General features: G+C 32.3%; 4 protein-coding genes across 4 annotated transcripts; 1 reads left to right on the top strand and 3 right to left on the bottom strand.

Annotated features, from left to right (window-relative positions):
* Positions 1-14,105: 14,105 nt before the first annotated feature.
* Positions 14,106-25,871, bottom strand: LOC112422744 (uncharacterized). The gene is made up of 4 exons (XM_024786374.2): positions 25,838-25,871; positions 15,062-16,523; positions 14,535-14,937; positions 14,106-14,435 (listed from the first exon to the last, which is right to left on the bottom strand). Exons 1-4 carry the CDS (start codon positions 25,869-25,871, stop codon positions 14,106-14,108), a joined length of 2,229 nt encoding a protein of 742 aa, XP_024642142.2.
* An 11,266-nt stretch (positions 25,872-37,137) lies between these two features.
* LOC11412535 (uncharacterized) lies at positions 37,138-38,494 on the bottom strand. The gene is made up of 2 exons (XM_003618918.4): positions 37,985-38,494; positions 37,138-37,491 (listed from the first exon to the last, which is right to left on the bottom strand). Exons 1-2 carry the CDS (start codon positions 38,144-38,146, stop codon positions 37,381-37,383), a joined length of 273 nt encoding a protein of 90 aa, XP_003618966.1. The 5' UTR covers positions 38,147-38,494; the 3' UTR covers positions 37,138-37,380.
* A 14,741-nt stretch (positions 38,495-53,235) lies between these two features.
* Positions 53,236-57,068, top strand: LOC11414500 (probable glutamate dehydrogenase 3). Its single transcript, XM_003618924.4, has 9 exons — positions 53,236-53,461; positions 53,813-53,926; positions 54,180-54,401; positions 54,533-54,607; positions 54,695-54,811; positions 55,228-55,478; positions 56,105-56,180; positions 56,298-56,384; positions 56,699-57,068. Exons 1-9 carry the CDS (start codon positions 53,354-53,356, stop codon positions 56,882-56,884), a joined length of 1,236 nt encoding a protein of 411 aa, XP_003618972.1. The 5' UTR covers positions 53,236-53,353; the 3' UTR covers positions 56,885-57,068.
* A 281-nt stretch (positions 57,069-57,349) lies between these two features.
* Positions 57,350-62,144, bottom strand: LOC11414501 (ADP-glucose phosphorylase). Its single transcript, XM_013596121.3, has 3 exons — positions 61,552-62,144; positions 59,467-59,757; positions 57,350-57,953 (listed from the first exon to the last, which is right to left on the bottom strand). Exons 1-3 carry the CDS (start codon positions 62,029-62,031, stop codon positions 57,699-57,701), a joined length of 1,026 nt encoding a protein of 341 aa, XP_013451575.1. The 5' UTR covers positions 62,032-62,144; the 3' UTR covers positions 57,350-57,698.
* Positions 62,145-70,469: the final 8,325 nt, after the last annotated feature.

Below are 70,469 nucleotides of genomic sequence, written 5' to 3' on the forward strand. Positions count from 1 at the left end.
GCCAAAGAGGTACAACCGTTGGATTTAATGGCTAAATCATAAAAATGGAAAAGGTGAAAAAGTAAATGTGAAAAATGAAATTGGACTACGCTGAAGATGGAAAACAACCATCGAAGAAAATATTCTTTTGCAATAAAAAATGAAAATATTCTTTTGCTGTGAAAAATGCACTTTGATCATGGAATGAATGAATCAAACTAATAGCCGCTCTAACTAGATTATGAGTAACAACCTGCGTTCATGTCTTCATGATGCATGCTCGAGTGCTATTTTTCCTAAAAGAAAACAACATTAGCTTGCCTTGTAGTAAACTTCACAATTTAGTTTGGACATAATTGTTTCTTAAAGCATAACTTAACTAACAATGTTTACATCGAATTGGATGTGTAAGTTCTAAGGTAGTGTTAGACTAACACCACCTTAAAACTCACTATCTTAGAATCTATAGTGGACTTCATTCCCAGAGATTCGTAAATGCAGATTTATTTAGATTAACTCAAATTCCTTAGATGAACTATAGTTGGAAGACTCATTGTGCCATCCTTCCTGTCCACTTTGATAGTAAGCTGCAGCGCGGGGTTTCTGGAAGTGCAATAAGGTCTTTGACACATGGCCTCAATCAAACTTAGAGGACTTTAAAATTTATAAAAAAAGACAAAAAAAAAAAGTGTATCTGTCACAAAATATAATTTTTGGAACAATATGCATTGTCCGTAAATAAATGGTTATTTGTCTTTAGGTAAAGTCATGTTTAAATCATTGCTCATATATCTAACTATACCATATCCTTAAAAAAAAAAAAAAAAAACTATAACTTAATTGAATGTCATTATAAGTAGTGATCCGTTATGAAGTTGGTCTTCGGATAATGTTTAGCATCTGGATTGATATTATGTAATTCACGTCCTTGCTTTCATAGTATTGCTAAATTGAAACCCTAAAAACTTAATATGTTATTCCTTTCTAAGAGTGAGTTTTTCGCAACTAAACCGTTAATTTTTCTATTTGTGCTTCCAAAACTTAATATGTTATTCATATCATCGACTTTGATATTTTTAATATATTTTGCTTTTTATTTATAAAGTTTTCTGGTGCTATTTGTTTTTATTGAGTATTGGTGATGATTTTGATGTTTCTTCTCAAATGAGTAAAAATTAAGTTTGATCTCTGAAGTCTACAATGCTCATGTGTATGTTATGCACCCAACCATTTGTGCTAGATTCTAATTCTACGATTTTGATCTTTTGTTAACACTAGAAAAATGGTTGGTTGAATCCAAGACTGGAAATTAGTCTAATCGAACTTGACACATCTTGATTTGATAAGGATAGGTTCAACTTGAAACTCAACTTAATTTATGTTTGCGAACTACTCGGTTCAGTTGTTATTTTAAAGTCATTTTTTTTTAGATCTTTGACCTTTTAAATTAATAATTCCATGGTACTTCTGTAGATATAATAATTATAGACATGAGAAACACCAAAATAACACTAACACTCTCAATCATCTCAATGATGGCACACAAATCTCAATACAAATTAATAACACCACCCCTATGATGGGGGCATTGCAACCAACATCCCACCATGAATAGCACCAAGGTAGGACACAAGCTGCAACACGTACACCATAGTTGCAGTGCTTTTATGGTCTGCTAAGTATTGAACCACCATACAAAGGGTCTAGAGTAAAACATTTATTTTAGTAGATCTCATGTTTATGTTGAAAATTTCATTAGAGTAAAATATCACGATTTGACAAATTTGAGGCTTTTCTCTCGCATCATATTCGATTTTATGCACAAGAAATTTCCAACCTTAAAGTGAAAATACCATAAGAACTCGAGAGAAATCAAATGATAGAGCTAAAGACAATAAAAGAGATTAACTAAATCATGGAACAACTTGAAAAGATAGATATTTTAAAGAAGGAACTCCCCCAAAACTCGTAAAGGGCTCCATTGACGTGTATTTTTCTCTACACAGGCTTTAGCTGAAGGAGATGTTAATGGGGAGTTGGTTGCTACATTCCAACGTTGTTCACATATACCTTATCAATAAAAACATTTAATTAAAAATAGTGTTAATTCAAATTTAAAACAAAATTGAAACAAGAGTATCCGAATATAACCAAGAATGGAACGAACAAAAGAGTTACATAAGTTTTTGATCCCTATTACAACAACAACAACAATCAAGTCTTATCCCACTAAGTGGGGTCGATTACATGGATCAAATGACGTTAGTGTTCTATCATACACCATATTTAAATCCAACTCATTGACCTCTAAATCTTTTTTAATGGTTTCTCTAAGGGTCTGTTTGGTGCGCAGGATAGAGAGACAGGATATGATTAGCATATCCTATCATATCTCAATCTTCTGTTTGGTGCAACAATGAGATAGGATAAATTATTCCATTTACTTATCATATCTTATCACTCCTTTGTATTTTCTATCCTAAGTTTAAACTGGATTAAAATTAACCCTATACAAAATGAATTCTTATTTTACCCTCATCCTTCTTGCACCTCTCATATAATCATTCTTCCATTCCTATCATCTTATTCTTCCTCTTTTTTTCTAAATTCTCCATTTTTATAATCGATTTTAATTTTTGTATAGATTCCGTTTTATGTTTCTTCTTCTTTTTTTTTGGATTTTTATTTTTCTTTATCAATTTCTATTTTTTTTTTCGATTTCAAAAGGTTCCAATTCATTTCAGAGAAATGTTATCGATAATAAATTATTGGATAATCATTTCGTTTATTATCATTGTTGATAATCATTCCGCTTCTATTCCTTTTTTTTTTTGTTTCTTAATCATTTGTTTCTATTCCTTCAATTTTTTGTTCATAGTTTCTATTCCTTGTACCTTTCAGAATGTTGTCAGATAATCATTGTGGAACATTTTGAAAGTTCAATTTGTTAAATTCATCTTTGTTTTAATCGATTTGTCTTCCTTTTTTTTTAGATTTCTATTCTTTAATTTTTTTTTCATCTTCCTTTTTATTTTGTTTTTTATGGTCATTCATGATTTCAGTTTTTTCTTCAATCATGTGATGTTGTTGTGATATGTATAATATGAAAATCAATTAAAAATGTTATTGATTATAAGGGTAATTTTGTAATTTAATATGATAAAATATGTTTATCACGTGCGCATCAAACACATGAACACATGATAGAATAAGTGTTATCATGTCTATATCATATCATGTCTTCCAATTTCATATCATATCATGTTTCTATTCTATCATGCGCACCAAACGGACCCTAATAGTTTTCCTAGGTCTTCCTCTACCTCTTTTAAACTGACTCTCCTTCATTTGATCTACTCTTCTTACAACGGCATCTACGAGTCTTCTCTCTACATGTCCAAACCATCTAAGCTTATTTTCTACCAACTTTTCTACTATATGTGCGACCCCCACTCTCTCTAATGGTGTCATTTCTAATCATATATTGTCTAGTCTTACCACTCATCTAACGCAACATCCTCATCTCCGCTACACTTACTTGACTCTCGTCTTGGCTCTTAACCTCCCAACACTCCGTACCATACAACATCGTCGGTCTGACTACTGTCCGATAGAACTTTCCTTTCAACTTAAGTGGTACTTTCTTATCTCACAAAACACATGAGGCTCTTCTCCATTCCAACCACCCAGCTTGAATACGATGATTTATATCAGCTTCTATTTCTCCGACATTTTGTACTATGGACCCAAGATATTTAAACCGTGTAACTTGGGGTATGATATGATCTCCAACTTTCACCTCCAAGGTAGACCTACTTCTCATTTTGCTAAAGTTACATTCCATATACTCCGTCTTGCTTCTACTCAGGCGGAAACCATATGCTTCTAAGGCTCACCTCCTGGTCTCTAGCCTCCAGTTTAATTCCTTCCTCGACTCACTAAGCAATACTACATCATCTGCAAAAAAACATACATCTCGGTGCTAACTCTTTTGATCCCTATAAATATATCAAAATTTTATTTTAATTTTTAAAAGGTTTCCTGCATGCAAGTTTGGAACCTTGCATAAAAATGCATCTAATGTAATAAGGGTTAAACACTCAGTGAAACAAAAATGAGAGAATGGAAAACAGCACTACCGGAAGAGAAAGGAGGTTATGAGAAAAATTTAAGCTTATAGCCTCAATTTAAATACTATGGTCGTTAGTGCAGTGTTAATTAATAAAAAAGTTCCCCTTCTACAATTTAAAAATTAAAACAAAGCAAGAATAAATTAAAAACACAGCACCCTATAACTTGCATCAGAAGTTGGCAACATATTATGAAACTTTTTTTTAAGGAAGAAACACTTGTTTTAGACAGTTGTTCCAAGCATGAGTTTTATGGTATGTTTGCGCGTACGTTGAAGCGTGAATTTTCGTGTTTCAATGCCATTCTACCGTGAAAATATAGAAGCCACAAATTGTGGCATCGGACTAAACGTGTGTTTAATGGGTCACGACCAACTCATAAGTTCAGTGCTTCTAAATTTAATTTTAATTTTAACTTATATCTACAAACTTTAATTTTTATTTTTAGCAACCTTATAATGAGGAAACACAAATTATTGCAGTTTTTACTTAGTTGCCACCTCTGCCACAAATTATATGACGTATTGATCATTTTACACAAATTAAGATGTATAACTAATATTGTATGAGAAAGAGAAATTATGAAACATTTTACAATATTATGTATCATTTTATATCCAAAAAACTGAAGACAGTAATTTTTAGCAAATGACAAAGGGAAAGTGCATGCATAGTATAATAACTGAAATGAAAGTGTTTTACCACATTATTATCCATGTCCATCATTCCTTTTCCATCAACTAAACAAACATGGAAGCTTATGAAATTTTAAATCAAAACCAAATATGATCACTTGTATACAAGAAAGTTCAAAAAGATTTAGATCATAAGAGGAATAATGCACAAATGTCATTGCAGTATTTACTTAAGTTAATTATATGTCTGTGGCATTAATCCTTTTCTTTGTTCATTTTATTGGAAAGAAATAGTTCTTGTCTAGTTGCAAAAGCATTTTTTGTTTGATTGGTTCATGGTTAGGTCGTTGTAATAGTTCAAATGATGTAATTCAACCAACAAGTCCCACAAAAATAGTCTACATTTAGAGATAAAAAGTTATATGAATAACATTTTCTATCTCCAAAATATAGACTTTATCCCTTCCATGGTGCTTTGTTGGATGAATTTCATTGCATTGAACTAATATAATAGAGAAGAAGAACTTGTGTCAGAATGTTTACAAGCATTTGGATGTTTTTTGAGAGTGTTTCTTATGTTATTTCATTAACATAATAGTTAGTAGTGTTTGGCAGTGAAGATGAACAACAGAGAAGAGAGGAGGGATGGATGAATGGAAAGTGAGAGCTGTGATTGACAATTTATTGACAAGAAATATCTTTTAAAGAAACTCATAAATTAATTATTAACGAAATTTTTTTTTTTTTGAAGAATTTTTTATTTATTTTATAATCTATGATATTAAGCAAAGGTAAAAAAAATTTATGCATCTTTTTTTATGCTCTCATTTGAGTTCTCAGTGTATTATCAATTTTGGCAAGTCGGAAGAACCCTTGCACATCAAATTGGATGTAATTTGAAAGCAAAGCCTTAACCTTGTTTACCAATGATTTTTTTTTTTTTATCCAAAGGCACTTCTCAGTGTAGACATGAGATTCATCAAAATAACACCGTCACTCTCAATCATCTTTGAGATGGTAAGACTTTCGATAAACCTTGAAAGGACTGTAAGTTTTGGCATACACTACGACCAACATTCCACCTTAGATAGCTTTAAGGTAGGATATTGGATGTATCCGACGTCAACCTTACCGTTCTGTCAAAGTCAATGAAAGTATGATTATTACAATAAATGGGGAGATTGATGGTGTGATTTCAGCGATTTGATGTTTACTCTGTAAACACTTTTGGAGCAAAATATCATGTCTCGAAGAATTTGAGTTTTTCCTCTCAAATCATATCCCGTTTTATGCACAATAGTTGTTTCAACTCACTTAAAACATAAAATACCGTAAGAACTCAAGAGAGAACTCAAATGAGAGAGCTGAAAGCCAAGAAAGAAGTCCTCAACAAAGATAAAAAACAACTCGCAAAAATAGATGTTTCAAAGAAGAAACTCCACCAAAATCGCAAAAGGCTATGTCCAAATGAAAGAGTTTTGACAGCATTATTGTGTCCATTTCTTTTTTAGTAACTAAACAAAAATGGAGAAGCTTCTGAAATGTTAAATCAAAACCAAATAGGATCCCTTATATAAATGAAAATTCCAAAAGATATACAACATAAAAGAGGAATAATGCAGAAATGTCATTGCAATTATATGTCTGGCAATAATCTTTTTCTTTTTTTTTTTCATTGCACAAAAGGCAGAATTATTGTAGATGACTACTTAACTCGTTTTAGTGGAAAGATTTAGATATAATATAATTCTAAAAGCTTCTTTCAACTTAACTCAACTAAAAAATCAGCTTATTTAGTGAAGGATTTCCCAAGTCATTATTGCATAGGCTATGTGTGATCTTATCCAAATGTCATGAATGGAAACAAGATATCAAAAGATGTGAACAAAACTTCCATAAACTATAGTTTAAAAAGGAAATTATAGCAAAAAGGAAATAAAAAGAAAGTTCAACAAGCTTCAGAGACACAGGATGTGAAGATAGTCTTAAACTAAGAATTAACTTAATATATGTTTATCTGATGTGTGTCAGCTTACAATATGCTAGTTTTGTCTAGTTGCGGGAGGTTTTTTGTTGGACACTCTTCCAAAGTGGCATGTAAGGATAGTTCAAATAATGTAATTTATCCGACCAATTTCACTGAAATAATCTACATTTAAAGATGAAAAAAAATGCTATGAATGCATTTTTATATCTCCAAGATGTAGACTCTATTTTCTAGTGAGAAAAGGTCTGACAAATTTCATCGCTTTGAACTAATATAATCTATACAATATTAATTCATCTCTTCCCCATAAGAGCTACGTAACTTCCAAGATCTAGCTAATGAGATATTGTCTAAGAGTGTATGAGTGTTTATGATCATCTGACTGTTTTTTTTAAGAGTGTTTCTTTGGATATTTGAGAGAAAAAATATTAGAGTTAAAATTAGAGAGAAGGGATATGAAATGAAAAGCAAAGAAGAGAGGAGGAATGAATGAATGGAAAGTGAGGGTTGTGAGTGACTCAATTTATAGACAAGCTAGAAACATGAAACATATTTCAAACAAACTTATAGTTTTTTTTTTAGATTTAAGAAACTTATAAATTAATTATTAAAGAAACTTATTTTATTTTTCTTACTTCACACGCCAAAGATGAATGTGAAAAAGTATGGTGTGTGCTTTGTTTGTTAGAGATGAAGCACAAAAAAGGAAAAGGTGAAAAAGTAAATGAGAAAGATGAAATTGAATTAAGCTGAAGATAAAAACATAGTTGAAGAAAAGATTCATTTGCATGTGTTGTTGTTGTTGATGTTTAATTGTCAGCATCTATTGAACCCCTAATTGACATGGGCGATGGAGCACGTGCATAGACACCACCCCCACTGATGGAGAAGGACTCAACGCGGTCTGTGACGGACGACGAAAGCTCAATAACAACATATTATCAATCCAACAAATCATCTTCTCACGTTTAACTGGATCAAACATGAACATAACTTGTCTTTAAGTTGAGGTTTGAGTTATTTAGTAAAAAAAGTTGGTGTGGGTCAATTTAACCATGACTTATAAGAGTTAGTCCGCATTATAAATAGAAAAAAATTAAGTTGGAATTTAAGACTCAAGCCCTTCAGTTTCGGAGGGTTTAGCAAACTAACCCATTTTAACGACTCTAGTGGAAAGATAACCTCGTGCCGTCCTCCAAAAAAAAAGTTTCGCTTTTTGAGGAATTTTAGTTTCCAAATTCAACACCAATCCTTTCTAAAAGTTGCATTGTCAATTAGTTTCTCCATTCCCAAATATATATCTTACTCTTAATTTAACTCTAAGAAGAACGAATGAATACTACGCTAAACAAAACTAGGATTATAGTCCAAACAAGCGCCTATGAAATCATTCATAAAAAAATATTTGGTTTTAAAGACAAGCGCGCGTTGATCATGCTTCCACGTCATTGATCTTGCTAAATGATTTGATCTATTTCCACCCCTTATTTCAGCCAGCCACATACAAAGTAGAAACTAAAAATAAAATTGAAAAATATTCGTAAAAAGTAAAATGTCATAAATTTAGCAATCCACTTATTAAAGACTCAAATCCAATAGAACACCTCATGTAAAAGTTAAAGATATCTTTATTTATAAATCTGAATTATCTTTCTCACATCCCCCAAGAGTGTGTTTGGATAATAATTTGAAGCATTTTTAAAATGATGGAAATGTATGAAGTATTTTATTCAAGTTAAATTTAGAGAATTTCAATGACACCTAAAAACTAGGAATTTCAAATTTCTTCATTGTAATATTTTTTCAAATTTTTCATTTTGGTCCTCAATTTTTTCAAAATTTTGAAATTGACCCCTCAAATTTTTCAAAAATTATAATTTGACCGCTCAAAATTTTTGAAATTTACAAATTGACTCCTAATTTCAATTTTCAAATTTGACCCAAAAATATAAATTTATAAAAGTTGCCAAGAAATGATGACAATGAAATTTTGTATTACTCAATCCAAACAAAAGTATTGAGAAATGAAATCATTTTAATTGAATCATTGGAATTGCCTACAAGTCTAAATTCTTTAAAATTTCTCAATTACCTCATCCAAACACACTCTTTTTAACGGATTAATATTCATATTCCACCAAATTATACACATATCATAAACTTTTATATGGATTCCAACAAACTTGTTTGTATTATTATAAAATTTTACCTTGGGATTTCCCATCCCATAATGCAAAAATTTTGAATTTTATATTCAATCTTCCCTTTCTTTGCAAAGCCTACTCGGAGTCATTCCTCCAAGGTCACAAATTTAAATGAACAGTGTTTGGTCGCACACTCATAAAAATGCTTTTTCTCAAAATACTGCTTCATCCGTCCCACAATAGATGACTCGTTTAAAAATGAGCAATTTTGACTTAACTTATTTTAACCATATTTTTCTACTAATATATAAAGATAAATAATATCATATAAGATGTCGTTAGATTCGTCTCGATGAATATTTTCAAAATATCAAATTTTCATAATTTTTTCTAGTATATTATTCAAGATATTAAATCTCAAAATTATGCATTGATATACGTAATATGGTCAACTGTGTCATGTATTATGGGACGGATGACGTAAATCATTATACTATCAATTTCATTTTTATTATTAAAAAAAACTTTGACGGATGTATCCAAATACTATTCATTTATGCTTGTGCACATGTTAGAGGTGTTTCGTCGCTTGGAATATTGTGAGGTCTGTTCTGCTGTTCGGAAGCTGTGTGGTGTTGCTGGTTTCGGCAGTTGGCAGCAGCAGAGGTATGGGACTGAATTCTGATGGTGTTAATTGGATTTCAGCATCATAGCTTGTGCTGTCTTAGGCTTGTCATTTTTATTTCAGTTGAGTTTTCTTTGGCGTTAGATGTTACGCGTATTGGCGGCATCCTTGTATCGTTTTTCTCCGCCTCTAAGCGTCTTGCTAAGAGTTCCGGTTCTAATAATATTTGCCGTTTAAAAAAAAAAACCAAAGAAAAATCACAATAATATTACATAATCCAATTAAAAACCCATATGTTAACATATAAAAGTAAAGTGAGGAATTAACGTGTTACATAAGAATATGAATCATATTCATAATTTAATACACAACAACAATATAAACCAATCCTCTAAAGAATTGTTATGATAAATAAGCATATTGTAATTTCATTGTTGATAAATTTAGAAAAGAAGTCCAAAAAGAAGAGCAACAAAGGAAGCAATTATAGTTGGAACAAAGAGAGTAGTAGCATCTGATGTAGGACTTGGAGCTGGTGCATCTGCAGCTGAAACACTTGATGCTGCCATCATCATGACCACTACCACCATAGCAAAAATTTGATTCATCTTCAATGCCTCCATTTCTATAAAAAAAAAACTTGGAAATTTTCTTTCTTTTCTTTTGAGGAAAGAAAGTGAGAGGAATGGGTAGGCAAATACAAGGATAGGTAGTGGATGAATATTAAGTGTATGTCTATGTGACTTTATATAGTTGTTGCAAGAGAAGAGGAAAATTATATAAAACCAATGTTTTGTGATTATTTAATTGTTAATGGGCAAAGTTAGGCTGCCCTAACTTTTTGTTTTCGAGGATTTCAATGATATGCCCATTAGCTTCTGTATGGGAGAGGAGACAAGTTTGGTGGTCTTTTTTTTTCATTTTAGAAATGATATATTGTAATATACTTTTAAATAAACTCTCAAATTCACTACACAAAAATTCTATTTGAGAGATTTCATTATTAAAATTAAAGCATCTCTAATGGTAAACCCTATCAATAGTTATCTTGTGAAACGTTAAGGTTGAGTTGTTTGAAGAAAATTCTTTTAATCGCACTCTTTCATCTTTACACCTTTTTAGAATTGAGAAACCCGAAGGTTAGGTTGCTTTCGAAAAACACGGTTATTGCAAGTTGTCCAACTCCAATGAAAATTTGGCAAAATACTCTCATTTTCAAACTACACACCAAAATTATGCATACTAAAGTTGATCTTAAACATTTTTCCGTGTCAAAATTTAAATTTTAGATCGTTATGTCATGAGAATCTAGCTACTTCTGCTAGATCGAACTTCATTTGTCAAACTAAAGTCTTTTTTGAATTTGATATGAGAATGATTTACACTTGTATCCTTATTTGGTTAAGATCCTTAAACTCTTTTGCAAAATTGAATTACATAAATAAATTACATAAATAGAGCGGGTATTATCTTTCAAAATTCAAAGATGAAAGTTATATTAAATACTTAAATTTAGAGATAAAAAGAATACTATATTAATTTTTTTAATTTTAATTTGGTATCGTTTGCGCACAACTACAAAGACTAATCCATGCATTTTAAAAATTGGATTCAAACTATGGATCTAGTTAAGCTGAAAACATTACTTATCATATCATTCAAATGCTTATATGATTTTTTTTTTATGAGGTAAATGTTTAATTGAAATAGGTTTTTGTTGCAAATATATTTTGAATAAGTTTATAAGTATGTTTCCGGTCAGCTACAGCTGCCCGGTTGGTTGTTGAACAGAGTGTTTCTTGGGCTTTTCGATGGTGTACAGTTGTCACAACAATTTGCAGGCCCACTACTTTTTAAAAAAAAAAAATTAAATGTACTTTCTCTTTTGCCATAATTTTTAAATATTTCTTTAGAGTAAAATGATTGAGTTAAAAATTGAAATCAATTTTATTGCATCAATAAGATTTTTTTTTTCCCTTCAAAAAAAAAGATTTTTATTTTTTTTAACATTTATGTTGGAAATTTTATCTTTATTGCGGACCGTCTCTAGTCGCTTTACTTAATTGTAATATTTGAGTTGGCTCGTATTGACTTGTCTTTGAATTGGCTTTGAAAAAGTAGATTTAGTTTTACATCATATAGAGGAGACTTTTGATAAATGTTTATAAGTGGAGTCAATTTTCACGTCATAAGTCGATTTTGCAAAAATGAATTAAACCTTAAATTTCAACAATTTACATCCAATCAAATCTCGTTAAACAAAAAGAAATTCTCGTTTTAGAAATCACTCTTATTTTGATCAAGAAAAGAAGAAATCACCCTTTTCATTCCTCAAAAGAAACGAGAGCTTTATAGGTATATATAAAGACTCGATTACCAATTCTTTTCTTTAGATGTATCACACACTAAAGATTCAAATTTGTTTAAGATTCAAATTTTGATTCATAGCATCGTAAGAGTCTTCTAGTTTGTTTTCCAAAACTCGATCCACAAATATCACCAATTCTAGAAGTATGTGTTTTATTTTTCGAAAACATATGTTTATTTGAAGAGTATTTCATATGTTCCTTTTTAATTGGAAAATTGTATCAAAAGTAACAATATTTATTAGTTGTCATGATACATGTAAAAAACTAGACTCTTAAAAAGGGACAAAGTATATTGTTGGTAAACATTGTATTGCTGTCATTACATGCATAATTTTTTTGTACAACCATTATGCATAAGATAGAATAGATATACAGATAATAATGTACTAATGACAAAAATATTTTATTTGTTATTTAAGTTTTTAGACTTTTGTTACCTGGACTCATAGATTCTTCCAATTGCATGCATCTGAATACAAGTATAATTTCGATAACTTTTATGTCACAACAAACTAATCCCATTAACTTATTCCACCTTGTTTGCCATGTGGTTCATGATGATTGATTTTGTTGTTGTAAACTTCGTGATGATTGAATAATTGCAGAATATTTTTGTTGGCAAAAGTTTAACTAAATACTACTCCCTCTCATAATACTTAACACAGTTTACCTTATTACGCATGCAAATGCATAACTTTGAGCTTAAATATCTTGAATAATATATTAGAAAAAATTATGAAAATTTGATATTTTGAAAATACTCATCGAGACGAATTTAACGACATCTTATATAATATTATTTATTTTTGTATATTAGTAGAAAAATAAAGTCAAAGTAAGTTAGGTCAAAATTGCACATTTTTAAATGGATCATCTATTGCGGACGGAGGAAGTATTAATTTATTTACATATTGATATATATATTATATCACTGTAAAAAATTTTACACATGCATCTAATAACGAATAATAATAATAACGAATAATATACGGATATTTGTGATATATTTTAATTTTTAAAAATCTTAATAAATTGATATGATGATGTAATTTGATTTTTTTTGGTCAAGATGTAATTTGATTTAATGTGTGTAAAATACAACACATCTTTTTTATTAAAAAAACAAAGAAATTTTTTGCATAAGTTGTTTGAACATTGAATATTTTTTATGTCAGCTAACTAATCATTTAACTTACTCTCTTGTGGGAGCCATGTGATTCATGATGATTGAGCACATGCAGAATATACTTTTTGTTGAGAATTATTTACATGGAAAGTTTACAAAAGAAATTAGAAAAATATTTCTTAAACTGATCCTGTACTTTATCAATATAATAATTATTTTAAAGTATTTTTAATGCTAAGAGAATGCAATAAAAAACCTATGCTGACATATTATTATTATCTTTATATCAAAATTAGTAGTATGCACTCCATATGGATAATGAGAGAAGTGAACTCAATAATGCAGAGAAATAAAAGTAGGGAATATTATGGGTAAATTAGTGATAATCAATGTGATGCGGGAAAAGGTTATTTCATTTTGAAATAGGGTTTATAGTTTTTCCTTCTAAAATATAATATTAGACAATGCAAAATATAAATTTGATAAAATTATAGACTTGAAACAAAGTTTAGGTCAAGAAAAGGTCTACTAAGGATAAGACATTATCTCCTAACAATATTGTGCAACGCCATATTCTTCAACAAACTAGACAACATGAGGTTGCACAAACTCTACACCATATCTTTTACCTAAAAAAACAAAGTTGAGGCCAAATTCAATGCTTTTACTTGAAATAGATTGTATGTTTTTGAGATTTGGTGATGATAGTGTATTTGAAGATAAAAATTGTAATTAAAGTAAGATTCTTGATAATGAAATTCCCTCAAAAGAAAAAAGGAGAGGGATGAAATGAAAGTTGAAGTGTCTACAATCTGCAAGAAAGAATTCATGTTTAAATTATAGTTCCTTTTCAAATTTTCTACTAATCCCTATCAAACTCAAAAAAGTTGAGAATCTTGTTAGGGAGAACTTCTTTAACCATGTTCTAAAAGTTGAGAATCTCCTTAGCAAGGTTTTGCAACTCGAGAGTTTACCTCAACTCGTTTTACCTAGGTAAACTCGACTCGTAAACTCGAATCGTAAACTCGCACGAGTTTACCTAAAATTAAAATTTTATACAATTTATTATATGCATGACAAACTAGATAATTTCTTCAAGAGGTCAATCTTCTAAAGTTCCATAACATCATTCTCATCTATATCTTCATCTCCATCTACATCAAATTCTTCTCCAAATAATAAAGGGTCTTCAATATTAGAACCAAACACATGGCTTGCACTCCCTTCAACATCAATAGGCAGCTGCACATTCTCACCATCATCATTATGATCAAGACCAATAGTGCTGCTAGTTAGAAACTCATCATCAGATTCAATATCAACAAATTCAAATGGTTCCCTCTTTCTTGTTTCTTTCCTTGTTAACCTCATATTGGCCATCACATAAACCAAATCATTCATTTTCTGTTGGCGCAACCGGTTCCTTTTTTTTGTATGAACCTTGAAAAACAAAACATAACCAAATTTAAAAACTATAAAGTATAAATAAATGTAAAAAGTAAAAACTATAAAGAAATTCAAGCTATTTTATTCAATTACCATTTCAAATGCACTCCAATTACGTTCACATCCAGAAGAGCTACATGTCAAGCTTAAAATTCGAATAGCAAACCTCTTTAACTCTGGTGTATAATCTCCATACATCTCCCACCATTGTCCTGGATGCATCTCTGCCCTAGCTTTCTTTGCATACTCGGAACCAAAAAGAGGCCCTCTAGAAAAATGAAAGTCTGCAAGTTGCGAATTTATCTTGGACCTCTCTGCAGCATCACTTACCAACTTTGATATTACCGAAAACAGTCCATTTTTAATGTCAATATCGTTACCTTTAAAATTAGGGCCAAAGTGAATTTGAGGATTAAGATAATATCCAGCTGCATGCAATGGCCTATGGAGCTGACCCATCCAACGTTGATCAATAATTTTACATACAGGTTCATAACTAAAATAAAAATAAATAACAATGAACTATCATACATAAAATTTATCAAATAGTGCCAACTTAAACTATGACAAATATAGTAATAAAAGTTTAAACAAGAGAAAATTATGTAAACTTAACTTACCATTTCTGAACATTGTTGAAATTGTTTTGAATCTGTTTTTTGCAAGCATCCATCGCCTCATAAATGTAACCCATGGCGGGTTTTTCATCTGAATCCACTAAATGAAGCACATCCATTAGAGGAGCTGCAGTTTTGAGGCATACACCAATATTCTTCCAAAAACGTTGATCCAAGATACCAGATGCCATTTTTTTCCCCTCTTCTGTAGTTGCAAACCTACTGGACTTCCAATCATTTGAGTCAAACATATTAATCAACGATGATTTGAGATCATTGAGACATCCAATAGTCAAATATGCAGTGGCAAATCTTGTCAAAGCAGGCCTAATCAAATCCCTCCCATTTGTGAACTTCCTCACCATGGTAATTAGCATGGTTCTATTGTAAATATAGGTAGTCAACTTTCTTGCATTCTTTATAGTGACATTGTGAATTATCATCTCTTTTTCAAAATCCTCAAGTATCAAATCGATACAATGGGCAGCACAAGGAGTCCAGAACAACTTTGTTCGCTTCAGCATCAACAATTCCCCACCAGCTTTGAAATTTGCAGCATTATCGGTAACCACTTGGATCACATTATCCTCTCCTACAGCCTCAACAACATCATCTAACATCTTAAAAACTTTATCAGCTGTTTTGGAAATATCAGAAGTGTCCAATGAATATAGAAAAACTGTCCCCTTAGGACTGTTTACCATAAAGTTGCAAATTGAACGTCTTTTCCTATCTGTCCACCCATCAGACATGATTGAACAACCAGTTGTCTTCCACTCTTCCTTAAATTTATCAACAATTTCATTAGTTCTATCCACTGCTCTTACCAATAATTTATCACTGATATCACGATAACTAGGAGGTTTGTAGTCAGGCCCATATTTTCCAATTGCCACACACATTTTTGCAAATGCTGGATTTCTTATACAGTTAAATGCAATCGCACTTGTGTAGAAAAACTCTGCAACAGCATCATCTGCCTCCACCTTTAAGGGTTTTTTAGCAATAGCATCAATTTTGGTTTGTGTCCCGGAAGCGCTAGCTTTCCCCCTTACTTTTTGCAGATGCTGAGAGACTTCAACTTCAAATGCTGGATCTTCAGTTACATTACCCTGAGCAATTTCAGCCATTTTTCGTTTCCTCTCTGCTGCCTCTTCAAGAGTTGCAACCCATTTCAACATTTCCATTTTAACTTCATCTGACACTTGTGCACAAGGTCCAGAATCATCGCTAGTCCCCGCAAGATGATGCTTGAATCTATAAACTCCACCAGAGATGACTTTAGCGCAAAAACTACATTTCACTTTCCTAGCATCACCATTAACATCTGTTCCATATTTCCACCCAATATCAGTCCTATTACCCCTAATATTTTTCCTCCCTCTTCCTCTAAACGAAGAAGATGATCCAGTTTCCCCTCCACCACCATTACCATTCTCTGAAGCCATGGTTGTGATTTGTGAACCTAGAAATAGAAACAGAAATAGAAACCTGATGATCAAGGTTAAAAACCCTAACAATAACATGTAACAGCTATTTAGAAAAGATGCCTTTTGAAGCTTTGATGATAAAAGAAACAATAAAGGAAAGGAAAAAGAGAGTATGAATCTGAACTTGTTTGAAGTACCTTTTTGAACTTTGAAGCTCTGTTTTTTATATATATGCCTTCTAATCTAACTTACAGCGGAGCTGACAACAAACACGTCCACAATACCACCGGCGGCCGCAACCCTACTCCGCTACTCGAAACGTTTCAGTTCACCGGAATCGGAATGTTTCTCCACCAGTCCACCGTTGGAATTTTCAGCTTTCTCTCACCGCTCCCCTGTTCTTGAGAAGGCAAAGAATGATACGATGAAATTGAAACGTTTCAGTTGAAACGTGTTGTAAGGCTGGAACGTTTGGGCTTCAAGAAATTGGGCCAAAAAATTGGGCCGGAAAAAAAAAAAAAAATACAGGAGTAAACTCGCAAAAACGGTAAACTCGCCCGATTTCACACGAGTTTACTGAGTCTAAACTCGGTCAAACTCGTCAAACTTTCCGATTTTACCAAAAAACGAGTTTACCTCCGAGTTAACACGTTTTTAGGACCTAAACACGTAAACTCGGTAAACTCGCCGAGTTGACACGCGATTTGTGGAACATTGCTCCTTAGAGAAAACTTCAAAACCTAAAAAAATTATTTGGCACACTCTTGAATGGTCCTGTGACCAATGATCATGATCCTTGAGCCAATCATAAACAATTGGACTTTTTCCATCACATTTTCAATGATTGCTCAATAAACCTTAAATTGCTCAAAATTTTAAGAAAATATTCATCGAAAGTTGGGATTCCATCCGATTTTATTCACAGAAAAAAATTGCATAAATTTTTTAACATTGAATATTTTTTTAATGTTAGCTAACTAATCATTAACTTAGTCTCTTGCGGTGGCCATGTGATTCATGATGATTGAGCACATGCAGAATATACTTTTTGTTGAGAATTTTTTACATGGAAAGTTTACAAAAGAAATTAGAAAACCTATCGAATTAGGTTTGGTTCAAAAGAATGATTTTTTGTAGAGATATGAGTTTTGTTGTCATGCATGTTCAAGATAGGGAGATGGTGGAAGGATTGTCGACGAGACAAATTGCAAGGGAGGTAAAATTAGCTCTCCTGATCCCATCCCATCATCTCCCCTCAAACAAAAACAAAAAATCAAACAAATCCCTCTACTCCCTTTCAACCAAACAAACTCTAAAGGAACGTTCAAATTTATTGCATTCCTTGGAAAAATAGACTATAATCTAAAGGACGGAGAATAAAATAAATATTATAATCAAAAAAACAATAAAATAATAATAATAGAAATAGAAGAGGAGTGAAAAGATTTCACTACTCATAAGTCTTTTGCATTAAAAAAAAAACTCATGAAAGATTCACGTGACTGAAGTGGTGTCTCATAATTCAAAAGAAACATTGATTGGAATCAAGAACCAAAATAGCAACTAAAGAAAAAGATACATGAGAATAGTCCGAGTTAGGATCTCTTTATTTTCTTTCTCCATTTATTCTCTTCAATATAAGTTTTTTATTGTTTTGAGATGTATATTGAATATTGGATTTATTTAATATCACACTTTCATTTATATTTCCAAAACTATAGTAATGGAGGAAATGGAGAGAACATAGAAAGGAGAGGATCCTAACCTGCATAGCCTATAAACCTAATAAACTCAGATAAGCACTTCCATTGAATGATGGTTGTAGATCAAATTCACTATTAACCTGCATTGAAAATAAAGCAAAACAAGTCCAAAGTAAAATATCAAAAACAAAATTAGTGCTAATTGACTAGCATGTGGCTTTTTCTTTCAATTGTAAACTATGTTATGTTACTAGAATATCTATAACAATAATGTGAAATAAATTGGATACTGTTAATCTTATTTGTGTTAGTATTACAAGAGTGTTATTTTCTTTGAATCATCAAACAATTTATTAATCACAAATAGCACACACCAGAGAACAAGGCTAACATCATCTAGGCACAAGCCCTAGCGACTAACAGCAAAAACTTGACAGCAAAAAAACATGATGACATAAACATTGGGTGAACCAAATCAGAAATCAATCAAATAGTGAAAAGTAATCTCTTTCTTGTTGTGGTTTCAATCCAAAGCCATCTCTTTATGCCCTTGGAACTTATAACTTAACTCTTTTTTTATGCCTAAAAATGAACATGCAGCTATATTTGTTATGGACCGGTCAGAAGACCAATCCTATGTTGACATGTGGACTATTCATACGCCGTCTTAAGGCTCAACGTCCGAAGGAACGCGTCAACTTCACCACGCCACTTCTAAGCAAACTTCTGTGTGGAGAAAACCTCACGTGTGTCTATATAAGGCTGACTTAGCTTCACCCTCGAGGTATGATTCACTTTTCACAAAACTTTTTACTCGCTCTTTCTCAGTTTCATTACTGACTTGAGCATTGGGGAGCTAACGTGTCACCTTTTGTCCCACCGCGAAGACTGATCGACACAATACCGGAACACATACTGCCACCGTTGCCTCTCATCCGTCCTCACCGGACAGATCAATATTAATCACTAAGTTTCTCCCCAATGACAAGTCATGCAATTACTACATTTTGCGGAGTAATAGATTTTTAGCATATTATCTGCCTATGCTTACTATTACCACCCTGTAAAAACCCTTTAAAGTAAACTGATTACTCCTTTTGCATCTAATAACCCAACACATTAAAACTAATTTTTCAAAAAAGATCATGCAAGTAAAAACTAAATCAATTAAGATACATTTTTCTTAATTTGTGCACAGAAACAAAGTTTACAATCAGCACATAGTGAAAGGTATTAGAGGTTTAAGAATTCAGTTAGTTAGAAAACCCTAGTTTAGGGGTAACTACCTTGGTTAACTTGTAAACCAAGCAATCTAGTTTGTTATGGAGTTAGTTACATATCTCAATTTCTCTAAGAAACCCTAATTCCATAATCTAGTTTTACACACAAACTTGCACTGTGTTCTATCAAAAGGTGGAAGCTAATGTAGCAATAGAGAGAACAGAGAAACTAAGGCTACTTACATAATCATATATGTTTTTAATTGAAAGTTTACATGTTGAAGAAGCCCTTGGACATGAGGATAACACTCTTTCTATTTTAGACCGTTTCCCGCAACACCAGATTGACATAGTTTCTAAAACTCTCGCATTCTCAAGAATAAACCTAGCTAGCATAATGTGATAACACTGTAGGCCTGAAAATTCAAATTCCCGCATAGTACAAGTTGTAAGGTTTGATGAAAGACAACCTGGAACATTTTTTGGACGAACCCAGTTTTCTTGATCCAACCAATTATAGCCATTTATCTTCTGTTAAAAATATAGATAAAATAAAATGATACATACATTCTATTAGTACTAGTGTTAAAATAAAATGAAACATAATTGTATCTTAAAATGATTGTTAAATTTAACAAACAAACCTGATAAAGTTCAAGATTTTGAAGGTTAGGGCAATGGTGGAGCACTTGTACAACTATATCCCAATCATAGAGGAGCACCAAATGAGTCAAATTATGGAATATTGTAGGAAACTCACAGGGCTGATGATAAATCTACATTATTTTTAAAAAAGAGTATTAAAAATTAAAGTGAAATTCTCTAAAATAAATAATACAATGAATCACATTATTCTTTTTCAACGACATGCATCCAAGGTTTAAAAAAAAAAAAACAGTCTGTTACCGAGAGAAAAGGCCACGACAAAGAGGTATAGGTAGCCGACATTACCGTTTTTACATTGTGGACAAAAATCAAACACTGTTAAGGCCGCAAAAAATGTCGTTCATGACAATAGACACAGAATCCGGATATTTTTCCAATTGAGATAGATGAATTGAAAATCATATTTTTAGTACATATTTGATCATAAATTACATAATAATCTCCTTATCTAGTTTAGAACTCCAAATAATGAGACAAACCTTGAATAGTTGTATGCCTAGAAACTCCAAATTTGAAAGTGCTTTCATCGGAATATAACAATAACACATGGTAATATATGCTCTTTTTAATTGTCTTAAGTTTTCACTGCTTCTGTCATAATAACTACAGAAACTGTGTATATCAGATAGTTGAAGATCTTCAAGGATTGGACATTTTTCTAGAACCATCGCAAGAGAGGATGTGAATCAGTATATCGTCGGGTAAACTGCTGATCCTATCCGCTGCCGATGTCGAAATTTCGGGCTCAGACATTCTTTTGTTTTTGCACGGCAACAGTGAGTGACGGTAACTAACAGCTAGGGTTAGAAGCAAATAGGGTTTAGAAGCAACAAGGATTCTATTCGCCGGTTTAAATGGCCAAGGTTTTCGGGGTTTTCGCGGGTTGGGTTGGGTCGAATTTGATCAAACCTAATATTCAAATAAATCAATTAGTAACAAACATGCCCACTTAATTAGACTAAAACATCTCATTCGATGCCTATAAATTCTTCCACAATTTGAAAAATAGTGCAAAAGCAAATTCATATCATCTAAAACAAAAGTGAAGGGCTCTTAAATTAGATTTCGACTTTTATTTTTAGGTTTAATTAAGTAAATGGTTCCTATAAATATTTAAAATTTCATTTTTAACCTCTATAAAATAAAATCGCACTTTTTAGTCCTTGTAAAATTTTCCGTCAACATTTTTTTGTCCCTGTAAAAAAATTCATCAGCATTTTTAATCCTTGTAAAAAAATTTTATCAACATTTTTTGTCCTTGAAATGATAAAGAAAAATGTCACAGGGAGTAAAAAGTGTGATTTCATTTTGTTGGGACTAACACAAAATTATGAATATTTATAATGAATTATTTATGTAATTAACCCTTGTTTTTATAAATGATAATGAAAATCATAATTGTAATAAAAATATTATATTTATAAGTAAGGGTTGTTCTTCACAATTTATAGTAAGGTTAAATTTTCTAAAAGGTTCTACTGATATATACAATTTCTTCATTTATGGAGGGAGGATAATTTTCCAGAATATGTAATAGTCCTTTTTTTTCCGATATTAATTTTTTAAATAATAACATTTAGTTTCAGCAACACTGCAAACTTTCCTCAAAAGGGGGTGCAAAGAGCACATATGTATCATTTGTTAGAAAAACCTTTTCCTTAAACAAAGATTAGAGTATAAACAAAGTTTTTTTTTTTTTAAAAGAGCAACACCCAAATTAATACTAATAATAATATTAAATAAATAGAAAGAAAATATATTAAGGGTACTAGACCAATACCCAAGAAAAAATTGAGAAGACAATAATCAACACTAAATATGTACTCTCTCCGTTTCAAAATATAAGCAAAATTCACTTTTTAGGTTCATTCATTTAATGATGTATGTGGTCCATAATATGAACCACATACATCATTAAATGAATGACTCTAAAAAATGAATTTTGCTTATATTTTGAAACGGAGGGATTATATGTAGTCTCATTGAGACATTTGAAATTACTCAATGGGTTTCTATTCTTCCCATTTCTTAGTTTAAAATCTCTTATATTTACGGTTTTCATGGTTTTAGTTGAATAGAGCCTATCAATGTCACCCTCCTCATGACAAACACATATACGTTCCCGTGAGCTTAGCTCAGTTGGTAAGAACAATACATAATATATGCAAGATTCATGGTTCGAACCCCAGACACCACCCAAAAAAAAATAATACACAAATACAAACCTCTAGTTTCTTCCACACACCACAAAACTAAACATGAATATCACACCAATTGATTTGCCATCATTTACTCTAAAATGCTTGATCAACCAACCATGCACAGCACCATCCAACAAAATTAGCTATACAGATTTTTCATTGATTGATCGTTATTTTTCTCCAATGGTGTTCTCTAAGCTTTGCATATTTTAAGCATGAAAATTGTTGTTCGGTTGAAATTGGATTTCCGGAACTACTTGATTTGGTTGAAATTGTTGACCCTCCTCAGCTACATCGATTGATAATACTTGCTTTTTGTTTTGTTTAATTTGTGGGGAAACAATCTCTTCGCAATTATTCTTAGAAATCTTACAAAGAACTCAATTATCCAATTGCATTTGCATTTTACATGCATAAGAAATCTTAAAACTATTGTTGATATATGTAACTAAACATCGAAATGTTACGAAACTTTGTATATACATGTAATATAAGTGTTTTAGCATAAGTCTTCGCAAAAACTAAGCTCAAAATTCAAATTTTCGTATATACACTATTATTTTTGCGATTTTGCACATTTTGATAAATGAATAGAAAATCAAGACAAAGGCGTGATTGGTTTTATTAAATAATGGCGTTAAATATATGGTTCCTGTTTAGGGTAGGCTCTGAAAAATGTGGTGCCATATAGGGCAACTACGAATGTTGTTTATGAGAAAAGGATACTTTTAGAGTTTAATTATGGTGCACTGACAGTGTAAAAACACTTTATACAATCGACAAATAACATTCTGCCACATCATTTTATTTTTTAAATCAGATTAATTTAATTGAAAAACCTAAAATTAATTTCGGTTCAGTAACTGCATATAGGTCGTGTGTAACGGCGTCGTTTTCACTTCTCATATTCTCTTCATTCTGGTGGCTGCAGTGCATTAGCGGCGGCAATCACGGTGGAGTTTCTGGAAATACGATTACATGTTTACAATGATGGAATCACACTTATGCAACAACAACAATGTTCAATTGTATCTATAGGATTTAGACTCTGGCTCTCCAAATTCAGTTCTCATATGTGTTTACTCACACCCAACCATGAAATACCATCTCACACAATTTTATTTTTTTAATAAAACAATCATTCTGTGTCTTTGAAGGTTGTTGCTTAACAAAAAATGTTTGGCTAAACAACAATTTTGGCCCCCTAAGTTTGTCAATGTTGCGATTTTGATCCCCTATTAAAAAAATGAAAAATTTGACCCCTATAAATTAGTCCCTTTGCAATATTAGTCCCTTTGGGTCAATTTTGACACAGTCACCATCTGTGTGGCACCTAGTAGGATGCCACGTGTGTAATTGCTGAATTAAAAAAAATTGCCACATAATCATTTACTAAATTAAATAAATTTAGTAAATTGAAGAACCAAGTAAGTTGTCTGATTTGAGGTTTATTGTCATTTTGAAAGTTATTGTCTTTTTTTAAGCATTATTTTTTTTTTAAGGAAGCATTATTGTTTTTTATTCTGTTTTTCATTTATAAATTGAATGTGTTGCTGATTTGATTTTTGAAGTGCTTATTGTTTAGGTATTGTTTTCTCTTAGTTGTTGGTGTTGTTTTGGGGTCATGTGAGTTCAATTGACCTATGTTTATATTTTAGCTATGTTTTGAGGACTTCTTGTTCCTTGTTTGGTGTTTTTGATATTGATTTAAACAAGTTTTGTAATTATAGGAACAACTTTTATGATGTGTTTCTGCCAACTTTTATAATGTTTAATTTTGGGTTCAATTCATTGGTATGATCTTGTTTTATCTTATGTATTATCTTCTCTTATGACTATCTCAGATGTATAAGTCGATATTACAACATTAAAATCTTAAAAAGAAAATTATTATAGAACTATGATAATGGCTGGAGACCAGCTTCTTACAAAACAAAACAAAAAAATACAATAAAACATAAACACAAGAAAATATGGACTATTTTCATGCAGGGCCATTCTCGACGATTCGGAGACTCGGTTACACAGACTTGACAATTTTCATTTAAAAAGAATTGAAAAAAAAAAAACTCCAACACTATTTATGGTGACAGACAATTAAGTTGTAGTTAAATATATGAGCAATGATTCAAACATTACCTACAAAAAATAGATATTTACTTATGAATAATACATAATTGACAATAAAATTGAAGCCTCCCTCAAAAAAAAAATTGAAGCCATTTAGACCTTTACTTACGAAAAATTGATATTTAGCGACGGATTTTATCCGTAGGTACAAGTTTTTTTTTCTTTCTCAAATTTAGAGGCCCTGTACCAAGGGTCTTGTTGCATTTGGCCAAGGCCGGCCCTGATGTCATGTGAGGTCCATATTGATCTTGGTATTTTTTCCCCCTTAATTATTGTTGTCAGGTGTGTGTTCAGTTTTAGTTTCTACTATGTTCCTCCTTGGAATGGCTCCATATTCCGTCACAATTCAAGTTTCAACCTACCTAAGACCATTTATATACACATTGTCGTTTCAAGCTTGACCTAATTCATCATATGTGTCATTTTAGGCTTTAATTTTCGAGTTTTGTTGAAATCTCATCACAACATGTCATGGTTTAAACGAATAATTAACTCAATTGAATGTATGAATTCTTATTTCATAAACATCTTATGTCGAAATAGATTGTTTGATAAATTCTTTGGTATCCATAATAAATTCTTTGGATACCACAAAGGAGAGTATCCCTAGTAAAGTTATGTCATTTATAGTCAATATATTTTAGTTTTGTATATGATGGTATTATGTTGATATATTTTAGTTTCACTTTGCTTGCTGAGTTTTGGTGAGTCATCTACTACTTTTGACAACCATATGCTCCTCTTACATTCATATGTGATAGTTAACTTTCCACTTATACTAGATGAGAATGCATCAAACAATAGTATACAAATAGAGGATACTATTTCATATATTATATATTTGCAGATTACAAGCACAATTGTAGCACTAGTTTGCTATACATCCAAAGACAATATTTTTTCGGGTTGGTATTTCTTTCCTTTTATTGTAGCTATTTGAAATGGATACATAAAGCTTTTTGGTCTGGTTTTTAATATTCTTTTCGGGTTGGTATTTGATGAACCACTTAATTGTGTAATTTATATTAACATTTTGGATATAGTTTATTACAATTTGTGCTATTATTAGTTAGATACCTAACTATTTTTCTTTATTTTATATAGATGAGAAAGTAGAAAAAAATATATATTAAAAAGATTAGAATTTTTATAATATTTCAATCCACGTACATCTATCTATATGTCTATGTGCCCTTATGGGTTCCACTTGTGTAACATTGGGTATTTTATGTTATATAACATTGTCCAATCAGGGTGTGCCACGTGGCACACCCTTTTTAAAAAAAAAAATCAATTAAAGGAGAATAAGAGAGAACACGTGACTGAGAGAAGAGTGAAAAATCAAAAACGCATTCCTCTTCACTTCTCCAGTACGACGAACCCACCACCCACCCACCATCAACTTTTCTCCGCCACCGCCGACACTTACCTCCGCCGTCGCCGTCCTCTCCGCCAACGGCCATCGTTCCTCTTCACTTTCTCTCCTGCGACACTCTTTTTCAAATTTGATGAATTTGATTTGGAATTAATTTTGAGATTCATTAAGGGATTCATTGAGGGTTGTTATTGTAAAGATCAGTAGACTAATAACAATAAATATCCTTTCAATTGTCTCTTGAGAGGTGGGTTGATTTGTGATTTTTTGAATTGTGACAAAAATAGTGAAAAGAGCGTTACAATGATGTTGGAGAGGGAAGTGAGCATCTGTTACAATGGTGCAGAGGGAAGTGAAAAGCAGTTTGTGCATGGTGCACAATTACAATGGTTTATTTTTTGAATTGAGCATCTGTTATGAACAATGCTCTTTATGGCTTGAGCATCTGTTATGGCTTGAAGCATCTTGGAATAATATAATATACTCCTTTCTAATGAATCTGTTTAACAAATGTTATTCTTTTCTAAATCATAAACATCCTCAATTATAGTGTGCATATGGCTTGAGCATCTGTTATGGCTTGAAGCATCTTGGAATAATAAAATATACTCCTTTCTAATGAATATGTTTAACAAATGTTATTCTTTTCTAAATCATAAACATCCTCAATTATAGTGTGCATATATATGAGGTGCTAAAAATGTTCAATATGATGAAGTGTAATGTTTCAAAGACATCAATGGAAACCAATATCAAATTGGTGAAAGATGAAACAGAGAAAGTTGTTGACAACACAATGTACATGCAGAAAATTGGATCATTGACACAATGTACATGTATTATAAAACAACTCAATATAATTGTTAATATTTAATTCAATATGGATGTGCAATTGAAACAACTCAATAAGCGAAAAAACGCATAAATAGAAACGAACAAATGATAGAGGCTGCTATAACACAATTAGGCTAACAAAATATTGTATATTGCATTCAAAATACAAAGTCAATGTATGGCAGAAGCTGCTATAAAACTACTGCTATAATTCAGCAGGAAAAAAATGGGACAAACCGCAAAAAATACCCACCATGGGGAACTAAAGTTGCTGCTATAACAACTTAGCAGAGGTGTGGCTGCACAATCCTAAGACAGCACACTAACAGGATCCAAAATAACACTACTAAGTGGTTTTAACAGCAAAAACACAGTTCCCATGCTCCAAAAAACCGCGCCTGAACAGCAAAAAACAACATGCAAACCGGAACCCCCAGGCACCTGCAGCGGAACCCCCCAGGTATCAAACCAGAAAACTTAATAACAACAAAAATGCAGCAACGCCAGTGCCCCCTATGCATTCATTCCATTCAAATAGGTTGGCCCCCCTATTTCCTACATTAATAACAACTTAAAAATTAGCATCACGATACTTGTTGAATGTATGAATAGTTCAATATGAATTTGTTTTTGAAATTACCATTAGCATGGCTGTGTAATTGACTTGAGACTCATGTGCTTGTGGGGGCTCATAAGTTGTAGGCGCATAACAAGATACTCCATCAACCTAAAATGATTATGTCAAACTCACAACTTCTGGACGAGCACCATTATCACCGTTATTGTCCATAGCTTGTGCCCGAAGTTCAATTATTTTCTTGAAGATGTCATCTACACCATTATCAAGAAACTTGAGCCATTCTTCCTTGGGTGATGCTTCAGTTGCCGCTTTAATGAACTTAGAGACAACTTGTCTGAACATTCGATTTCTAGACAAGTTAGGATCTCCTTCAACCTCATTTCCCCTAAAATCTTGCACAACGCCATAACGGGCTTCTCTTGTCCACCTTTTTAAAATATAGTTCTCAGGAATTACCTTAACATCATTCAATTCAAACACTTTTAAAGCATGTGAACAAAGTATGCCAAAAGTATCAAATTTCCTACAACTACAAGTGATGGAATTTGAAACACAGTTAAATGAAACTCTCCAAGATCATTCATGTTTTGCCTTTGTGATGAATATTCACAAAGAGAGTCAGATTCATGTCTAATTGGTACAGATAAAGTTAAGAATAACTTAAACTCATCTTGAAACAATTCAAATACAGTGTGTGTGTATGTTTTTCCCATTTGGATTAGTATTGGTGCAGTTTCATATGCTATCCTTGCAAGCTTATGGGAGGATTCATACACACAACTCAATTCTTTTGCTCTCTTCTCCTCAACAACTATTTCAAAATGGTTGAAGAATTCTAGGATATTCACATTCGGTTTCATACAAGACTTGAAGTGAGCATTCAAACTTTCACTAACTTGTGTACTTCGCATACCAAGTGTTAACACTCCCTTCATATAACATGCAGCCCTTTTTTTTTTAAGCTCATAAGTTGAAATGATCCAAGATTTGTCATGAATATTAAATTTGTGGATCATGTCAAACCAAAGTTTCTCAAAATCTGCTTCAATGTCAATATCATACATGCATTTTTTGATATCACTAAGCAAAGAAGATCCTCCCTTCATCATGTTCCCAAGATGTTTAACTCCATTTTGTAACAAATGGCATGTGCATAAACCATGATGAGTCTCGGGCATCACATCTGCAACTGCCCTTACCATTGCTTGATCTTGGTTAGTGAAGATCGTCTTTGGTTTTTTGTTGTTGTGTGCCTGTAAGAATGTATCAAACAACCATCTAAATGACTCACTTGTCTCAAAGAAACAACATCGCCAAAATACCCGTAATCCAAAATCATCTGTGCATCACACCAAAACACATTTGTAATATGTTCTTCTACATCCATCTGATATGCATGAAAGAAGGATGGATTCTCCAACAATTGTCGTTGAAATTATTGTGAAAGACATCCAATCTCACCATATGCCATACTTCTTTTTCTTCTTGCAGTGATGTAGTTTCTTACATCCACCTCTGTAAATCCAACATTAGCTATGTGCCCTGCTTGTGTGCTCAAAAGTTGAAATGTTGACTTCTGCCTTAATCCAGAGTCATTAGCCAAATCAATCTCATACGTTTGCACCTCAGTTATCTTTCTATGTGACCGAAGCATGTGTGTTGTCTCAGAATTTTGTAGATCATGGTTATGTTCTTCTTCAAAGTCATTGATGACCAACTTTCCATTCTTACGAGAAAGTGTAATTCTTACAGGGCAATTTGTTCTAACATCGGCTCTTGTATATTTTCCTTCATATGCGTATCTTTTCTCCTTCCTTTTTAGCCCTTCCTTACAACAAACCAATCGACATGACGATACGCTACCATCTTCTTTTTTGTTTGCGAAACGTACTATAACTCCGAAGCCCACACGGAAACTATAAGCAAGCCAAAACTTATTAGCCTCTTCCATAGAATCAAATCCCATTCCAATCTTTGGTTTCCAATCAACATCTGAAGATGCCATATTTGATCAAACTATCAAAAGAACCTAAAAAGTAAATAAAGAACATAAGGCATAAAAAACAATTCATACAAAACATTAAGAAAGAAAACATTAAAACAGAATGAATGATAAGAACAAAAAAAAATTCAAGGATCAATCAAAACCCTTTGCCTTTTTTCAAAACAACAACAACATGAGTCAAACTTTTTAAAAAAAGAAACAGAGTTTAGTAAACATTGCAATGGGTTATATACATCCTTAAATAAAACCCTAAATTTCCTAAAATCAAATCCTAATAAATTGAAACTAGTTCAAAAAAAATTATTTTATCTCTTGATCAACTGTTGTTATTCTCTATTTTCATAGAAATTTTGATTTTTATTATGGGTTAATCTCATTTCTATAACATTTCAATCATTCTAAAGAAAAACATAAAAGAAAAAAAAAACCTTATGATGCCACAATCATGGCAGGTTGACGGCGGCGGCGGTGATCAACGGTGGACGGAAAACTGATGATGATGATGATGATGGTGAGTGAGTGAGTTTGTTTTAAAGTGGAAGGAGGAAGCAGAAGGGTTAGCGCGCGTTTTCTATTTCACTCCTTCTCTGTCACGTGTTCTCTTATTCTCCTTTAATTGATTTTTTTTTTTTTAAAAGGGTGTGCCACGTGGCACACCCTTATTGGACAATGTTATATAACATAAAATCCACTATGTTACACAAGTGGAACCCGTGCCGTTATATGTCTAAAACTCTATATACAATACCAACGTGCACATCACATGGGCATAATTTTCCCTTTTTAAAACAAATACATCTCAAGAGAAGTTATTTATGAAGGCCCAAGGAAAATAAAGAGTTGTGCTTTTTAGTCATATATGATATGATATACGTAAAGAAAAGGAATAGGGGCGGTCAATTATGACGTAAAATACAAAGAAAGCAGGTGGAACAAAGGAAGGAAGCAGAATTGCAAAAGTCAAAGGGGGGAATTGGAAGGTATATGGAGAAAAGCTTACTGGCGAAGGAATTTTGAGGTGGCGTAACAAGGACAAATAGTGGAGCACGCAACGTTTTTGGAGGGACGCTAGAGAGAGAACAAAGTACTTTTTTGAAGAGAGAGATACTGTAATAGAGAACACGAGCAAGCTACAAAGAGGCTTTTTGTAATAGGAGATTGCTTGGAGCAATAATTTCTTCATCTTTTGTGGTTATTTCTTACTCTTAATTTCATGAATTCTATCTCTATTTTAGTGTTCTTCTTGATTATGGGTAGCTAAATATTTTTCTAGGGTTTAGATGGATCTTGCAAGTTAAGAGACTTTGTAATGTTCTAGTTTTTAATTTGAATTTCAGTTTTTATTCTAATCAAATTTGTTCTATTGATTTTATGATTAGGAATGATAAAACCTTTTCATGACAATAATCAACTTAATTGATCAACTATCATACTACAATTAGTTGGTGGACCTATAGGACAATTGAGACTAGAATTTTTGCATGATCAAACCTTAAGTTTAGTCTTCCAATCATTCAACTTTTTTGTGCTTTATGCTTTTCATGGTTTCAACTCTTTGAATGACCAAATAAAGTGTTAATTTAAGAAAAGGAATATTAATCACAAATGATCAAACGGATTAATAGTTTTAGTAATGGGATTGGTGATTAAATATAAATAAAGGAATTTAATTAGAACTAGACATAAGGGAATTGAAACTTGCAAGTTAAACCGTGACTCTAGACCTCTCTCTATTGATTTACATCTTCGTACTTTTATCCTTCTTCTTACTTTCTATTTCGTTACAAAAACCATTCAACTAGTTATTTGTCTAAATAATAAATAATCTTAACTAGTTTGGTACTATTTAATTAATCCTTGTGGATATTATAATTTTGTATACTACTTTTACAATAGAGTACACTTGCTCTAAGTATATTTTTAGCGCAACAATTCTTTCCTTTTGTTGTAGCTATTTAAAATGGATGCATGTAGCTTTTTGGTGTGTTTTTTAATTGACAACTTAACTAAAACAGTAATTTACTCACTGATTGCCCTATTTATAGCAAATGAATTGCACAAAGACAACAATTGTTGTCAATTTGATACAGTAAATTGAATGTATAAGACTATTAGACTATTACTTAATTGTATGATTTATTTGTATCGATGAACATGATAATTTAATGTTAGTGGTTTAATTATATGAACATTATGTGTTTTTCATATAAGCTATCAGACATAGCTCTTTTTGTACTCTTCAACTCAATTAATGTTTATGAACTTTGTACTATTTTTCTTATATATCGACTTGCTCATCACGTGTTTCATTTAGAATATTTTTTTCATTCCACGTTTTAGCTTTGGTTAGCAAATTGTGCAGATATTTGATTTAAGATGAAGTAGAAATGCAAGTCTCCAGGAAAAGATATGGTAGAAAGGTTGTGAGAGCGATATGATTAATTTAGATTAATGAGTGTTACATAATTAATTTTCTATCATTATCATGAATTAAACATGACTTTTAGACTCATGCATTCAAAAACAAACAATATTACCAACTCACACAAGCATTTGCTACAAAGAAATATAAATATCTCATGTTCTTCTTGTATTACATGTGACTCTTTGATTGATGTATGTTATGTGATAATCAATATTATATATTTTAGAAATATAAAGTGATTGTACATCTATGTATTATGTATTCATCATCTGTCAAATAAGTGAATAACTTTTCTTTTTTTAAAGAATCGCATAAAATAGTTATTACTTTGAAATAAGACAAGTAACATCAACAATATTAATTATTATTTTAATCTCTCATTTGACTTCATATATTATTTTGTCTAACTTCTAATTATTCTGCATTTCAGACAGAATGCTTATTTATCTAACTTCTAATTAGATCTTTTGCAACACGTATGAATTCAAACTCATCTGAATTTTAGTGTCATTTTTCCTGTTTTTTTTTAACTGGGAATAGATTTGCCAAAAAACAAATCAATCTAGCAATTCATATTAAGTGCAATGTAGTTGTAAGTTGTAACAATATTTTACAAATAAAATAAGGGGAAATTTTTTATCTCCCCTCAAATTTGGTAAAATGCCACACAAACACCCTCTAGTTTTAAAATAAACATTGACCTCCCTTGGTTTGACAATGCTTATCAACAATTATTTTATTTTTTTAAAAAAAAACTTTATATTGAATTTCATTTTCGCACATTTACAACTTCAAATATGGTCAGACTTATGTGAAATAATTGCATATCTAAAATGACAATGCAAGGCTTCATCTTTCGTTATTGTCTTACTTATTTATAGGTTTAGTAATGAATTATTGGTATTGATCAAGCATAGATTACCATTTTTTAGTTGAATTATTGCAATTCATCGGTTTAATGGTTAATGTCTAATAGCTGAAATTAGGGAAAGCATGTAAGAACCTATAGTGTTTTGATCACTTCTATTTGTTGGTACCATATGTGAATTTAATTTCTTTATTGGTACTAACGTTTACACAAGCACTCTGTGTCCATCTGTCCGATCTTTTTATTATGTCAGTGCGTTTAAATTACAAACCGTAGTTTTTGTGAAATTTTGATTTTGATTTTGAATATAATATAGGTATAGATATTTTGAATTTTCATATTGTAACTTAATTCCAATAATATTATATCTCTCTTCTTGATTTCCATTTTAAATGCATAGGTAATGAGTATTAATGACATATATATATCAAAAATTACTTACGCATAATAGAAGAAAACTATACTTATCTTTTTCAATGAAAAAAAATATATCAAATATAATATAAATTCTTATAATTTTTTAATGACACTAACTATATAGCCTTTTTATACACAAATTTGTTTAAGGGTATAATTAAAAGTAAAAAATAAAGTCCAAAATCCTTTTTTTTTCTATATAATATAGATTCAAGGGTTAATAGTGTTTTTCAACCCTGTAATATAGGCCATTTTTTGTTTTCGCCCCTGTAAAATTTTCGATTAAATTTGCATCCTTGTAAAACTTTTTTTTTTCAAGAAAACACCCATCCTCCATCCAACTCAGCAAATTCGCTTACGTGGCGGGGCATTTTTTTGTTCATTTTTTATTATTTTTAATTGGCCACGTGTAAAAAAATATTTCCACATCAGATTTTACTTTTAAAAAAAAATCATAAAAAAATTCAGAAAAATAGTCATATTTTTTGGAAAGAAAAAAAAACTAGATTTTAAAATCGAAAAAAAAAAAAAAAACTATTAATATTTTTTTCGATTAAAAAGATTAAAAAAAATTCTGGAATTTAATTTTCAAAATACAAAAAAAGTAAATTTTCAAAATTAAAAAAAATTATGGAAAAACAATTAATTTTTAAAAATCTGGATACAAATTTAGAGGGTTTTAAAAAAGTCGTGGAAATTCCATTTTTCCTAGAATTAAGCTTTTCCTTGGAGGAGGTAGAAATCATAAATCTTATATTTGTGGAATGAAATGATTTTTTTCCCAATATTTTATTAAAATTGTGGAATAAAATTTTTGAATAAAAAATCTGAATTTTTTCTATATTTGTATACAGATTTTTAAAAAAATCTGACCTCTTTTGTAATTTTGAAAATTTCCTTTTTTTTATTTTGAAAATTAAATTCCAGAATTTTTTACAATATTTTTAATTTTTAAAAAAATCTGATTATATTTTCTGATTTTTTCTAATTTTTTAAACTTTTGAAAAAAAATATCTAATTTTTTTTTTCGATTTTAAAATTTTTTGGAAACAAATATGACTATTTTTTTGTTTTTTTATATTTCGGAAAAAATCTTAAATTTTTTTTGAATTTTTAAAAATTAATTTTCGATTTTTAAAATTTTTGGAAAAAAAACTGAATATTTTTATGATTTTTTTTATTTTTTAAAAATAAAATCTGATGTGGCTATATTTTTTACACGTGGTCAATTAAAAAAAATAAAAAATGAAAAAAATGTCAAATTAGTGCCACGTAAGCGAATTTGCTGAGTTGGATGGGGGAGGGGTGTTTTCTGGAAGGAAAAAAAAGTTTTACAAGGATGCAATTCAAATCGAAAATTTTATAGGGGTGAAAATTGGAAATGGCCTATATTACAGGGGTGAAAAGTACTATTAACCCTAGATTCAATGATATGATAGGGTGAGTAGTAATTTTGGTTCAAAAATTTGGGTTTGTATTTCTAGAGTTTTACATGTAGAGAGATTTCTATATTCAATTATATATTTTATCACAAGATATTTAATGATTTTGAGATATGTGTGAAATATGAGTCAATAATTTGAAGTGGGATTAAATCAACACAAGGGGAACAACGTGAAATTTGTATTGTCACGTGGATCCAAATGTGCTTCCATTTTAAGTTTCACTTGTGACGAGAAAGTTGTAACAATCATGAAAATATTTGAACTTCACCATTTATCTTGTATGTCTAAAAACAAATGTTGGTTGTTGTTTAGGCAATATGCATTTAGACATGATAAAGAAGTGTGGGAGATTACCTCTTGCACTACAAACATTTGGATATGATCTAATATGCTCAAGTAACGAGGAAAATCATTGGCTTAAATTAAAGAGAGTGTTATTTACTGAAGATTTTTATTTTGTCATCGTTAAGGATGTTATTTTCATTTAACACCAACTTTGAAGCATTATTTTTCTCTGTGTCATTTTTCTCAAAGAGATATAAATCATGAAGAAGATTTGATTCACCTTTGAACGACTAATGTATTAAAATTTGAAAATAAATCAATAAATTTGATTCTTTATGTCTATATAATAGCACCAAATTCAATTGATTTCTCTATTAATCTTCTTATGACTACAGAATAAATATGCATTTGTTGTTAACTTTGTTATTTTGATTGTTTGGAAATAGACCATGATCCATGGTTCCCTTCACAAACCGTAAGGGTGTGTATGATTTGTAAAAAAATGAGGGACTCGACAATACATTTTCACTTGTATTGTATTTGATTTTAAAATTGTTCATAGAACAAGACAAACTAGAAAGGAAAAAAGACTCAACAAAAACTTAAATTCTTGCCCCTCCTTAAAATATGAGGCATCTATTTCTCTAAAATACAAACTATCTAAAATAAAATAAAAAATATACGGTTTTATTTTCTACTAAATAAAGTTCTCCCCCCTCTCCATAATATCTCTCATCTCTCTCCTCTTTCTTTCCCCTCTCCCTCTTATCCCTCTCTCCTAACTCCTCTCTAATCTCCCTCTTTCTGCTCTTTCTCCATATCTATTCTCTCTTCTTTCACCCTTATATGCCCCCTCCTCTCTAATATATCTCTCATCTATTAGTATTTAAATTTAAAAAAATTGTTGCAGTAATTATTTTTTATTTATGTTTTTCATTGTCCATCAAATATCGTACAAGTCAAAGAAAATAATCCAACATTTTAAAGGTATGTCATGCAATGTTATATCCAATACTCACCTTTTTCCAAATCAAATGGACCTCAAGACTCTCTTAGCAACTCCCATATGAGAAGTCTTTAGTTTTTCCATGAATCTTCTTACTAATCCCACATTATAAGTTTGATCAGGTCTTCTATTGCATAATTATCTTAGTGGTCCAAAAAATTTCTTATAATTAAAATGTAGAATTAACTAGCTTCTCATCAACATCTTGGCAATGTTTGGCGTTGCCATTGAATTGCATTCTAATGTGTTGAATATTTTCAAATCTTCGTCCCCATGAAATAGGACAACCTTCCAAGATCTAACATCTCAAATTCATGCCTCATATTTTTCTTGAACCTTCACATTCTGCTTCATTAATTCCATTTACTAAAAGGTCATCAACTTAAAACCCAATGTTCTTAAAAAAAAAACTTAAAACCCAATGTTGCGGTATTTCTTTTGATTGTTTCACATACACTTCATGTTAATATGTGCATTTGCCAACACAATTGTTGTTTATAATCTCATTATAATCTTGGCTTGTACTTGCCATAGAGTTTAGATTTTGTTAGTTATGCGATTTGTTGTTTTTGCTATTTTGTACTTCGCTCGTTTTTCCTTCACTATGGTTTTATCTCATATGATTTTCTTGTTAAGGTTTTTAACAAAATAGTTGGTGTTTAATCTCTCGATTGTTATTTTGGGTTTCGGTCTAGTCCTCAAAAGTGTTTGTTTCGTCATTTTCTTTTTATTTTAATAAACTTTTTGGGATACGACAAATGTTATTTGGTAGTTTTTTTTTGTTAATATGAGTAAGGTTATCAACACTCTCTTTTGAATACTCACTTTAATACTCACTCTTTTATTGGTTTAAATCATTGTGGTTCTACACTTTGAAAATTGAACCCCCATAAAGTGGTGGGACATACAATAATTTCATCCAATAAATGAGTGAGTGTTAGAGAGAGTGTTGAAAAGTGAGTGTTTCTACCATTCTTCTTGTTAATATAGTTGAGATCTCAAAATTGTCGCATGATGGTTTTGCACTCTAACTTTCGCTTTTAAAGGAGGAAGAATTTTTTTTTGCAGAACTCGTGTCCTATTGGTTTCATGTTTAATTGTGAAAGGACACTTTAAAGAGCATAACACAGTAGTATTATCTTCATTCTTCAATATTATTTTACAATATTTATTATAGTATTGATTAATTTTATAACATTTTTTTATCCAAAAAATAACTTACCCAGATTTACACCATCTAAAAAAATTCTGAATTTGTTAGCCTTGAATTGAGAGCAAATTTTTTTATCTAAAAATAGAAATTGAGACATACTCTCTCTGATTCAAATTGTATGTCGTTTAAGAAGAAAAAAAATATTCTAAATTGTATGTCACTTTACAATATCAATGAAACAATCATGTTACTTTTTCTATTACATCCTTAACTATTTATTACTCTTTCTTTTTCAATTCTTTCATTTATCTTTCTTATATCATTTATTAAGGACAATTTTGTAAAACAATTCATAATATTTCTTTCCCACACAATATCAATTACATTTCTTAATATGTGTGTAATGCTCAAAACATCGTACAATTTAGGACGAGAGAGTAAGGCTTTGGAAAACAAACATGAATACAATGCAGAAAGGTCCTTCACTTCATTATGTACCAAACATTATTCTTGAACCCTCAAACAAGGAAGAATATAAAAAGTGGGAATACAAGAATTTATGACACAACAATTGAGTCCCTAATTCTTAGAGGATTTCAATTCTTCATCTTTGTTTGTTTGCCTCAAATTTCTCCATAGATACCTTCCACTAGCCATGTCAACGAAAACCCAAAATCCATTTTGAATCATCTGAAAACCCAATCAACATTTTGGTGAGTAACAAAAACATATCCAAACACAAAAATTAAAAATAAATTAAAAAAGTCAACTGAAACACAAAAAAAAACAAACCCAAGAAAATCCCAAGATCTAACATGAAAACCTTATCTATAAACACAATCAATATATTTTGGTGAATTGAATACAAAAATACAACAAAACACAAAAGATAATCCCAAAATTAATTAGCATATTATCTATAAATCCAATCATTATTCTCATGATTAAAAAACCAAAACACAATCAAACACAGAAAAATAAAATCCCAAACCTTAACAATAAAACATCATCTAAAAACCCAATCAACATTAGTTAAAAACAAAAACAAAACACACTACTCTAAAAATAAAATAAAAAAGAATTAAAATTCCAATATCATGAACAAATTTAAACATAACTTTAAAACGATAAAGAAACCATGATCAATTATATAAAAATAAAGAAATAAAAATTAAGGGTATACCTTTTTGAAATCAAAATCTTCCTTCTTGAAAGGTGATTTTTCTTCCTCAATTGAATCATCACAAGCCAAATCAATATTTGGTGAAGATCTAACCGTTCTCCATGCAAAGTAACCTGCAAGAACCGCAGAGAAGAACACCAAGATGAACCTTAAAGGACACATCTCTCTCTCAAAGAACACAAAACCTTAAACAACAATGTGAAATTTATGAAGGAAGAAAAATTAATGACAGGTCACGAATTAAAATTTGTACAAGAATGTTGGGTTGGATTTTTCTTTTTTTGTTGATATTTTGATATTTTTGGTTATATGAGGAGATGAAAGGTGTATAAGAAAAAACAGAAACCTCAACAACTATTTGTGACTTTATGGATTATTTGATTTTGAAGATTTTTGTTTACAATGTCAAAAGGTTGTTTCACCAACTGCATGCCATTATTTGCATATTGAGACAGCTTTTTTGGCTTGGTTTGACGATAAAGGTGGTTAGTGACTATTCTTCAAAACCATTTAAAAAAATAGTATTTGGTAAAATATTTTACTTACTACATTAACTTTTTTATAACATTATTTACATTATTATTAATTGAAAAAATTGTTAAACAATCTTACTAAAATAGGAATAATATTACACACTATAAAAAAGGATTATTCTAATATTTGTATACCAAAATATTTGATCATGCCAAAATTGAATATATCTAAAACTGGCATTTTGATTCATAAAAAATTTTAAAAATAAATCTGGCTTTAGGGCCATCCCAATAACCAAACAAAAATGAAACCCTAATTTATATATACACTCATTTATATTCAAATTATTAAACTCTCAAAACTGGCTTTAGGGCCTCCCCAATAACCAATAAATTTCACGATAAACATTATTCAATTTGTAACGAGAGATTTGTTTATCTTACTTTATTTTTTTGAACGGATATTTTAATTTAAATTTGTATATAAAGCTATTTTTTGGGTACATATAGAGATGTGTTTTTAAAATATATATATATTTCCCCCCTAAAAAAATATATATTCGATGAAGTGAACCCATCCCACTTATTCTAGTTAATCCTTCTAGATGCACGCCGACCATTAAACTTGTGGTCCTCAACTACTCCCTCAACTAGGCAAGCTGAATGAAGCAAGCATTTTAAGAATTTTTTTTTGCAGATCCTACTTTAAAAAAAAAAAATTAATAATTGTGCACTCTACCCTACATTCAAAATAAATATCCAATTTACTCTACTTTTATTTTTCTCCTTACATGGCGCCATCTGAGATGGCACTATCATTCTTCAGAATTGTTGCCTCTCAATTAGCGCCATCGTAGTACCTTTTTCCTTTTTTTTCTTTTCTTTTCGATTTTCAATTTTTTTTGGCTTAATTTATACTTCCTTCATCATGGCTCCATCTCAGTTGGCACCATCTTACTAGGTTTTTTTTTTGGTTGAAAATCAATAAAAAAAAGTGTTTGTAATGATCCACAAAATGGTTCGCAAGGGACATTCCACGTGTACTATATTCGCCGCACTGCACACAACTTTACGAGAGCGATCAAGGATCAAGAGCTTATAAAAAAGCTTTTCAATATGGGTAACAATCTCATTTTTCATTCCTATTACTATAAATGTTGCATAATATTGTCCAAATATATCTGACATGAATTTTGCTAATGCAGGATATGCAATGAACATTCCCTCGTTCAACTATAACCGCAGCGAAATCCTAGAGCAAAGATAGCAAGCTGCAAATTGGGTTGACAATCTACCAAAAGAGAAGTGGGCTTAAGTGTATGATGAAGGTCGAATATGGGGCAACATCACATAAAACCTTGTTGAGTCAATGAACAATATATATAAGGGTATTCACAACATGCCAATCTCAGGTATGGTCAAAGCAACCTACTATAGGACAGCGGCACTGAGGCAGGAGCAACAATAGGTTCTAGTGCGCAATTTGCATAAAAGTACATGGATATGATTAAGGAAGAGGTGACTAAGTCAACCACTCACCAAGTCACCCATTTTGATCGAATGGGGTATATCTTCTCTGTTCGTGAAACTATCGATCATAAGAAAGGAATGGTAAAGGGAGAATACAAGGTCGACATACAAGCAAATGTGGAGTGTGTCGAGGCACAAGTCATTATCACAAAAATTTCCCTAATCATAAAAAGAAAAAAATGGAAAAAGGTAGTAGGATGGCGCCAACTGAGAGGTAGTAGGATATAAGCCCAATGTAATTCACTTTCGTATGGTTGCAGACAAAATTTAAAATAAATTAGCCACTTGGAAAGGTAGAATTCTTTCAATTATGGGCAGGGTGCAGCTTGTAAAATCAATAATACATGGGATGCTTGTCTATTCTTTCCATGTGTATCTTTGGCCTCGAAGGCTCCTGAGGTTACTTGATTCGTGGATAAAAAAAATTATTTAGAGTGGTGATGTTCTCACGAAAAAAGTGTATACGGTAGCGTGGAAAGTGATGTGTCGGCCGTGGGCTGAAGGTGTTTTGGACATCAAACCTACATGTTTGATTAATGAAGCTTTGATTATTAAATTGTTTTGGGATTTAATTGCAGAAGATACACAATGGTCTAACTTATTCAGATTGCGTTATCTCTCAAATGGTCAGCCAAGAAAGCGCTATTTTAAGTCCTCGGTTTGGTCGGGTATTAAAGAACATATAGGCATAGTTTTGCTGCACTCCTTGTGGATAGTTGGAACCGGGGATCATATTCATTTATGAACCGACAATTGGTTAGGTGAACCATTGGTGGATTTGTTGAGACTTGATGCTGAATTCCATGGACACCTTAAAGGAATGTTGTCGGAAGCTATTGTGAATGGCTCCTTTCTATTGCCTTCGGTTATTTCTGGTTTTGGGGATATTAAAAATCTCATTGACAACATTGTTCTCCCTAGTAGTCAGCTCCCGGATGTGTTGGTTTGGGAGCATTCTTCGGATGGAAATTTCTCCTCGAAGCATGCTCTTTCTTTCTTGTGTTCGCGAACACCTATGTTGCCTTGGGCTGATGCGATTTGGGCAACTGCTATTCCCCCTTCAGCTTCCTTTATTTATTGGAGACTTCACCACGGTAAAATGCCAACTGATGAAAATCTTAGGTACCGTGGTTGAATTGTGGTGTCTGTTTGTAGTTTATGCTTGATTTCAGATGAATCTTCCGACTATCTTTTTCTTCGTTGCCAATTTGCTACTCAACTTTGGGACTGGATTGGTAGTAAACTAAATTGTGTCATTGACACCTCTTCAGTCGACTCTCTACTCTCTTGTAGACCAGCTAGGTGCTCCTCTCAAGTGTCGGACATTTTCTTAGTTGCAGTCTTGCATACTATTCATACTATATGGTGGGCTCGTAACTCCTTGCGTTTTTCAATGGTGGTGCCATCTTTGCATTCAGCAAAAGTCCGTATACACTCCTCTATTGCAATGTCTGGAAATATTTCTTTGGGTAAGTGCTTGCTTTCGGACTTCACCTTTCTTGATACATTTGCGGTCTCACATAATTGTCGCAAAAGTTAAGGAAATCATTTTGGTTTTATGGAAGGCCCCTTCCTCACCTTGGTTGAAAGTTAACACGGATGGTTTGGTGATTGGTGGACATGTAGCTTGTGGAGGGCTGTTCTGTGATCATCTATGCACCTTTCGTGGTGCTTTTTATTGTAACATTGGTATACTGTTTTTTATGCCGAGGTTCTTGGAATTATTTTAGCTATTGAGTATGCTGCCTAAAAAGGGTGGAGGAACATTTGGCTTGAGAGCGATTCCACCAGTGCTCGTTTGATTTTTTTTCTCACCCTTTGTTGGTTCCTATTATGTTACGTAACAGATGGCACAATGCTAGACAGCTGATTCAGGTTATTTCTTCTTATATTTTCTGTGAAGGAAATTGATGTGCGGACAAATTGGCTTTGTTGGGGCACTCTATTAGTGGAACGGTTTGGTTGGACAGTCTCCCTTCTGTTTTGAGCCTTGATTTCTTCCGAGAAAGATGTTGTCTCCCTAATTTCAGACTCCCTTGATTTTTCATATGGTCTCTGTTGTTTTCCTGTTTCTTTTCCTGTTTTATTTTCTGTTTTTGGAGGGTTTCTGTCTAGTCCCCCCTCTTTTTGTAATTATTTTTCCCTTTTTTTTTTAATAATAATTCTTTGAGTTTGGCGGTATAGGATAGAGGTGTCTCGGGGTGCCAACCTAGTTGGGATGTCGACGATGCCTCTTGATGTCTGTCAATTCTCGTTGTTTATCAAAAAAATAATGTAGGGTAAAGCGGACAATTGTTTTCAAAAGTAGGGCTAGAAAAAGAAGAAAAAAACTACATTGTAACGGATAGGGATGAGCAAGAGACCAATTCTAATGATAATATTTATAGACATGGATAAATATGCATTAGGTGGTGATGTTAATGAAGATTTAAAAAAAAAAAAATACTATCAGTAAAATCACAATTTTAACTATATATTATTGGAAATTATAGTATAATAAAGAGGAATGATAGATTGACAACTAAAAGTTGTCATCCACCGTATTTTAACACAACCAAGAGTATAATTCAAATTTTTTTAATCATTTTCAGCTGCTTTATAATAAAATAATGAAAAACTACGGTGTGAGAAAAGTTGTTAATATTTGATTGTCATATAACATTGTTTAATAATAAAATAATGAAAAACTAAAGTCAGTCAACATATGCATATAGAATAAAAACAAAGTCAACCAACATTAAAAAAATTACTTAATATGATAAAATAAAAAATTAATAATTTCTATTCATTAACAAATAATTTTGAATTGTGATATTTTAGAGGATACTCTCTATGCCTATAAATGAATAGTATATAATGGTCTAAGATATCCACTTTACTTTTCATTGCATACAAAGTTTGGTTATAATGGAAATTATGCTCAGGACATTCTTGAAGTTTGTGGTGATTCTTGCTGCTATCGCATGTGCTCTAGTTGGCAATGTGCAAGGTGACACATCTTGTTGTGAAAGAGGTGAAATATGTGACCCACCCCCTTGTATTAGGCGCCCATGTTGTGACCCACCATTGGGAAAAATGAAGCCATAATAATACTTGGTTTCTCTTTTATCTTTTCACCAATCATTTTGTATTTACAAAAAGTTCTTCTCATATCTAATAATCTTATAAATAAAATTGGTGAATAAATTTTATGCAGTATATATTGGCGTTAAAATATGTTTATCTTCAAATATTCTCACCTCTTTAGTGTACTTTATAATAATACTTCTTCTTTGTGATGGCCAATAGTTTTAGTTTCACTAATAACGAGGCTTAAAATTTTTACATAGAAAAAGATCTTATATCGTTAGTCCCTAAAAAATGATATGGTATTTTAGAAGTTTGATGAAACATATTATATTGAAGGGTTAAATATATTTTCCCCTGCCGGTTAAAAGGGTTAAATGTATTTGATCTCGACACTTTTATGTATTTATGAATGTCTATAAATCGATTTATGTTTTGAATGACTATTGACCTTAATTTTTGGAACTTGATCTAATATTAATAGTTGATTAGGTAATTGCTTTATACATATTCTATTTCTGCCTTTGGGACAAGAGTTTAATGCACAATACAACCTTTCGATGATTACATATTCTCAGAAGACATTAGGGGGTTGTGGTCAGAGAAGCCAGGTTAAGTGTCAAGGCATAAGACTTAGCTATTTTGTTAGAACGTCATGAAACTAAGTAAACAACTGTAGGCTCTGAATCCGACTAACAAGTAGCAAAAGAGAAGGGAAATGAACATGACTTAATCGCCCTTTTATCAGTTTTCACCCTTAATTGTGCAACCCCTAGTTTACATATCATAATTTTTTTGTAATCGTTAAGTATAAATTTCAATATCCCTCTGAAGATGAATTTATAACTATTACTGCGCAATGAGAATTTAGTACACTTGCATTAGCTAGAACTCGTATCAACTCGCTGAAGGAAAACTCCAAATGGAAGAAAATAAAAGAGAAGGAGTATTGGAAGTTATTGTTATGGTCAAATCTACCCTAAGAGACATCAACTTTGTGTTTGAAGAATCTTGTTCTATCAATTACGACCTTTTACGGAATGTAACATCCTCTAAAGAAGTTTGTACAAAAATAGTTGTTAGCTATAGGAAAGATAACTTAGAACATACTTGGCTTAGGATTCAAACCCTTATATATTTGTAATTGTTCTGGTATATCTTTTTTTAATTGTAATTAAACTAAAATGAATGTAAGTAGTAATTGGGATAGGTTTTAACCAATTCTAACCATGTCCAAAAGTTTGGTTTGACTATTTTGAAGACTTTAGTCTTTTAATAATCTAGAACAAAATTGATAACTTTAGATTATATTTGTTTAATATGAAATTATATCAACCCAAAATATATCTAAAATATTTTGTTTACTAAAGAAAAATATTATTTTAGATTCTTTTGCGAAGAAAGTTTACGTTAGTTGGACTTAGAGACTCATCATAGACAGATTAAGGCCTCAAAGTTCAACGAACGTTTACAAAAACACTTACAAATCACTCATTAAAGAGGTTCTCACATTTTCATGAGAAAGAAATAAATTAAAGAACTCAAATCGTCTGAAAGACCACTTGATTGGTAGAAGAAGATAAATGCATATGACCTTTTTAGTGACGTTTCACCCAAGGCCACTATCAAACGTCTTCTTCGATTCTATCACGGTTCAACCCTTGATTTATCATACTTATGATACAACATATGTTAGAACTTGTTTTAGAAGACTGCTACATTAACTTAAAACTGAATAAAATGATGGTGAACATGATGAAGATTGCCAAAGTATATTTTAAAGGGTATGTGAACACAATAAGCCTTTGGTTCGATTCACCCCCACCAGTTTACGCAAATCTGTTGCAAATGGAAATACCGCAAATCTCTTTCATGATACTTTGGAAATCATGACATGAATTGCATACTCATATCATACATATATTGATAATAATTTACACAATAAAGTTCCCTCGACTATTCTCATGTATGGCGAAAAGAATAAATGATTTATAAATAATTTTGGCATAATTCAGATCATGTAAACATCAAATTTGTATTGTATTTTATGGTCTTAAATTGTCTCAATTTACAAATAAAATCATGTCATTTGGTGAAGAGAACAACTCTTGATAGAGTTTCTTCATTGTTCATTCTAAACAAGTTTATATTAATAATGTTACAAATTAGCACAACATTTTGTTTAACCTGGTGGCTAAGCAACACACCTATTCATCTTAGGGAAGTGGGTATAATCCCAAGGTCAAAAAATGACCATGACGGCACAAGACAAAGAAAGTTATGATACATTGAAAGTGTCGTCCAACATCTTCAAGTTGTTAAGAATGGTCAAGATTACACGAAAAATCAATGCCATCCATCCATATTAGAGGTTAAGGACTGAGTGTCAACATATCTGCGCAATTAGTATAAATATATTTTGCGATTCTCTCTTCTCTATCTCTCTTTACTTAACCTACGCAAGTTCTTTATTTTTTAACTTTATATTTTGTTTAAATGTTCCAATTTGAGTTAAATGATTTGACGAAGAACTTATCTTTATGTTAAAATGATTTTGAAAAAGGACTATGGTTCAACCAAACCTATGTCAAATGAAAAAAAATATTAAAAAGGTCAACATAATTCAAATCTCCTTCTTGTATATTTTAACACTTTTAAGTAGGCATGGCAACAAAACCCATACTTGTGGTTATCCGCTCGAACCAAACTCAATTTGGCGGGTTTTCCTCGTTTTGACTGGGTTTGGGTATGGGTATGGGTTTTCCCCGATCTCAAAAAACGGGTATGGGACAGGTAACGGGTATATAGGTACCCACCCCGAACTCATACCCAAACCTGTCCCAAATGTAAAAAATTATTTTATGTTGATATGTTATGTTATTTTGTTTGATAATTGTCATGTTAATAAAAACTACCATTGATATTTAAAGGATCAACTAAATCATTTTGTCTAACAAATGTGAAAGTGAGGTTATTGTTGGATAATGTATTACAACGTTGCTCTTGGGGATGCAAAAAAACTTCTATTTTTTATTAAAAAAATATTCAATGCGGGGACAGGGATGGGGCGGGGATACCCGAACCCGTCGGGGACGAGGATGGGATTCAATTTCTCATCCCCGTTGAGTATGGGTAGGGTAACGGGTAAGTATACGAGAATCGGATATGAGAACGGGGAAGGTAAAACTCGTCCCTATCCCGCCCCATTGCCATGCCTACTTTTAAGTGGTATCAGAGTCTAGTCTCTCTCCTATGATTGTGCACTTTACTGTGCAAGAGTAAAGTTCCATTATTGTTGGAAAACAAAGTAAAATGGTTGAATTTGTTTTGTGTTTTTTATTCAATCCATATTTTTGAGTTTTCAAAAATCAAAGTTTATATTTTCAAAAACTTTCCTTGTTTTTTTTTTTTTTTAATATAAACTGATCATATATTAAGAAAAGGTTTAAATGTCTCATTGGTCCCTGCACTTTCATCAGATTTTGGCATTGGTCCCTGCACTTTTTTTGTTTGGCATTGGTCCCTGCACTTTGTAAAAATATTGGTATTGGTTCCTCTGTTAACTTTCTGTTAAAAAAAAAACACAAAACCAACGGAGTGCCACGTGGCCCAATCATTTCACGCCATGTGGCACCAATATAAATATTTTTACAAAGTGCAGGTACCAATACTAATATTTTTACAAAGTGTAGGGACCAATACCAATAGTTTTGTGTTTTTTTTTTTTAACAGAAAGTTAACAGAGGGACCAATACCAATATTTTTACAAAGTGCAGGGACCAATTCCAAACAAAAAAAAGTGTAGGGACCAATGACAAAATCTGATGAAAGTGTAAGGACTAAAAGCATATTTAAACCTTAAGAAAATAAATCGTGAAAGTACAAAGATTGGGCCGGGTTTGGAACATGTCCTACCCAAACCCGGTTAGGGTCAGTGGTAGCCAAATGGGCTAGACAATGGGCCACTGAGTTACCTTTTCTCTTAACATAGGAACTAAAGACTTAATGCTACGAACAATAGAGTAAACTGTTGCTTTAGCCATTTTGAAGCTAAGAACGTTGTTGCAAGCTCGTTGGATAATCAAATCTCCAGGTGCAGTTATATCCTCAAAAAAAAATTGATTTCTAGCATGCCAAATACTATAGAGTAAAGGTGCAAGATTTATAATAGTTTTTCTATCAACTTTAAAAATAAAGTCAGTAAGCCAGTCGGTGAAGCTAAGGCTATGTTTGGATTGGTGGTTTGAGATGGAATGGGATGGAATAAATTCCAGTTCCATTGTTTGGATTGTCATTAAAAGGATGGAATGGAATGGAACCCAATGACATTCATTCTATCATATTCCATTACTTACTTACATTTTGGTTACCCTCCAATTTGGGTGGAATGGAATGGAACCACTAATAACTTTATTTATTGAATGATTAAATTACAAATACAACCTCTTCATTAAATTTCTTCTTCTTCAGCTTTACAACTTTGTTCATCTTCGGTTCTTCAACGTACCTTATGCGTGGCTATCTTTTAATTTGCTTTCACTAGGAACACGTACAATTCAAAAAAAACTAAAAATCAAACACTAACGTTGATTAGAATATATTAAATTATTTTTATATGGCTTCCATTATCAAACTAAAATAAACCTTTCGATTTAGAGAAATCTTTTTTTTTTTTTAGTTCTACTTATTGAAAAGGTATAAAATTTATATCAGAACTAATTTTCGTTCTTTTATTCAAAAAATAAATAAAAACGTTTATTTTCTAAAAATATGTGATCATATTATGAAATCCATTTTAATATATAGTACAGTAAAACAATGATATTTTTTTGCAAGAGACAATGATATGTTTTATAAGTACAACTTAGATGAAAAAAATGTTTTATAAAGTACAATTTAGATGATAAAATATTGCAGTAATATTTGATATACATTTTAAATATTCAACATATTAGAAACAACAAAATTTAATAGAAGATTATATTTTAAGCAAGGGTAAAAATGGAATAAAAAGTTATAATTTATTCCATTCCGTCAACTTTCCAAATAATGGAATGGAAAATGCATTCCGCTCCATCATAAAATACCCAAACAGTGGAATGGACCCTCTGCTCCATCCCATTCCATTTCGCTCCATTCCATTCCGTTCCATTCCACTCCGCTCCATTATGTTCCATCAAGAGCCTAAGATTAGGAAGTTCCTTGTTTTAAAAACTTTGGATTGACAAAAATAGAATATTTTAAGAATAGTATTTTTATTTTGAGGAATATTTTAAGAATAGTATTGTAGTTAGGAGATAGAGAAGATGCATTAGGAGCAAATTTACTTATCTAATAACAATAACAATCATTTGAGAAAGGTAGAAGTGTTTTAACTTCAATGACCTTTACTTTCGATTGACAAAAATAATTTATTTTAAGAATAGTATTGTAATTATTAAATAATACCCCCTCCGATCCTTATTATAAGAAATAATTGATTTTTTTGATTCATCATATAAGTGATGTATCTAGTCTATATTTACAATAAGATACATTAATTATTTTATGAACCTAAAAAGTCAATTTTTTTTTATAATAAAGACCGAAGGGAGTACGATATCTTCGTTCCACTAACTGGAAAGTGTCATGTTCATTATTATTTTGGTTTAAATGCAGTTTTCTTTCTTTATATTTTAAAACATTGTGATTTGTCCCTATAAAGAAAATAACAAATTTAACCTCCGACTTTATCCTTTATGCAAAATCTTATAATCGTGGTTGGATTTAACACAATTTCACAAAACCGGCTTGTGAGGTTAGGATTGCTTCCATTTATAAACACATCGTTAGGACATCTTATATCAGATGTGGGACTCTTAGCACACCCTGTCACGCCCAGGACTGGACATCTGGAGAGTGGACATAAATGGAGGGCGGTCTGATAACGGAAACCTGATAGCAGATGGCTAAACAGATCATGAACCAGACTCTGATATCATCTTAGAAATTGTGGTTGAGCCTAACACAACCCTACAAAACTGACTTGTGAGGTGAAAATTGTCCCTATTTATAAACACATTATCAGGTCATCTCCCATCCAATGTGAGATTCTTAACACAAAACTTCAATTTTGATTCGGCCAACGCTTACATGTCACGTCACTTAAGTGACAAGAATGCCACATGTGCATTTTTGAATTAAAAATAAATATAAATGCCACGCGTGTATTTTTAAAATTAAAAAATAAAAAATTAAAGAGAGGCTCACGTGCAATTATATGTGCTTTTTTAGAATCTTTTTTTTAAAAAAAAAGCACCTAAAGTTCGACGTCCATTAAAAAAATTATTTTTGTATGACCCTTTGCTTTTCTAAACCAAGTTGAGTTCCTTGTCGGCTTTGTAAGTGTGTTGTTGGGTTGGGATGAAGTAGAGTTGACATTAATGCAGGCTGATAATATGAACTGACGTGTATTTGAAATTTGAAATGGACGGAGAACATGCCCAACTCGACAAGGTTTTATAGGATGGTAGTAATTGTTCTTTAGATTGCTTACAAACATTTAAAAAAACTTGTTCGAATGATAGGTAATTGTCGTTCACTTTAAAACGGTTTTTAATTGATGCTTTTTATATCGATTCAATTACTTTTTAAAACGATTTAACTGATTTAAAAAATGTTTGAATAACAGCTAATTAACTATGGAATATTTTAAGTGTCTGTGAGCAACTGTTAAACGCCTAAGCAGCAAACTGGATTAGCATTGCGTGGAGCATAAAACATGGCACCTGGCCTAAAAGTCATATAGCATAGTCTTTTTAATCTATATAATAGATCACAAGACTAAGATTTCCATAGCTTATAAAATATACAATTTGAAGATGATGGCACTTCTTATAGCCATTAATTTAAGGGAACTCGTGCTTTCGGACTCCAATCTGGCTTTTCAAAATTTTAGGGGACAATATAATGCCTAGCATTATAACAACACTCAATTAATTAGTAGTCATCTACTCTTTTATGATAATATTCATATAAATCTTATAATTTGAAAAAACGGTCACATAAAATAGTAGGATTCACAAAAATTTCTTCAAATTAGAGAGTTAATATTTTTGTCTAATTCACAAAATATTTAAACCTATAACTTTAATCAAAATGAAAATAATTTTAATCAAAATTTCATAAAAATAAATTTTCATAATTTATATGCATGCACCTAATACATTTCCTCTATAAGTGCAGTCATAATACAACAAGTCATATGATCATGAATTTAAGAAAAGGTTATGATAATGCTAGTTTAGCTAACAAACGCAATACGCAAAAATTCTCAAAACTAATTGCGAAGAGATTGAGAAAATTCAGCGTGGTTTACTGTGGAGGGGACACTGAGAAAGGGCGGAAAGCGCATCTGGTGAGTTGGGATATATTTGTCATCCGAAGTTTGATGGTGGTATGGGATTTAAGAGACCACGTCATATGAATGAGGCTTTCCTTATGAAAATGATGTAGAACCTTATATAAAACCCAGATTAACTTTGGTGTAGAGTACTTCTTAGCAAATATGGTTGAAATAATGATCTCACGGTTTCTTGTAGCTCACAGCCTTATGACTCTTCTCTACGGATAACTTTAGCAGGAGTTTGGAATGATTTTCAATGTCGTGTATTTTGGCAGATAGGGGATGGCAATAAGACTAATTTATGGCTAGATAATGGATTCTTAATGGTAGTGAGCTCCTCAATTTAGCTTCCAAAACCTCGTTGATACAACTCCTTTTGTGAGGGATGCACTGAATCCATAAGTTTTCAGCAAGACAATTTATCACTTAATGTTATGAATCAGGTGCTTTGCTTTACCAACCCCCGACGATGCAGAAGGGCCTGATACCTTGGGATGGGAAGGAACTAATACTTATCATTTTACCTTTTAGAGTTATTATAGGTTGTATCTTAGGGAACAAATTAGAAGTCCTTGTGGGATTCGAAAAGACCTCACCGCATCCAAACTTTTATACGGTTGGCGGCCCATGAATACATTCTTACAAATTTTCGTAGAAGCAAGTGGGGTGTGGACATTTCTCACTAATGCACCGGATGTGGGAGAGGCAATGAAACAGCCATCCATGTGCTTCAGGATTGTGTCTAGCTACGCTACTCAGGTATGACTCTTTTTGGTTCCATCTAATTTTATCATTCATTTCCTTAATTTTGATTGCAGGTACTGGATTTTCAATATCATCAACATGATTGGGATTGGATATGTTCTTGCAAGTTGGAAGACAACTTTTATGACCACTTGTTGATTTCTTTCGAAGTGGAGAAACAAAGCTATTTTTTAAGATGATTTTCAACAACCAAACAACCTTGTTTTGGTAGTTCAAAATTTTACAAGAGGGGTGAACTTGTATTCAACCCAACCGCTTCATCAAAATCTTCAAAGAAAAGAGACAGTCTAAATTGGTTCAAATAAACCACCTAATGATTGGATAAAACTCAACATCGATGGTGCTTGCAAAGGGGCGGAGAATCTTCATGCTATGGTAGCCTTCTACGTAACTCGGATAGAAGATTGATAAAATGCTACATTAGGATGATTGTGGTGTGTTGAACTATGGGGCATGTACCTAAGCTTCGAGATGGCTTGGAAGGAGCATACTCCACATCTCATTATGGAAGTGGCTCTAAGATTCTGATTAATATGGGTAAAGATAACAAGTTTAGTGGGACGATTTCCACATTAGTGCAATGTATTCACAATCTTTTACCTTTGAATTGGAGTACCCAATTTCGTCATACCTGGAGGGAGTGCAATCATTGTACTGATTGGCTGACTAACTTTAGTCTATCTCTAGATTCTTTAAGTTGTACTATTTTGGAGACTCCGCCTAACAAACTCCATAAATTATTTTTTGATGATATTTTTGGGGGTTGTGTATATTTAGTAATGTCACACTAGTTTCTTAGTCTTTCTTTCGGGCCTTTGGTCCTCTTTTGCAAAAAAAAAAAACAAAAATCATATCTTAAAGTTTTCTCTAGAACTAAGCGAAGCTTTACAAAAAGTTCAAATAGCACCAAAATTGACATTAAAATTACTTCTAATGCCTTCAACCACTTGCTTACGGTCAAATTCAACCAACATCCATGCAAAACTCATGCTATCAAACCAATTAATTACTTCCTTTAAGCTTCATGTCATTGCTTCCTAAGAGTGTTGTAACCTTATATACCTAGAAATCATTCATTGCTGCTATAAAATCATGTTTGTCGTTCCTGAGACACATCCTTATCTCATATGATATGATGTACACTTACAAAACTATTTAAGCTTATCTTAAAAAGCGGACATAAATATTCCCCATGTTTACTAGTTGCATGGTGAACGTGCAATAAAATATATCTCCACGAGAAATAAGCAGCCATGCTGTGCAAAAAGTCCACGAGAAGTTTATTTGTCCAAATTTAATGTAACTTTAACCACAAAACGCATAAAAAAAATTCAATCTTATATCAATTTAATGTATGTTTGGTTTCACTTTTGAGTCTTATGATTAGATAAGGTCGGTCCAATGTTATTGGGGTTAGCATTGTTTTAAGGGAGGATTTCATATTGAGCTCCAAATAAACGCTATTGGGATAGGATAGTTCCTACTAGCTCTCCCCCCTAAGAACTTTGGTGTCGTGTAAGTATACTTTCATGCAAAAATACACATTTTTTAATGCCTTTTTTTGCCAAACTTTGGAGTTTTAGTGGGGGCACTACCTTATGCTTGAATCAATCACATCTACCACATTAATTATGAATGAATACAAAAGGTAAAAGAGACACAATCAAAGTGTTGCTAAAACACCCCCTAAATAGAAAAGTGTTAATAAAACAAGTTAGTAATATTTTGGATATATTAACACATAAGAGGCAACTATGAAATCTTCACGTCTTCTTTTTTTTATTTTTATTCTTGCATTCACATTGTAGTATGTATGTAGACCAATATTTAATTTTATTTGCTGACTTTGATCCACATGTTATTTTCACGTTTTTGTTCCTTATCCATGTTCATGTTGTGTGTCCTACACCTACCAAACTCTTATATTGAATAAATTTTGTTGACATTGACTCTATAACTAGCTGGTTCTTACGTGTCTATCCTATTTTCAAGGAGAAAAAAATTTGATTTGTCTTTCTTCTCTTTTTTCCTTCCCCAAAATAGCTATATATAAATAAATTCTAGCTACCATCATATCTACAATATCTATTTTCCACATCTTGAATATCTCTTACTAAAGGTTGAAAAAAATTGTTTGTATTAGTCTTTACAATGAATGCACTAGCAGCCACCAATAGGAACTTTAAGTTGGCCTCTAGGCTTTTGGGATTGGATTCAAAGATTGAGAAAAGTTTGTTGATTCCATTCAGAGAAATTAAGGTAAGTGAAATCACACAAATATCTTGTTTTCATGATCACTTTGTTTTGTTAATCATTATTTCATAAACACTTATAACATGTCTATAAACTGTTTTTAGTTTACGTTCTCGTATGTTTTTCGAAGCAGCTTATGAAAACATCTTATAACTGATATGAAAACAATTTGATTTGATTTTATATTTTGTTATAGATATAGTTTTTTATACATAAACACTTATATGATAACCGTTTATGTTATATGCATTTGATTAAGTTGTTTATCTGGACACGGCCATATTTTATTGTACGGTAAATATATCTTAAGATTTGAATCATGTAGTTTGATAACTCATGGTCTTAATGAAAATTCAGGTGGAGTGTAGCATCCCTAAAGATGATGGAACCTTGGCTACATATGTTGGATTCAGAATTCAACATGATAACTCTAGAGGCCCTATGAAAGGAGGGATCAGATACCATCCTGAGGTTATTTATATTCTTGACTTTTCAAATTTATATTCTTGACTTTCTTTTTAAAACTATGGTTGGTTCTGACACATCCCTACAAAACCGGTTTGTAAGGAGAGGATTGTTCTCAATTAAAAACACATTGTCTTATCTCTTATTCGATGTGGGACTGTTTAAGACACATCCTCACGCCTAGGACTGGACATCTCCTATCAAATGTGGGACTCTTTAACAATAATTTCACTGAGTAACAATGTATTGGGCTATGTAGGTTGAACCAGATGAAGTGAATGCATTAGCACAACTAATGACATGGAAAACAGCAGTAGCAAATTTACCATATGGTGGTGCCAAAGGAGGGATAGGGGTTGACCCTTCAGAGTTAAGTGCTTCTGAGTTAGAAAGGCTTACTAGAGTTTTTACTCAGAAGATTCATGATCTTATTGGAGTTCATACTGATGTGCCTGCACCTGATATGGGAACAGGACCACAGGTTAGTATTAATGCATGTGTTCAAAAAAATTGTAGGATAGACACTTCTGATGGAAGGTGTGTCTGGTCTCTAACATGTGTCAGTGTCTGACACCTAACATTCACTGTTTAACTTCTTTGTTTTGAATGCAGACAATGGCATGGATACTAGATGAGTATTCAAAATTTCATGGTCATTCTCCTGCAGTAGTGACTGGAAAACCTATAGTAAGTAAATTAATTTGTTTATAATTTTCATTTTAATCAGTGTTAATAAACCAAATTCATTTCTAATTTTTTTCATTTTGAATCAAGGATCTTGGTGGATCTCTAGGAAGAGATGCTGCTACTGGAAGAGGTGTCCTCTTTGCAACTGAGGCTTTGCTTAATGAATATGGAAAGAGTGTATCTGGTCAACGGTTTGTCATACAGGTACTTTTTTTATATTACCCTAATTAGAAACACTAACTAGTTTTAAATCGCGGTCGTAGTTGTGTCACATTTTACATATTACGAAGAATCATGATTAAATGCAGTCGATGCAGTCTAATTCACTGTCGTAGACACGTTAACCTTGATATTGCAACCTTGAATGTGGTCGCAATCGCAGTCGCAGACCTTTCTAAAACTTTGTCTCTTAACACGACCTTAAACATTTTTCTGAGTTGATAACATTTTTGTCAAAGATATGGGTATGTTTGGAATCACGATGAGTTTCACGAAACTATGATCATATTGTGATTTTATTGAAGCTTAAAAGTTAGTATTTTTCAAAATTATTGTGGCACATTATTAACGATAATATTGTGATTATGTCAAACTCAACGTCAATGTTATGTATCTTTCAGGGTTTTGGAAATGTGGGGTCATGGGCTGCACAATTAATAAATGAAAAGGGTGGAAAAATTGTTGCTGTAAGTGACATAACAGGAGCTATAAAGAACAGCAATGGTCTTGACATTCCAAGCCTACTTAAGTATTCCAAAGAGAATAGAGGAATTAAAGGATTTCATGGTGGTGATTCAATTGATCCTAAGTCAATTTTGGTTGAAGATTGTGATGTTCTTATCCCTGCTGCTCTTGGTGGAGTCATCAATAGGTACTTTCACATAAGCCAAATTTAGATTAAATTTTAGCTTACACATAAGTACTTTTCAATTCAAACAAGTTCATAGTTTCATTTATAGAAAATTGAGATCCATAATCAAATTCCTGTTTTAAAATTTTCATATTTTTATAAGATTCTTTTGATATTTCTTTCTGCATAAATAATATCACAAAATTGAGTGTAAACTATTATTTTGGTCGATATATGTGTATGTGTGAGGTGGTGTTACTATAATATCTTATTGTAACAAAATTATTATAGAACATGCATATTTGATATTACGATGGATTTGAAAAAATCACAGTGACTCATCATGATTTTGTCAAACTCACCATGATATCAAACAAGTACTAAGTGCATATTCTGTTATTAATTTGAATATTTGATAGATCAAATTAACTAATATGAAACATATGTTTAGAGATAAATTACCAAAAAAAATTGATGACTAAACTAACTGACGATATACGAATTCTAATGCCAATATATTTAAGGACTAAAGTGATTATTTATTCATAGAAAACATTTTTTGGCCTTTGCTAATTGTTATTCTAGTACCTTGAATGCACATAAGTCTAAAACTTTGTTTTTGTTCTCAACTTTTGGTATGGATGAAGGGAAAATGCAAATGAGATTAAAGCCAAATTTATTGTGGAAGCAGCCAATCACCCAACTGACCCAGATGCAGATGAGGTTAGTTTGAATTCTCTCTTTTTTTCTTCCCTTTATCAAACAAAAAAAAAAACAAAAGAAAGAAAACCTATAAGAAATTAATATTCAAATGCTTTTAACTGAAACCTTACTTTGCAGATTTTGAAAAAGAAAGGGGTTGTGATCCTTCCAGACATATATGCAAATTCAGGAGGAGTTACAGTTAGCTACTTTGAGTGGGTCCAGGTAAATTTTTTATCATTTACTAAATTATTTTACATTAATACACCGTCGGTTTATAATCATTTTACACATACATCTAATGATGAGTTGTCATGTCAATTAATAAATATGATGTATTTTCAGATTTATTAATTGACGTGACAACACATTATTGAATGCATGTGTAAAATAATTGTACTCTGACATATACTGATTAAATTCTTAAAATTTTAGATTGAATAAACAATGGTATGACTACAAAAAATTAACTTTGCAAGCACATATTTTTGTGTAGCTATATTATAAGGTTGAATGATATATGATTATGTAATTTTCAGAACATACAAGGATTCATGTGGAATGAAGAAAAGGTGAACAATGAGTTAAAGACATACATGACCAAAGGTTTCAAAGATGTGAAAGAAATGTGTCAAACACATAATTGTGATCTTCGTATGGGAGCCTTTACACTTGCAGTTAACCGTGTAGCAAGGGCTACTGTCCTTAGAGGTTGGGAAGCTTAAAATCATAAGTTTGATACTCTTTTCATAAGAGTAATATGAGCAACCATTCTTGCATTTACATCCCTAAAATGTAGGGATATTGATAGTTATTTTTTTATGTAAATTTCATTTCTTTAATGTGGATACGTCTATTTCTTAATATTTTTTGCACAATAATGTAAGTGTTATTTTTATAGATATTCAATTTCTCTGGGTGAGTATCTTTATAATTTTTATATGTTTTGGTAACACCATAATCTAGTTTTCAATAGTATGCCCTTTACCTTTAGGATATTATTGTCTCAAAATACACTTTTGGATACTTTTTCCACCAAAAATGGATCGGTCAAAGTGGTAAGAGACGTTGACCCCTTAAGCCAATGGTTAGAAGTTGAATCATTGATGATTATTCATTCCTAAACATAGGTAAAGGCTTCATACAAATAACATGATAACTAAAAAAAAGCGTTTACCGACTCACAAAAATAAGAAACTATTTTGACCGATGCTTATCCGATTGGTTCTTTCGAATAAGCTACTTTCATAGCACAAAAAGATAAGAATGTATATCATATAAGTGCTTCTGTACAAGCTGTTTCTATAGAAAAAGATAAAATAAAGTCAAACTGTTTTCATATAAGTTATAAGCTACTTTCATAGGCTAGCATGAAAAGCTTATGGAAATAAACTGAAAACAACTTATACAAGTTGTTTCCATAGGTTCTCTCAAACAGTTTCCCAAATATTTATGTCAGTAATTGATGACCTCAAACTGTAGTTCCTTCCAAACAGGCCCTAGGTTAACAGTATGTTTCTACCTTTTTTGTTCTGACTCTTAAACATTCACTTCTCTTAGAATCTTTGCAGCATCCTCAGGGAAAACTGGATTTATGTAACATCCAGTTGCGAGCTCGAAACCCGCTGTCCCGATAAGTTGAGGTACTATCTGTATAAACCAATGTGTGTATGCCAACTCTGACTCATCGCCATGCAGTGGACTTGTGTGAATCATAAAGTTGAATGGCGGATCATTCAACTGCAAAGATATCTTCCTAAGCATTTGTTTCAACAAACCTCCAAGATCAGCTGCCTGTAACATAAATGTCAAGATAACAAAGATTAACTTTCAGACCATAAGCGCCGAACTGGAGAAATTACAACATATATATTAAGTTGATAATTGTGTTCAATAGTGTATGCTATAGCAATACTAGAAGGTTCAGTGCTACACTAAACTAAACCCGTAGCATTGCAAAATCCACAACCGGTAGCAATAGCTCAAACTATCTTTAACAAGAATGTTTAAATTCAATCTACTAGGATTATGATAGACACTCGGTAATAAAAAGGATCTATGTGAGGGATCGTCGTGGGGGAGTAGAAGAGGGAAGTTAAATAACGTAACTTCATTAATATAAGCAGAAGCATAACAGTATCAGGAGGTAGCTAGAAACTCCCTCATTTCTGGTAAGGAGAGAAAATGTTCTTTAAAAATCACATTGCCGTATTCCTTCTTTGATTACACTGATAAGAGAATTATGAATAATACGGAGGGGTTCTCTTCACCCTAATATATGCCATTCTCTATTGAATCCTTCTTATCTGTGCCAGTTTTGAATCTATCAAACTGTACCAGAATGAACATAACAAGCCAAACATAGGCCATCCTATAATCTTAACTCCGGCCCAAACAAATATGGTGTGAAGATCATCCAAATTTTAACTCGGTTTAGAAGACGGGCTAAAATGAGAAGGGGTCAGGATGACAGCATATCCTGAATATAACAATCAGCTACGACCTGATAAGAGGGAGCTCTTATTGGAGAGTACAACTGTTATCAGATACGGAGAACTCAAATGTGAAAGTGCTTAAACCCTTGCAAAGATAGGGACAACATGTTCAAACACAGCATAAGCACGACGCTTCAGCCAATCAGATTGCTTCAACCGTAGCATTCTTCAGATCCCAGAACTACTATAAATAGGGGGCAAAACCCCCCAGGTATAGACACCATAACTGTTCGGATACCACCCCCACCCCCACACATTGGAGCAGAAGCAGCAGATTACGAGTCATAGCTGCAGTAACGCATTCGGGGATGAAAGGATCCATCACCAACAAGGTGATCAACTAAGTGTTTCTGAGCAGGAACATTGGCGGCCACCATAGGGCCTCGGAAAAACCAACTCAGGCCTCAGAGTTCCATCAAAGAGGCAATGCTCACCACAAGCCGTCCTAAGGAGAACCAAGCATTCAGATTCACAACTCACTTGTCCAGAACAGAGGATTCAAACAGCGGAATGAAAGATTTCCTGGCAAAGAGGCAGCTAAGCTTGGACTATCTGCAAGATGAAACCATGGATTGAAGAACTCAATGTTCAAAATCCTAACACCATTTCGGATCGACTTACTCAATGTTTGTCACATGTAATCACCCCTATAAAAAATCTAGCATCTAAGGGCTCAGAAATCATGACAACCGACTTCGAGTCTCATATAACAACAATCCAAGCCTTTAATCCATATGTCGTATGAATTGAAAGCAAACTAAATATTATGCATTTAAGCATTCATGAGACTTTGCAAAGAACATGAGTGTTACCTTTTCCGCATCCAGCTCATGGAAATGAGCAGAGTGATATCGAGGAACAATCCATATCTCAAAAGGAAATGAAGCGGCATAAGGAACCAATGAAAAGAAGTATGTCGATGAATCAATCAATAGATCCTCCTGTTGAATTTCACAAATAGAACATTTGCCGGTCTGATCAAAATATTCCTTCATACTTCCAAGACGGGCAGAAACACTAGGTGGAATAATGGGCAGGGCAATCATTTGACTATGAGAATGACTCATTGATGCACCAGCTGCAGCACCATGGTTTTTAAACACCTTCAAAGATTAATGAACTCAAGTTTATACATAATAATTACTTGAAACAGGTGCGAAAAGAAGAACAATTAATTACTTGAAACAGGTGCAAAAAGAAGAACAATAACAGTAATATAATTATGCAGAACCAGTGTTGTCAATTGCAGATCACCGAAAATAGCGGTTTGTTTGAATTTCGCTATACAATAGTGTTATAAGGCCGCTATTTGACAACATTTTATACTTAATAGTGTGTCGCAGAACAATAAAAATTTGTTCAAATTCCACAACACTATAGCACCGCTATTTAACAACAGTGTGCAGAATAATGCAAGACTACGTTATTTGCAATTTCAATGTTATATTAGATAATGATAATTTAAATCATAAAAGTGAATAGATCCATAGTCAGTGATGTGAAGCGGGAGCCTCATTTCTTAATTGCTCGATTGCTATATCATTACACAAAGTAAAATGAATACAATGTTTAGATGTCATAGCTCACTACTGCATAATGCAAATAGACTAAAATGAATATCTCCATAATAATTCCAAGATCCACAAACTATTCTGAATCACATCTAAAAGGTTGATTTACATAAAAAAAATTATGAATACAAACTATTCAAATTAATTGTGTCAGTAATAAGCTGGGAGAGAGTTTTATTCTCTTGAATGGATCCCAAACTCAAGTCTAATCAGTAAGAGTACGGCGTGAATTTCCATTTCATACCAGAAATATATTTTGTTAAGTCCAAACAGTGTGAAGCTTAACATACAAAATACCAATTTTAAGAACTTAATATCTTCTATTTTAAAGGATTAATATAACCACAGTATTATTGAAGGCGTACGCCGAAATTACCACACTGAAGTTATGTATAGTGTGCATGTAAATGAAGCACCGATACATACACTGGATATGACACTAAAACTGACACGTAGTCGTAGACATCAGTAATAATTGAAAAAATGAATTGATTTAATGTAACCACGTGTGTCCAGCACCGATACATGTTAGACACCAGACAAATCAAGATTCTATGTAGATGGGAGGCCCTGAATTCATGCAGTCACTGGATATGGGTAAACGTTGGATCAAGATCAAACAATCCAAATTTCATGCTTAGTATTTTGGATTTTCAAAAAAAATCAAAATCTGCACATTTTATCATTTGTCTAATCAATGCACTGACATCCTGAACGCAGGGATATCTCAACTACATGAAATCCACTATTCAACTTCAATACGAAGTTTCAGTGCTAAATTTGTCTAATCTATTGAACACTGACGCAAACATGGATACTATATATTGGATATGACATTGAAACCGACACGTAGACACTAATAATAATTTGAAGTTCTAAAAAATGAAGTGATCGACGTGAGTTATGTGTCAGTGTCCGACACATATCGTACACCAAACATGCCTTCAATTCAATATCAATGCATATATTAACTGATGTGGTAAAAAAAAATGTATATACTCATTAATATCCTATGAAGCACCAACACAAACACCAGACTCGGCACATACACGGTTAATTTGAGAAAATGACATAATTCAATGTAATCACATGTGTCGGTACCAGACACCGAACACACCTTTGATCAAAAGTGTAGGTGATGAAGAGCTAGTATCACACCAAATAGAATAAAAAACACTACACTTAATCTTACAATATTCAAAATGAGTAAATCAACTTCTCTCAAGTCGAAACCATACAGTTTTCATTCAATTTTCTCTAAATAATAACAATTTAAAAATAAAAATTAATCCACCAAAATCATTACTATTATTTTCAAAAACAAACCTGAACATATTTGATAGAGTTCCTTTTCCCAAGCTCGAGAATCCTATCACAATAAGCAACAAAAACCTCTCCAATCCCCTCCCTCTCCAAATCAGACAACACCACATCATGATCCGGAGTTTCAATAACAACATCATGAAATCCAAACCCATCCAACACCGAACTTGCAGACCCAGTTTCATCAACTGGGTCTGCAAGTTCGCGTGATAGAGCAGGATAAAGATTCTCAATAACCCGAATCTTCCAGTTCGGGTTATTATCTGGCACCCGAAATATCTCGGGTGCACATTGGTGTTCGTTGCCAATACAGAACGGGCAACGAACACCAGTGGGATTGGATGATGATGATGATGATGATTTGGATTTGAAATCGGAGGGTCGTTTTGATCTTGCTGGTGAGAAGATAACCCAACGGTTGAAGATTATGTCTTTACGAAGTTGTGGTGAGTTTTGGTTTTTTGAGGTTGAAGATGATGACATTGTCTTACGTTGTTGTTTGTAACTAGGATGATTGTTGTGTTGGGAACTTCCTTTGCACTAGATTCTTTCTTTCTTTGTGAAGAGGAAGTTCATCTCTCTGATATTTTACAACACGCTTATTTTTTATTTTTTTTTTGAGCAAAGGCAAAGTTAGTTCATTTCATTAAAAATTAACGGATACAAAGTAGGTGTTACATGATGAAAGATATGGGGGCTAGGGTGAGATAGTGATGCTCTAGCAATATTATGAGCAACTCTATTTGCTTGCCTCCTAACATACGACACTACAAAGTCGGGTCTACTAAGAAGTAACCTTCTACAATGAGTTACAAGATCACCGAACTCGTTGATGGGAATAGTGGCGGCGGCAATAGCATCAGATAAGATTTTTGAATCGGTCTCAAACATGATGTCACGCATTCCATGTGAGATAGCCACTTTGATAGCATCTAGAAGGCCTAAAGACTCAGCCTCTAAAACAGTGGCTGATGAGTAGTAGAAGTCTGATTTGCCAAGTAATAATACACCCATAGAGTCACGGAAACACATACCATACCCCATAACAGAGTTATTGTCGAAAGCAGCTGCATCTACATTACATTTGATCATGCCAACCGGTGGTTTGATCCAAGCGTGCTCTGAATTTTTGTTGTGGATTGGTGCCTTTGCTCGTTGCATACAACTCCATTCATTTAGTGCGTCCTTTGCGCGAGTGACTATATATGAGGGAGAGGTATCCGTAGACTCCCATAGTTTGGCATTACGACTTTTCCACATGCTCCAAAGGGTCATTGCAACAAGAGCTTGTTGTTGTGTGGATAACCTGTCAATTAAATCAAATAACATAGATGCAAAGTTGTTAGCATTAAGGAGCAGATCTTGGATGATGTGACGGACACCAATCAACTCCCAGCAGCTGATTGCTTTCGTACATACAAAGAAAACATGTATCTGAGTTTCTGCCAATTGATCGCAGGATACACACGAGTCATCACAAGCAATTCCACGTGAAAGGAGGTTTGCTCGAGTAGGCAAGCAATGTTGTGCTGAACGCCATAAAAAGGCACGAACACGCGGTGGAATTTGCATTTTCCAAATAGAATTCCAACGAGTTTCACTTCTAGTAGGAAAGGATGCAGTGATAAGGTCCGAACATATGCGGTAAGCTGATTTAACAGTGTATGTACCATCAGCAGTAGCCTTCCATATACGTCTGTCAGTATAATCTCGAGTGAAGAGAGGCATGGAAAGGATTGATGCAGCATCCAAAGGGTTGAACAATGACCGTACCAAAGGGATGTTCCAAGAATTCCAACCCGGGTTCAACAAATAATTAACTGTAATATCCTCATGGTGCACCAACGGCGGAGTAGTCGGTTTGAGATTAGGAAGGGTGCGAATCCAAGGCATACGCCACAAATTAATTTGAGAACCATCACCTATCTTCCATCTATGACCCAAGGTAAGTAAAGATTGTGTACTCCATAGACTCCTCCATGTATAACTTGGATTATGGCCGAGGTTGGCATCCAAAAAATCCCTTCGCGGGTAGTATTTAGCTTTGAGGATCCTTGATAGTAAAGAGGTTGAGTCGGATAAGAGTTTCCAACTTTGCTTACCAAGCATAGAGAGGTTAAAAGCTTCTAGGTTCCGGAAGCCTAGGCCCCCTAAGCTTTTGTGACGTGTAAGCTTTTCCCATCGCAACCAATTAATGCCTCGTCGCCCATTCTTTTTCGAGCCCCAATAGAAAGAGTTCATCATCCTTTCTATCTCATCGCAAAGGGAGGTAGGAATGAGAAAGGCCCCCATGCAATAAGAAGGAATGGCTTGGGCCACCGATTTGATTAAAATTTCCTTCCCTGCCCGTGAGAGGGATCTAGCGCTCCAAGCTTGACATTTTTTCCAAATACGATCTTTTAAGTATGAAAAAATAGCCTTCTTGCTACGACCCACCATTGATGGTAAGCCCAGATACTTGCCACTTCCAATAGCTTCAGAAACGCCAAGGCATGCCATGATGGATGAGATAGAGTCTTGGGAAGTGTTAGCGCTGAACGAGATCGCAGATTTTCTGAAGTTAATGGCTTGACCGGAAGCTTGTTCATAGCTGCAGAGAATATCTTTGAGACATTGTGCTTCTGAGATTGTAGCCTTACAAAAAAGAAAACTATCATCTGCGAAGAAAAGGTGGCTGACAGACGGAGCAGTGCGGCATATGCGAGTTCCATGGATTTTACCTCGAAGCTCATGATTTTTAATAATAGCTGATAGCCCTTCAGCACAAATGATATACAAATATGGCGAGAGCGGGCAACCTTGTCGTAGTCCTCTTTCAGGAGAGATGGGGCCAATACGATCACCATTAAAAATAACATGGTATTCTACAGTTGAAATGCACATCATCATCCAAGTGATCCATTGGTGACAAAATCCCAGTTTACACAAAATAGCTTTTAAATATGACCAGCTAACACTATCAAAAGCCTTCGAAATGTCAAGTTTTAGAGCTACATCACCTTGTTTTCCTTTATTCTTGCAGCGCATATAATGTAGAATTTCAAAGGCTGTGAGCGCGTTATCCATTATCGAACGAGAAGGCACAAACGCTGCTTGCTCTAGAGAAATCCATTTATTAATCAGAGGCTTCAGACGGTTCGCTAAAACCTTGGAAATGGTTTTGTACAATACGTTGCAAAGAGATATGGGACGGAGGTCTTTCATTGACTCTGGATTATATAAAATTAAAAATTAAAATATTTCTTATAAATGTTTTAAATAATTTTAATCATAAAATCACATCTTTTCAAATTCATTTTATGTATATTTATTTTTTTTACCTTTAGAATCCAACACGAATCTCACATACATTAAGTGCTTATGAAGAAAATTGTGTTGATCTTTATTAATAAATATTTTAAATTATTTTAGTGAAGTGAATTTTTTTCTACTAAAAAAAACATGGGTTGGCTTTATTTGCATCTAGGGAAAGTAACGATGATACTTTGATACTTTTTGTTTGCTTCAAAAAAGTTTAAGTGATTTGTGAGTCAATGTTCCTTAGATTAGGATTCATGTAGGATCATATGCATCTTATGTATAACCCGATTTGGATGATATAATTCCAAATACATTCTATTAAAGTTTAAAATTATTGTTGGTAACTCTATTAATGATAGTTTGCAAAATAAATTTCCTTTAATTACTCTCTTATGCTAGACAAAAGACAAAATGATTTAGAAATAACTTGGGCATAATTTTGGACAAGTTGGGGAAGAGAACAACTCTTGATAGACTTTCTTCATTGCTCATTTCAAACAGGTATATATTAATAACATTCCAAATCATGAAAGAAACGACCGAATATTTTGTGAAAGAGAAATATCCATTGCAACTCATGGAAAAAGTGAAGTTATTGTCTTTTTGGTGGTTCAAAGCTCATTCCTTAACTTTTCATTATAGCTTTCATAATTGGTGTCAAAACTCATTCTTATGTGCAGGAATTGGCTAATTTGAACTGTTGTTGATCGAACTACTCTTGTATTTTTTGGCTTTTTTCTATAGTACACATTGTGCCAAGAAGATGGGTTTGTGATTTTTAATATGATTTTGATTTCGTCAAAAAATAACATTCCAAATCAACACAACAATTTGTTTAAGTAGATAGCTAGGCAATGCACCAATTCATCTCGGGGACATGGATACAAATCTCATCATGCATATCTTTTCATTTTTTCTGTTTTATTTATTAAAATGACTAACAAAATAAAAAATCACTGCAAAGAGGTATCGAATTTGCAACCTAACCTTTGTGCCCAGAGACAGAATCATAAACCACTGGGATATGCAATAGCATTGTGGATTGATTAACCATTTATTCAATCGACACAACTTTCCAAATTATATATGTTGAAAATATCTCCAAAAATCCCACCATTTTTAAAATGTATCGAAATCTATTATTCAAAATTTTATGGTTTCATATAAAGGTATCTTACGATTTGAACCATTAACTAATAAGTTAAAGTTTCATTCATCCCCAAAAAAATTGGAAAACAAGCTTTAAACCAATTATTTATTAGAAAAAGCATGCATAACTCATGCATTAAATATCGATACGATTGGTCGAATTATTGTTAGCTTGTAATTTCGACATGCTCAATTAACCCAGTCAAAGAAAGATGACTTTTGTTCTTTCAAGAATTAAAAATGTTATCTTTAGCATGAAGATTTCGACATGGTTTTGGGACTTAGCATTTAAAAGAGTTCAATATCAATGAAGTTCGACAAGAGGTGATTCAGAGAGAGGTTTGGTCGAAATCAAGCAGTTTCTGTCGAAGGGAAAAAATTCAAATTCAAAAGCAGCAGTTTCTCATTGAGACGTGGAGGACAGACAGTTTTCAAAGGAAGAAGTGCAGCTTGTGGCAGTTTAGCTTTTTATTTCTTCTATGTATAAATAATAGTTTTTTCATAGGAAAAACGGTCGCAAATCATTTATAGAATTCTAGCACTCAAAGTACCAGCGTCTAGAGAAAAGAGTCATATAGAATGTATGTAAACTGATTTGTCGAACCGCGTTTACATTTAAATGCAATGCAATTTACATTTCTTTAAGTTTTTGCGTTTGAACTTTTGAGCTTTTTTACTTGCATTTTTCTTTACTTCTTTCCGCCGAAAGACGTTTACTTTCATACAAAAACTGTTTTATTCATAAAGCAGCCTATGAATATGATGAACACTCATGAATTTTCTGGAAACAGATTGCACAACATATCTTAGAATTTCTGGTTTGATCCTGCTTGTAATAATCAAAACTAGTCTTCTTTTTTACCAAAAACATCAGTAAACAGTCACTTGAAACACTTGAACTATGTCTTTGGTACAATGTCTATTTGATGTGATGATATGCTTTGATTTAAAAAAAATTGAGAGTTGCTCACAGTCGAAACAAAGATTTTACCAGTTCTCAAAATTTTGGACTAATAAGACATTTAAAATCTAACTTAATTATAAAAATATATATTATGTCGAAGAACTTAAGACTAAAGCAATTAAACAAACCACCGTTTTTCATCTCTCTATTTGTTGGACAGATAAAAACAAATTGGGACGTTGTGAGTGAATTGCAATTGCAAATAGAAGACAAAAGGAAGGACATGATGTTGTGAAGGTGGTAACGTGTCATTTCATCATAGGGTCATTTTTTTCATTCTAACAAATAAACAAACACACACACACTCCCTGTAAAAATGGAGAGGTGGGATGGATATTAAAAAAGGACGAATTCTTCATTATTCTCATCAATTGAATTGACCGAATAGAGACAAAATTGAAGATTTTCTTTGTTTCAATTACACCCTTTAGATTAATCTTAGGGTTGGGTTGATTTCATTTCATTTTCCCAAACACATTAAATAACAACAAAACGTTTCATTGTTGTATGCTCTGCTTTTCTCACATTTTTCTCAAACATTTTTCTCTTCTTCCTTCCTTCATTGAATCATCCAATCCTCCATGGATGATGAAGAAGCACCACCACCACAACCCGAGCATCACTCTGTCAATGATACACGGAGGCTTGCAACAGTGGTTAGTTACTCAATCAAACTATTTCTTCTCATTTCTACTTTTCTTTTCAAAAACCTTGAAGGACCGATCCATCACTATCTCATTAACCATAAAGATGTCAAAAATTCGTTTTTTTCCTTTGTAACTGCTTTTCATCTCCTCTTTGTTTTCTCTCTGTTTGCAACCATTGTTCAGAGACCTAGGAATGGTTCCCTGTTTGAATGTCTTGTTCTGTTTGGGCATCAACTTTAATATTTCAAAGATGATTATACAAAATATGCCATAATATTATGGGTTTCTTTCATTGTCTTAATCATCATCTTCAAAAGGAAGGATTTTTGGGATCAGCTTAAATTCCTTTTGAATGTTACTGGGATAAGATGTCTGTTTTGGGGGATAATAGCTGTCATCTGTTACTGTTGTGGTGGTTGTTACCAATATTGTAGCCACAATAACTAGTTTTACTGCTTCTTTGGTCGGATACATGAGGAGTAGAGTGAGGGAGGAGGAAGAGGTGGACGATGAGGTGAAGCCGCTAATCACAAGACATTCAAATGCAGTGGGATGTTTTTGTGCGATTTATGAGAGAGAGAGAGAGAGAGGATGAGGATAACGTGTTTTGCTGCTAATTCTGAGACCCAGTTGTGAAAATTTAAATAATCTAAGTAGAAGGATGAAAAAGAAGAGATAAATGAATTGTTTTTTAGGGCACACGCAATTATTTCCAACCAGACAAATCAATCTTTTCCCTCAGTTCTTCAAAGCTCCATAGGATCGTAAATGCCTATACGGACCCAGACGATGAAGTAGCCTGCAAAGAGAGAAAATATATATCTATTAAATTAGACCTCAAAAACTTTTTTATCTACTATAACATCCATAATAATAATAACAACAACAACAATAATAATAACCTTAATGATTGGAGTGTTCATGGTTGACAGAAATTCACTCATATTCATTATCAAGGGAGTCCACATTATGTAGATTAAGTACAATATTAATCCTTTAATGTGGGTTTCATCAAAATCTGCGTCGGTCATTATAATGATTTTGTCATATCTTAAAGAGAATTTTTCGCTCTTGAATGTTAGATCCAAGATCTGCATAAGGTTGTTAACGATCTTATTTTTAAGGTCTTCTAACTTTGACTTTCAAATATTTGAAAGTTTGTCATTCACCGATATACACCATAACGTTTTCTATGTTTTTCATACTATACATTGTGTCCATTCAACTAGTGTATATATATATATATATATATATATATATATATATATATATATATAACATAAAAAAAAAATTAACATTGATTGAATAAATAAAAATGTTAAGAGGCTAAATGACTTACAACAATGGACTTTGTTGAGTTCCCTTTTGTTAATATTAAAGTGCAATGATAACCCTTTTCGTGACATGCATCCATCATTCCAAGTATTTCATCAACACGACCTTTCATGGTATCTTAATTGTAAACGATATGATTAATTAATAACTATATAGTACAAAAGCATATTAAAAAAATTGGTCAGTGCAGAATAAAAGGCTCATGACAGCTAGCCTATATCCTATGTCTCGGCTAATTTTATATCACTATAGTCAAAGAGTAATTGTAGAATATCTTTGTAATTTAAGTAATGGTATAATGACTTGTAAATGCTTAAAACATCAAATATTTTTCCCATTGTTAAAGCTTAAAACAAACAATCTTATGTAATCTATATCTCCCAACCTGAGGGAGAGCGTTAAGAGAATTAGTTATTGTCATTGGGATAAGTTATTTTTCACAACGACAATCATATTGTTGTTGAAAAATATTATTACAACAATTTAAACTTGTTGTTATATGCATGTAAAATAATTGTATTATTCTTAGCGAGATTAATTGTTGTTGGGATAAGTTATTTTTCACAACGACAATAATATTGTTGAGAAAAATAACAACTTATTACAATGACTTAAATTATTTGTTTCTATATGCATATCAAAAAGTTGTATTGATCTTCGTGAAAATAATCGTTGTTGAGATAAGTTATTTTTCGCAGCGATAAAAATATTGTTTATAAAAATAATAACTTATTACAATGACTAAAATTAATCATTGTTAAATACAAATAAAAAATTTGTATTATTCCCAAAGACAATAATTGTTGTTAGTCGTTGGTATATGCATATTATTGCTAACAAGTTCATTGTCGCTGAGAAAAAGTCGCTACAAAATATCTAATTTCTAGTAGTGATAACACAATTTTACAATAAAAAAAAAGTTTATTTTCTCTCTAAAGTGTGAGCTCCAATATTAAATCTTAAAACAAACAATAAGACGGGGAGTATTAAGAAAGTTAGTTAGTGTTTTCAGTTTTAGTTAGTTGTTAACTGTTTAACAGTTTAGTTAGTTTCTTAACTGTCGTTCTGTTATTTTCTCTCTAAGTTAGAACTTTATCATTGTTTATATATATATATATATATATATATATATATAACACAATTTTACAATAATGAAAAGTTCATTTTCCTCTCTAAAGTGTTAACTCCAATATCAAAGCTTAAAACACACAATCAAACAATCTTACCACGAAATAGAATGTATTGGTTCATCGATCTCGTACTGATCCTGAATATGATTTTTCATCTCAACTACTGTGACATCTAGTTGTTTATCATATGCAATAAGTTTTCCAACCTCTGTCTTAACACAAACTAATTTATCTTTATCTGTTTGATATTCCATTTTATTACCGAGTTGTGAAAATCTAAATAATCTAAGTAGAAGGATGAAAAAGAAGAGATAAATGATTTGTTTTTTAACCCACACAATTACTGTTGTACTAATAATTAATTATTGAATACTAATAACAACAGACTTTTTTCAC

This window comes from Medicago truncatula, chromosome 6 (genome assembly GCF_003473485.1).
Source record: "Medicago truncatula cultivar Jemalong A17 chromosome 6, MtrunA17r5.0-ANR, whole genome shotgun sequence".
NCBI lineage: Eukaryota > Viridiplantae > Streptophyta > Magnoliopsida > Fabales > Fabaceae > Medicago > Medicago truncatula.

Bases quoted from the DNA above. Each gene is read 5' to 3' on its own strand.
- LOC11412535 (XM_003618918.4), bottom strand. From the start codon at position 38,146: ATGTGTCCTTTAAGGTTCATCTTGGTGTTCTTCTCTGCGGTTCTTGCA. The intron at 37,492-37,984 runs GTATACCCTTAA...TTGGGTTTTCAG, and splicing joins AAGATTTTGATTTCAAAAAG to ATGATTCAAAATGGATTTTG.
- LOC11414501 (XM_013596121.3), bottom strand. From the start codon at position 62,031: ATGTCATCATCTTCAACCTCAAAAAACCAAAACTCACCACAACTTCGT. The intron at 59,758-61,551 runs GTTTGTTTTTGA...TAATCTTTGAAG, and splicing joins ACTCTATCAAATATGTTCAG to GTGTTTAAAAACCATGGTGC. The intron at 57,954-59,466 runs GTAACACTCATG...TTTATGTTACAG, and splicing joins ATGAGCTGGATGCGGAAAAG to GCAGCTGATCTTGGAGGTTT.
- LOC112422744 (XM_024786374.2), bottom strand. From the start codon at position 25,871: ATGGCCGTTGGCGGAGAGGACGGCGACGGCGGAG. The intron at 16,524-25,837 runs GTAAGTGTCGGC...TTCTATTTCTAG, and splicing joins AGAGGACGGCGACGGCGGAG to GTTCACAAATCACAACCATG. The intron at 14,436-14,534 runs GTAATTGAATAA...TTGTTTTTCAAG, and splicing joins ATTGGAGTGCATTTGAAATG to GTTCATACAAAAAAAAGGAA.
- LOC11414500 (XM_003618924.4), top strand. From the start codon at position 53,354: ATGAATGCACTAGCAGCCACCAATAGGAACTTTAAGTTGGCCTCTAGG. The intron at 54,608-54,694 runs GTAAGTAAATTA...TTTTGAATCAAG, and splicing joins TAGTGACTGGAAAACCTATA to GATCTTGGTGGATCTCTAGG. The intron at 56,181-56,297 runs GTTAGTTTGAAT...CTTACTTTGCAG, and splicing joins CTGACCCAGATGCAGATGAG to ATTTTGAAAAAGAAAGGGGT.